The 72,089-nt window shown below is 36.7% G+C and overlaps 3 protein-coding genes across 6 annotated transcripts; 2 read left to right on the top strand and 1 right to left on the bottom strand.

Moving 5' to 3' along the window:
• Positions 1 to 43,633: 43,633 nt before the first annotated feature.
• LOC128923509 (ATP-dependent DNA helicase pif1-like) lies at positions 43,634 to 47,075 on the top strand. Its single transcript, XM_054235768.1, has 2 exons — positions 43,634 to 44,920; positions 47,052 to 47,075. Exons 1-2 carry the CDS (start codon positions 43,634 to 43,636, stop codon positions 47,073 to 47,075), a joined length of 1,311 nt encoding a protein of 436 aa, XP_054091743.1.
• A 1,844-nt stretch (positions 47,076 to 48,919) lies between these two features.
• LOC128923508 (uncharacterized) lies at positions 48,920 to 54,060 on the bottom strand. The gene is made up of 2 exons (XM_054235767.1): positions 52,308 to 54,060; positions 48,920 to 49,044 (listed from the first exon to the last, which is right to left on the bottom strand). Exons 1-2 carry the CDS (start codon positions 54,058 to 54,060, stop codon positions 48,920 to 48,922), a joined length of 1,878 nt encoding a protein of 625 aa, XP_054091742.1.
• A 9,981-nt stretch (positions 54,061 to 64,041) lies between these two features.
• On the top strand, positions 64,042 to 68,431 carry LOC128923523 (uncharacterized). Of its 4 annotated transcripts, none has more exons than XM_054235784.1 (5): positions 64,149 to 64,380; positions 64,460 to 64,556; positions 64,621 to 64,675; positions 64,817 to 65,094; positions 65,210 to 68,431. In XM_054235784.1, the coding sequence occupies exon 5, from the start codon at positions 66,455 to 66,457 to the stop codon at positions 67,829 to 67,831; it is 1,377 nt and encodes a 458-aa protein (XP_054091759.1). In that variant the 5' UTR covers positions 64,149 to 64,380; positions 64,460 to 64,556; positions 64,621 to 64,675; positions 64,817 to 65,094; positions 65,210 to 66,454; the 3' UTR covers positions 67,832 to 68,431. The 4 variants fall into 4 exon arrangements, with proteins under 4 accessions (XP_054091761.1, XP_054091759.1, XP_054091762.1 ...); XM_054235787.1 differs by having other exon boundaries at positions 64,817 to 65,887; positions 66,427 to 68,431; XM_054235785.1 differs by having other exon boundaries at positions 64,817 to 68,431.
• The last annotated feature ends 3,658 nt before the right edge of the window (positions 68,432 to 72,089 follow it).

Raw genomic sequence — 72,089 nt, 5'->3', positions numbered from 1 at the left:
GCAAGTCGAGTAGAAAATCGTTCGGCTGTCGGTTGTGATTGCAGCTTTTCGACGTTGAACCTTCCTTGTGTTTGTTGACGGGCGTTCTTTGCTGCACAGAGGCGAGTGCGTATCTTTGCTGCTACTAGATAATGGTCCGAGTCAATGTTTGGTCCTCGGAGCGTACGCACGTCTAAAACACTGGAGACATGTCTTCCGTCTATCACAACGTGATCGATTTGATTGCGCGTGTTTCGATCAGGGGACAGCCACGTTGCTTGATGAATTTTTTATGCTGGAATCTGGTACTACAGACAACCATATTTCGGGCCCCAGCGAAGTCGATCAGCCTCAGGCCGTTTGGCGATGTTTCGTCATGGAGGCTGAATTTTCCGACTGTTGTGCCAAAGACACCTTCTTTACCCACCCTGGCGTTAAAATCGCCAAGCACGATTTTGACATCGTGGCGGGGGCAGCGCTCATAGGTGCGTTCTAGGCGCTCATAGAAAGCATCTTTGGTCACATCGTCCTTCTCTTCCGTTGGGGCGTGGGCGCAAATCAGCGATATGTTGAAGAACCTCGCTTTGATGCGGATTGTGGCAAGACGTTCATCCACCGGGGTGAATGCCAGGACTCGGCGACGTAGTCTCTCTCCCACCACAAATCCAACACCGAATTTGCGCTCCTTTATATGGCCGCTGTAGTAGATGTCACAAGGACCCACCTTCTTCCGTCCTTGTCCCGTCCATCGCACTTCTTGGACGGCGGTGATGTCAGCCTTTAGTTGTATGAGGACATCAACCAGCTGGGCAGAGGCACCTTCCCAATTAAGAGTCCGGACATTCCAGGTGCATGCCCTCAAATCATGATCCTTAGTACGTTTGCAGGGGTCGTCATCAAAAGGGGGGTTTCTCATCCGAGGCTCGGTGTTTGTTTTCATTGGGGAGATTTTTTTTTATGTGGTGGGTCCCAAGCCCTACGCACAACCGCACAAGCGGGCTTCGCCTTCTCACTTTAGCTCGCCTCCAAACGGATGTCTGTTAGCTACCCAGGGGATACTTGGTCTAAAACCGGAAGTCGTGAGCTGCTTGAGTCATATGCAAAAGAATCGTTCCTGGCCACTCCCAAGTGAATGGCAATCAGAAACTTTCCTCACTTGCGTGAACTTCTACATATGACCCCATCCCCACTGGAATAGTCTGGCGAAAATCACCTGTCAGAATCATGGCTTCACCAAAAATATTTTCGTTGTCGCGTAAATCTTTTAAAGTCCTGTGCAGTTCTTCCAGCGACTTGAATATCTGGAAAATCTCCTTTGTAGCTCTTTTTGGCGAGTTTGCAGACTGGTGTTTGTTGATTTGCAATTTAGTAGTAATTTCAAGGCCGAAAGTACTGCCTACTAACAGGTGCCAAGTTACCCCTATTCCCGTTAACCTTAGTGGTGAAAATGTGTGCAATAGGTTCAGGAATTACATCAGCCGTTATATACTATATAAGAGGATTTTCGTTATTCTGTTGGACTTTATTTCAAATTGTGTGTAATAAAATTAAATCAATAAATTGCGAGTATAAAATGTTTGGTTGCCTTTCCCTACTTGTTACAAATTGTTTTGGGCTTTCGATAAAGCATTATACAATTGAATAATGATAAAAATATTTTAACAAAGCAACAATGACAACTTTGAAAATAATATTATTTTTTGTTTTCTTTTTTATAATTTTGTTGTCAATTCAAATAAAATCATCTTCTTGTTATCTTCCTCACAATTTTTCCATATTTACTTACTTTCTAATCTTTCCTTGGCTTTCCATAAATATTTCAAAACTAAAATTAGCCAGATTGGTTTTGGCCCTTCTCGACTTTTTGCGAGACTAACGACACAAATTGTTTGTATGGCAGATTAGAAAATTGTGGATTTAAGACTTTTTCAGCCAATTTTTAAAAATTTTCTCTCCGTAAGAACCATCCCGGTACCTCTAGAAATATTCTAAAAAAAGAATTTGCGAAATCGGTCCAGCGGTTCTCGAGTTATGCGCTTAGCAACACATTTTGCGATGCATTTTTATATTATAGATATATAATACTAGCTGACCCGGCGAACTTTGTACCGCCTAACAGTCAATGAATGTGGTGTTACAGATAAGCATAACTTTATGATTTTTTGAAAGCAATACAATGAATACATATAATATTTATAGCGGCCCGGTACGTGCTTCGCTACGTATAAAGTGAAATATTAAATCAAACTCATTTATAAAAAAATATATATATATTTAATTATTTGCTAGCTATCAATATTTTTTGTTTTTCCATTTTGAGCATGAATAAACAAACGGATGGGGGTACCGACTCTGGAACAGGCAACATAAAGTTGGACATGTGAAAAACATGATTCCTCCAAATTCACACCACAAACGTTAAGTGTTTGCCCTTGAGCTTTGTTGATGGACATCGCAAATGATAAACGCACAGAATATTGTAATCGTTTGAATTCAAATGGCATATCAGTTGGAATCATAGGGATACGCGGTATTAAACAAACTTCTCCTTTTGATTTACCAGTTAAGATCGTAGCTTCAATCAAATTTGGCAATAAATTTTTCACTGCCAATCTGGTGCCATTACACAGTTTTGGTGGATTAATATTTCGCAATGATATAATCAAAGAACCCACTTTCAGATTCAATTAATGCGGTGGCATACCAGCCGGTTCTAATGAATTTAAAAATTCAGTTGGATAATTCATTGCCTCATCTTGATTCATAGCACTGTCAATTGATTTATATGTCGTGACTACGCCTGGGAGTTTTGCTTGAATTTGAAAATTTATGGCATTGATATGAATGTTCTTCGGTGCTAAAAGGGCGCGCTCTCTCAACCAATCATGATTTCTGTAATTCTGAAGAATATTTGGAAAAACATATTCAATCAATTCATCTATCGATTTCGTAATTGTTCAAAAATTGTTCGGTACAGTGATCAATCCGTTGCTTCTGTCGATTTGTATTTTGCCATCACCAATTTGTAACAATTGTTTTGAAAACTCATGGGCAGCTGGATCATTTTGTAGGTGAATACGCATATTAATGTTCAGTGTCAATTTTTGTACATATCTCCAAAGAACTGATGACTTCAAACAGGAATTAATTTCATCAGCAGGAGTTGACCGAGGAATGACAGGCAATGTTTGTTGAAAATCCCCTGATAGTAATATCAAAGCACCACCAAAAAGCTGTTGGTTACCACGTAAATCTTGCATTGTTCGATTAAATGCTTCTAGTAATTTTTTATTCGCCATTGTACACTCATCCCATAAAATAATTGACATTAATCGCAGAACTTTTGCCATAGCAGAATTTCTCGAAATATTGCAAGTTGGAGTTTCAATCACCTGTACATTCAATGGCAATTTTAATGCAGAGTGTGCTGTCCGACCACCTTCTAATAATGTAGCAGCAATTCCTGAAGATGCAAGTGCCAATGCAATTTTCTGTTCCGATCGAATAGTGGCTAAAATCAGTGATATAACGAACGTTTTACCTGTACCACCAGGTGCATCCAAGAAATATAACCAACCTGCATTATTGGAAATGGCTTGCATGATTTTGTCATAGACATGTTTTTGCTGAATATTCATTTTGGTTATATTCGATTGTACAAATAAACGCAAATCATTAGAATTGAATTCCTGCTCACGTTGCAATTCACGATCAAATAGATCATGCATGTCACGATTTGGTGCGGTCATACCCAATTGTACTAATGTTTTATTTGCAATCCGTAGACACATATCTTCAATTATTATCAAAGCTTCGTTGTACATTTTCTTAAAATAAGTGGAAAATGTGACTTAAGAAATTTCTACAAATGATGAAATGTCAACACACTGAAAATATTATTTACCTGTTCGTGGATCAATCATTGGTGTATTTATATTATAGTCATCGTCACCTTTCCAATGCAATATTGGGTATTGTAATGTGTCGTAACTACGATGAAGTTCGGAAACACGTTGCAATTGGTCATTTCTACGATGAAGTATAATATCACGCGATTGAAACTTATCACCACGAATTACAATTGCAACCTCATCAATTGTCGGTGCATTGAATCGCCTTTCATGCTCTCCAAATGGTGTTCTATCAGCCCATATTACGATTTTGTGATAATCAAAGGGCATACGATCGAGAGCAATTTTGAACAATTGAACTAATGCGTTATGCTGATGGAAAAACCTTTGTAGCTCACAAATAATTTCTCGCCTTGTATTCAAAGCAATTGTACAACGTTGATTCAATTCACGATTTTCATCACCAATAAAATAAATTTGCAATGTTTTTAAAAATAATTCCACCATACATTGAGCGCTTTTCAGCTTTCCAAGTAGGTACGAGTTAAATAAAAAAAATGTAACATATGTGTGGTGAAATTTTTGAAACATTTTTGCCGATATCTCGAGACCCTAGTCACGAAGCGGCATCAAAAATACTCTATACTATAGAAATCATCAACAGCTTCCATTTGCTACCCATATTGTACTAACACATCTTAGGGTTACCCGGGTCCACGTTTTGGCCTATTTCTCGACACCCTGGTATCCGATTCTTAAAATTTCAAAACACAAACCATCTACTGAATAGTCCAAACAAAACCTAAAAATTTGGTTTGGATAGGTGAGCCCGTTCTTGAGTTATAAACTCACAACGAAAAATGGCATTCATTTTTATATATATAGATAGACTAGCTGACCCGGCGAACTTCGCCCCGCCCAATTTTTATTTGAAATAGTTAAAACGCTTTTTGAACTCTGTTCAAGGCCATTTATTTGTATGGAATGTTAATATATTCAGGGAATAACGTCTCTGATCAATTTAAATATTTTTGGCGAAGTTCGTTCTTTGTTTTGTTGTGTAGCGTGTAAACAAATAAAGAAGATGGCTCTCCAACACGCTAACATGACACATACATACCTATGTATGTACATATGAAACTGTAAAATTTTGAACTTAAATGATAAATCGGTTTGAATCATTCGAATTCTCAGAATGAACATTTCCTCACTTTTAGATTTGCTGTGTTGTAGTAAACTATTCACTACAGTGAAATTATTATTTATGAATAAAGACGGAAACCTTAGTATATATCTGGTATAAAAATCCACGGGATTGAGATTTGAACTTGAGGTCAAAATTTTTAAAATTATTGATGAAAATTTTCGTAGAGTTGATAATAAGCAAACATTTTCATAAAATAGTTCATTTTTGATTTTATATTCAAGTTTTTAACAAATAAGTTAATGACAAAATTGTTAGTTGATAACATGTAACATTTAATTTTATAATCTTAGGATAGATAATTCTTAATTTTTAATAGTAGTATTTATGTTTTTGAATTATAAACATTTTAATTTAACTTAGCGCTAATTGGTGCACAATATTTTTGGTATCCTGTCTCGAGCTAACACAAATAGATTTGATGGTTTTCCCACACGTGAGCATGCAACATATAATTGCCCATGGGAAAAACGTGGATTATCCAAATCTAACCCTCAAATGGACATTTATTTATAATTTTACTCCATACTTATGTTGTGCTTAAGATAAAACAGGAAAATAGTGTTTTACAGTTCATACTTAGGTTATGCTTAAGTACTGAAAATGGGAGGCTTAAGCAATGCTTAAATAACAGCTGATTTTTGTTTTGAATTTGCTTTGAATTTTCAACGACATCTTTCGTAGCGTAGGACAAGTGTCCGTTCGTTTGCACTCAATAACAGCTTATACTTTTCCTTCAGTTCCCATAGGTGCTCCGACTCGCTAGTATTGAAATTTGGGGTTCTTTTGTTGTTTTCATCAATTTTATATATATATAAACCCAAACGATTACCCACCTCCCGCCCAACCGACGCGTGGGGCGCAATCCGCAAACGAGCGGAATTTGCCGAGTCATGAAAGGCAAGAGTTTTTAAGCGTCGAGATCTCAAACTGCTCAGCTACAGAAAGAAAAATTTCAACAGCTAAGATTTAAATTTACAAAAACAAAAGGTTAAAAAATGTTTAATGTTACTTATTAAGCGAAGACAAAATAGTTTTTTTAATGCTAAAGATCGAATCAGACAGGTCAAATGTGCTGGAATGAGAATTAAAATCATAACATATTTGACGGAATGGTTCGTTTAACTCAAAATTTGTTCTCGAAGATTTTAAAAGTAATGGTCTAAACTGCCTAGATGAACGAAATGGGACATTGAACTTGATATCAGACAAAATAAAAGAGCTACAAACGGAACCATTCAGAAGTTTTACTAGAAATATTATACCTAGCATTTCCCTACGACTAGTGAGTGTAGGTAGATTTATAAGTTTTAAGCGACTAGTGTACGGAGGAAGATTCAATCTTGAATCCCAGTGTAAGTGACCTAAAGCAAAAAGTAAAAACTGTTTTTGAACGGAGTCTAACTTATCAGAATGGGTATTGTAGCTAGGATTCCATACCACAGAACCATACTCCAATATAGGTCTTACCAATGTTGTAAAAAGAGTTTTAGTAATATACGGATCACTAAATTCTTTAGACCAACGTTTAACAAAGCTTAGAACACCTTTAGCTTTTAAAACAATTGAATTTACATGAGAATTAAAATTTAGTTTAGGGTCCATAGTAACTCCTAAATCAACAAAGCTAGATACTTGCTCTAAACTGAAGTTATTTATTACGTAGGGAGAAGGATCAACAGATCTACGGGAAAAGCACATCGTTTTACATTTTTTAAGATTCAGTGGCATATCATTTATGTGACACCAAGTAACTAAATTATTTAAGTCCGATTGTAACTCAGTTCTATCATTATAAGAAGTATATGATTTAAAAAGTTTTACATCATCCGCATATAATAAAATGTTTGAAAACTTAATTACGGAAGGTATATCATTAATAAACAATAAGAACAGAATCGGACCGTGATGACTACCTTGTGGAACGCCTGAAGGGACCATAATTGAATCGGATAAAGTGTTATTAAATATAACTTGTTGTTTTCTGTTAGTAAGATATGAGGATACCCAATTAAGAAGTCTTGGTTGAAAACCAAGATAATCCAATTTTTGCAATAGAATAGAGTGGTTTGCTCGAATGCTTTACTAAAGTCTGTATAAACAACATCGGTATTCTTATTGTCTCTAAAACCCATTGACACATGGCTTACGAATTCAAGCAAGTTTGTTGCTGTATATTTCCCTTTACAGAATCCATGCTGAGAAAATGAAATCAATGGAGAAATCGAGAATGTAATTTGGTCAGTGATAATAGCTTCAAAAAGTTTGGGTATAGCTGACATTTTTGCTATCCCCTATAGTTCTCAACGGATGATCTAACACCGCTTTTATGCAATGGTATTATAAAAGAGTTTTTCCACAATGACGGAAAAATTCCCTGTTTAAAAGATGAGTTGAAAAGCTTGGTTAAAGGTAGATAAATATATTTTGCACAATTTTTAAGGAAGCATGAGGGAATCATATCGGGGCCATATTTAAACGAACTTTTTAAAGTATCTAGATGGTTTAAGACATCTAATTCAGAAATTATAGGTGCATTAATAACGGTACTCGGACAAGACACATGTTGATATGGCACATTCGTAGGGGAGTTAGAACAATAATTAGACTTAAAGAATTCAGCAAACATATTACAAATAGTATAATTGTCACATGACATGGTTGAATTATATTTCATCGCGGACGGAAAATTGGATATCCTGCGTTTGGAGTTAACGAAACCATAAAAAGATTTTGGATTGCGAATAATGTTATTTTTAACTTTATTTATGTAGTTTTTATAACATTTTTTGTTAACTACCGCAAACTCTCGTCGTAACTTAGAATATTTTAAATATTCACTAAGCATTCCAGTTTTTTATAAAGTTTAAAAGCACGAGCTTTTCTATTTTTTAGTTTACATAGCTCTTTCGAAAACCACAAATTTGAGTTTTTACTTTGGGTAACAAGACATTTCGGAACAAACCTTTCAAATAAATTAAAAAGAGTTTTATTAAAATGTGAAACATTAAATTCAATATTACCACTATAATCGGGCCAAGTCAATTTAGAGAGTTCCAGATTAATCTTTTTAAAGTTAGCTTTCGCAAAGTTGAAACTAAAACAATGGTCCTGTTTATTGAAAACAAGATCGGATTTGATTTCGATATTAATTTCCAAAGCAGGATGATAAAAGTCCTCAGGCAAAACTAAAGGATCAGATCGGACAACAGAAAATATTGAAGTATTATCAACATAGACCAAATCTAAGAATTTACCGAATTTGTTAGGAATCAAACTAATTTGGTTAAGACCCAACTCAGACATTTCTTCCAAAAACTTTTGATATAATTTTCCTCGCAAATTTATGTATTGTCTGTTATAATTTAAATATTTCAAACATATTTTTATGAATGACATTTGTAAAACATATGTTGCCCATAACGTAGCCATATATCATAATAAAATTTTATAGAAATTAAGCATTGACTGTGAAACGCAAACGGCTACTCAGTTTGCAACAATACTTAGCTAAGATTTTATTTAGGCACAACTTAAGTATGGACTGTGAAACCGGGCATTAGCCATACAAAATTCTATACCTAAATGCAACTAAATGAAATTTTTTTTTTGCATTTAGGAAATACATGCAGAAATCAACTCTGCGATTTCCTAAATTCCTTTGAAATCTCCCAAATTCGAGGAAGATTTACTGGAAAAGAGTGGCAGCATTGCTTATTTGTCTGACCATACATATGTACATAACTTTATTTATTTCACGGATTGTATGTGATTTTTTCTTAAATTTAGAATATTTGAAGTCATAGATTCGTATAACTTTACCACAAATAATATAAACTTCAAACAACGCATTTTCATTTAATGTTTTTAGCAAGTGGCAGCTTTTGTTATGACAGCCTAAATCCATGAAAATTAGAAAGAAATGTAGCGCCATCTACTGTAACATAGCGCACTTAGCGCCACCAACTGGTGGATAGCTCTTTGCTAATAATAAACAAATAATTTGCAATAAATAAATAATGCGACTATAAGGAGAGTTATAAACTATCCTATCTTTCAAGTTGGACCAAACTGCACACAGTGTTAAAAATTTCATTAAAATCGGTTCAGTATATTAGGAGTCCATCGAAAACAAACAACGTGACACGTGATTTTTATATATTAAGATTTATATATATGTATACTAGCTGACCCGGCGAACTTCGCCCCGCCCAATTTTTATTTGATATAGTTAAAACGCTTTTTGAACTCTGTCAAAGGCCATTTATTTGTATGGAATGTTAATATATTCAGGGAATAACGTCTCTGATCAATTTAAATATTTTTGGCGAAGTTCGTTCTTTGTTTTGTTGTGTAGCGTGTAAACAAATAAAGAAGATGGCTCTCCAACACGCTAACATGACACATACATACCTATGTATGTACATATGAAACTGTAAAATTTTGAACTTAAATGATAAATCGGTTTGAATCATTCGAATTCTCAGAATGAACATTTCCTCACTTTTAGATTTGCTGTGTTGTAGTAAACTATTCACTACAGTGAAATTATTATTTATGAATAAAGACGGAAACCTTAGTATATATCTGGTATAAAAATCCACGGGATTGAGATTTGAACTTGAGGTCAAAATTTTTAAAATTATTGATGAAAATTTTCGTAGAGTTGATAATAAGCAAACATTTTCATAAAATAGTTCATTTTTGATTTTATATTCAAGTTTTTAACAAATAAGTTAATGACAAAATTGTTAGTTGATAACATGTAACATTTAATTTTATAATCTTAGGATAGATAATTCTTAATTTTTAATAGTAGTATTTATGTTTTTGAATTATAAACATTTTAATTTAACTTAGCGCTAATTGGTGCACAATATTTTTGGTATCCTGTCTCGAGCTAACACAAATAGATTTGATGGTTTTCCCACACGTGAGCATGCAACATATAATTGCCCATGGGAAAAACGTGGATTATCCAAATCTAACCCTCAAATGGACATTTATTTATAATTTTACTCCATACTTATGTTGTGCTTAAGATAAAACAGGAAAATAGTGTTTTACAGTTCATACTTAGGTTATGCTTAAGTACTGAAAATGGGAGGCTTAAGCAATGCTTAAATAACAGCTGATTTTTGTTTTGAATTTGCTTTGAATTTTCAACGACATCTTTCGTAGCGTAGGACAAGTGTCCGTTCGTTTGCACTCAATAACAGCTTATACTTTTCCTTCAGTTCCCATAGGTGCTCCGACTCGCTAGTATTGAAATTTGGGGTTCTTTTGTTGTTTTCATCAATTTTATATATATATAAACCCAAACGATTACCCACCTCCCGCCCAACCGACGCGTGGGGCGCAATCCGCAAACGAGCGGAATTTGCCGAGTCATGAAAGGCAAGAGTTTTTAAGCGTCGAGATCTCAAACTGCTCAGCTACAGAAAGAAAAATTTCAACAGCTAAGATTTAAATTTACAAAAACAAAAGGTTAAAAAATGTTTAATGTTACTTATTAAGCGAAGACAAAATAGTTTTTTTAATGCTAAAGATCGAATCAGACAGGTCAAATGTGCTGGAATGAGAATTAAAATCATAACATATTTGACGGAATGGTTCGTTTAACTCAAAATTTGTTCTCGAAGATTTTAAAAGTAATGGTCTAAACTGCCTAGATGAACGAAATGGGACATTGAACTTGATATCAGACAAAATAAAAGAGCTACAAACGGAACCATTCAGAAGTTTTACTAGAAATATTATACCTAGCATTTCCCTACGACTAGTGAGTGTAGGTAGATTTATAAGTTTTAAGCGACTAGTGTACGGAGGAAGATTCAATCTTGAATCCCAGTGTAAGTGACCTAAAGCAAAAAGTAAAAACTGTTTTTGAACGGAGTCTAACTTATCAGAATGGGTATTGTAGCTAGGATTCTATACCACAGAACCATACTCCAATATAGGTCTTACCAATGTTGTAAAAAGAGTTTTAGTAATATACGGATCACTAAATTCTTTAGACCAACGTTTAACAAAGCTTAGAACACCTTTAGCTTTTAAAACAATTGAATTTACATGAGAATTAAAATTTAGTTTAGGGTCCATAGTAACTCCTAAATCAACAAAGCTAGATACTTGCTCTAAACTGAAGTTATTTATTACGTAGGGAGAAGGATCAACAGATCTACGGGAAAAGCACATCGTTTTACATTTTTTAAGATTCAGTGGCATATCATTTATGTGACACCAAGTAACTAAATTATTTAAGTCCGATTGTAACTCAGTTCTATCATTATAAGAAGTATATGATTTAAAAAGTTTTACATCATCCGCATATAATAAAATGTTTGAAAACTTAATTACGGAAGGTATATCATTAATAAACAATAAGAACAGAATCGGACCGTGATGACTACCTTGTGGAACGCCTGAAGGGACCATAATTGAATCGGATAAAGTGTTATTAAATATAACTTGTTGTTTTCTGTTAGTAAGATATGAGGATACCCAATTAAGAAGTCTTGGTTGAAAACCAAGATAATCCAATTTTTGCAATAGAATAGAGTGGTTTGCTCGAATGCTTTACTAAAGTCTGTATAAATAACATCGGTATTCTTATTGTCTCTAAAACCCATTGACACATGGCTTACGAATTCAAGCAAGTTTGTTGCTGTATATTTCCCTTTACAGAATCCATGCTGAGAAAATGAAATCAATGGAGAAATCGAGAATGTAATTTGGTCAGTGATAATAGCTTCAAAAAGTTTGGGTATAGCTGACATTTTTGCTATCCCCTATAGTTCTCAACGGATGATCTAACACCGCTTTTATGCAATGGTATTATAAAAGAGTTTTTCCACAATGACGGAAAAATTCCCTGTTTAAAAGATGAGTTGAAAAGCTTGGTTAAAGGTAGATAAATATATTTTGCACAATTTTTAAGGAAGCATGAGGGAATCATATCGGGGCCATATTTAAACGAACTTTTTAAAGTATCTAGATGGTTTAAGACATCTAATTCAGAAATTATAGGTGCATTAATAACGGTACTCGGACAAGACACATGTTGATATGGCACATTCGTAGGGGAGTTAGAACAATAATTAGACTTAAAGAATTCAGCAAACATATTACAAATAGTATAATTGTCACATGACATGGTTGAATTATATTTCATCGCGGACGGAAAATTGGATATCCTGCGTTTGGAGTTAACGAAACCATAAAAAGATTTTGGATTGCGAATAATGTTATTTTTAACTTTATTTATGTAGTTTTTATAACATTTTTTGTTAACTACCGCAAACTCTCGTCGTAACTTAGAATATTTTAAATATTCACTAAGCATTCCAGTTTTTTATAAAGTTTAAAAGCACGAGCTTTTCTATTTTTTAGTTTACATAGCTCTTTCGAAAACCACAAATTTGAGTTTTTACTTTGGGTAACAAGACATTTCGGAACAAACCTTTCAAATAAATTAAAAAGAGTTTTATTAAAATGTGAAACATTAAATTCAATATTACCACTATAATCGGGCCAAGTCAATTTAGAGAGTTCCAGATTAATCTTTTTAAAGTTAGCTTTCGCAAAGTTGAAACTAAAACAATGGTCCTGTTTATTGAAAACAAGATCGGATTTGATTTCGATATTAATTTCCAAAGCAGGATGATAAAAGTCCTCAGGCAAAACTAAAGGATCAGATCGGACAACAGAAAATATTGAAGTATTATCAACATAGACCAAATCTAAGAATTTACCGAATTTGTTAGGAATCAAACTAATTTGGTTAAGACCCAACTCAGACATTTCTTCCAAAAACTTTTGATATAATTTTCCTCGCAAATTTATGTATTGTCTGTTATAATTTAAATATTTCAAACATATTTTTATGAATGACATTTGTAAAACATATGTTGCCCATAACGTAGCCATATATCATAATAAAATTTTATAGAAATTAAGCATTGACTGTGAAACGCAAACGGCTACTCAGTTTGCAACAATACTTAGCTAAGATTTTATTTAGGCACAACTTAAGTATGGACTGTGAAACCGGGCATTAGCCATACAAAATTCTATACCTAAATGCAACTAAATGAAATTTTTTTTTTGCATTTAGGAAATACATGCAGAAATCAACTCTGCGATTTCCTAAATTCCTTTGAAATCTCCCAAATTCGAGGAAGATTTACTGGAAAAGAGTGGCAGCATTGCTTATTTGTCTGACCATACATATGTACATAACTTTATTTATTTCACGGATTGTATGTGATTTTTTCTTAAATTTAGAATATTTGAAGTCATAGATTCGTATAACTTTACCACAAATAATATAAACTTCAAACAACGCATTTTCATTTAATGTTTTTAGCAAGTGGCAGCTTTTGTTATGACAGCCTAAATCCATGAAAATTAGAAAGAAATGTAGCGCCATCTACTGTAACATAGCGCACTTAGCGCCACCAACTGGTGGATAGCTCTTTGCTAATAATAAACAAATAATTTGCAATAAATAAATAATGCGACTATAAGGAGAGTTATAAACTATCCTATCTTTCAAGTTGGACCAAACTGCACACAGTGTTAAAAATTTCATTAAAATCGGTTCAGTATATTAGGAGTCCATCGAAAACAAACAACGTGACACGTGATTTTTATATATTAAGATTTATATATATGTATACTAGCTGACCCGGCGAACTTCGCCCCGCCCAATTTTTATTTGATATAGTTAAAACGCTTTTTGAACTCTGTCAAAGGCCATTTATTTGTATGGAATGTTAATATATTCAGGGAATAACGTCTCTGATCAATTTAAATATTTTTGGCGAAGTTCGTTCTTTGTTTTGTTGTGTAGCGTGTAAACAAATAAGGAAGATGGCTTTCCAACACGCTAACATGACACATTCATACCTATGTATGTACATATGAAACTGTAAAATTTTTTAAATTTTTTTTTTGTACTTAAACGATAAATCGGTTTGAATCATTCGAATTCTCAGAATGAACATTTCCTCACTTTTAGATTTGCTGTGTTGTAGTAAACTATTCACTACAGTGAAATTATTATTTATGAATAAAGACGGAAACCTTAGTATATACATATCTGGTATAAAAAACCACGGGATAGAGATTTGAACTTGAGGTCAAAATTTTTAAAATTATTGATGAAAATTTTCGTAGAGTTGATAATAAGCACAAATTTTCATAAAATTTGTTTTAACAAATAAGTTAATTACAAAATTGTTAGTTGATAACATGTAACATTTAATTTTATAATCTTAGGAAAGATAATTCTTAATTTTTAATAGTAGTATTTATTTTTTTGAATTATAAACATTTTAATTTAACTTAGCACTAATTGGTGCACAATATTTTTGGTTAACCTGTCTCGAGCTAACACAAATAGATTTGATGGTTTTTCCACACGTGAGCATGCAACATATAAATGCCCATGGGAAAAACATGGATTATCCAAATCTAACCCACAAATGGAAATTGTTTGGCCTTGAGACTTATTAATGGACATGGCAAAAGCTAAACGAATAGGAAACTGTAGTCTGTGCATTATTGAGGTTCGATTTTTTTTTCAAAATAAGATTTAATAAATAAAATGAAAAGCAAGCTAATAATACTTACTTTTATTTAATTCTGGGGTTGACCATGAGTGAAAGAATGTGTTTTACTCCACACTTAGTGAATGTGAAGCGGCGGCTGCAGGCGATTGTTGGTAGTGTCAGGCGCGTTTTACGGAGTGATTGGGGTCTCGGGCGTCGTGCTGTTCGCTCCATATATCGCGGTTTATTTGTGGCCTGTGCCACTTATGGATCTGCTATATGGTGGAAGTTGGCTACGATGGCTTCGGGTCGTCGAAAACTTCTTTCCATACAGTGTTGCATGATGCTTGCCTGTTTGCCTGTATGTCGCACTGTTTCTACGGATGTGTTGCAGGTTTTATTGGGTGTGCCCCCTCTTGACCTGATTGTTTTACAGCGTGCTGTTTCTTTCAGGTTGAGGAGGGGTTTGAGTGTGTTATTGCTGCGGAATGAATGGATTTCTGACGATGATGTGGAGAGGTTGGGATATCTAGGAAGCAAGAGGCTTCTAGATGACAGGGTTAGGAGGAGGTGGCAAGACCGTTGGGATAATAGTCCTAACGGTCGTGTGACTTATGAGTACATTCGGGATGTTGGGTTTGTTGGGGAAAACCCAGATTTCAGATTCTGTCTGAGTCTGGGTTTCCTACTTACGGGGCATGGGCCTTTGAATGCTTTTTTGCATCAGAGGCACCTCTCTGATGGAATGGAATGTATGTGTGGGGCGCGTGTTGAGGATTGGGTGCATGTTATTGCTGAATGCCCGATGTACTCGGACATTAGGGACCTTGGGGGTATGGGGATTAGTTGGACTGATGGACGGTTAGATTTTAGTGGTGTGATCTCCACTAGTTGGGATGCCGAACGATTAGAATTATTTGGTGTGTTTGCGCGTGAGGTGTTTAAGCGGCGAAGACAATTAGCTGGAAACTAAGTATAGTTTCTTTGTGTGAATGGTGTGTGTATTGTGTGTGTATTGGATGAGAGAATGGGGTCCAACCCCTGGTCACCAGTCCAGAGCAGTATGGAAGCTCAACTGGTAGTAGTTTCAACTACGAGGTCTGACCGGAGACTTAATTCTGGTACCACGGGGAGTAGGAGCCCTTGGAGTTCGCTCCAACCTACTCGTGCGGACTGGCCCCTCGGGGAGTATCGTGGTGGTTGTGGTTTAATACCCGAATGCGGGGAGAGTGATATTTGTCACTCAATGTGGAGTTGCATTGCAACCGGGTGCCGGACCCAAAGTACGGCAGATGTTTTAGAGAGGCCTCGAACCTCACCAAGGTGGTTAGTGTGTCCATTCCACACGCCAATTGGTACTGAATAATGCATTGCATTTTTCGGGGCGCTGATCATCGCATTGATTTGATCCGCTGTGCTTTTGAGCACCGTGAGGTAAGGCCGTCGTCGGCAGGTACTCACGTTAATATTGGCTTTAGATGTCCCTATCTATTGATTCGATTGTAGAATTTCAGAGTGTTAAGACGTGTTTTCGTTTCTGTGCGTTTTCTGTGTCTTGAATTTTTTGTGAATTGGTTTTTTTTGTATGGGAGCCCTCAGCATTGGATGTAAGTACATTCATCAGAGTGTTTGTGTATTAGTTTGTGATTTGTGGTAGTTTTTTAGCGTTTTTACATACATATTTACGCATTTGCCCTGCCAGCCAGGCCTAACCACTTTCGCCTCATGTTTCTTTAATTACTAACACCAACGCACACGTTTGGGTTGTTTTGTTTTTTAACCCTAATTCGATGAAAAAATAATTCCTCTAAAATGCTTAGAAATATGTTTCTCAAAAGTCGAATTAATCATACTAGGGTTAATACATTTCGAATTTCCCAAACAGAACAAAACTAGTTATCTCATTTCTTGTTCTTATTAAATGAGTGTGAAAGAGAAAACGTAATTGTCATTGGCGCCAAAAAATATCCCATAAAGGGAAATAAAAAATTATTGAAAAACGCGCGTCATTTGCGTTCATAAAACATAAAGGTAAGTCGAATGATTTTATTGTTATTTTGATTTATATTAATTTAATTATTTTATTAACATTGTAGAGTACATTAGCATCCAGCAATAGTCAGCGGCAACATTTCAACAGCAACATATATTTCAAGAGCAACAAACCAAAAAATTGTAAGTTTTAGTATTTAATTTATTATGTGTATTGTATAAGTGCCCGTTTCGGTTTTGTGTGCCTGCGCAGTGCTAATATTGTATAAAAAGAAATGTCTTTCATGCGGCCTGCGCAGTGCAAAAATTTAAGGAATATATAAGCGGTTTTGTGTGCCTGCGCAGTGCAAAAACAATATTAGAAAGAAATATATTTTTGCTGTATAATTTTTTATTAATTTCGTAATTTTTTTTTCAGATTGCGTCGCGATTTTATCATATTCACCAAATTACAATTATAAAAACTATAATTATTATTATAATATGTTAACTATTTTTATTTAATTAATATATTCTTCATCTATTATCAACCTTCTCTTTTTCAGATATTATAAGAATTTTTATTTAATTAACCTTTTATCATATAATTATTTTTTATTTTCTGATATTATTATTATTTTTCTTTAATTAATTAATTTTTAGGTATTAATAATATTTTTCCCTAATATTTTTTTCAGATATTAATAATCTTTTTCTTTTATTTACCTATTTTCAGATATCATATTTTATTTTACTTTTTATAAATACTATTTTGTACTTTAAGTATATTGAAATTAAATGTAAATATATATGAATAAATAAATAAACATTAATTAAATAATTTTAAAATTAAAAAAATTTTGGTTTGAAATTTTAAGAAAATTTAAATATAGGAATAAAAAATGCAACCCTGCATCAGCTGACGATTAGGGATATTAGAGCAGTTCAGCTATATTTTTATGTGTATAATTTATATGACGCTGCTGAATGAGCGCAACTGAGACGTAAGATAACATGTATACGTACGTGTGGGGGGAAAGTGGTAAAAAAATACACCACCAGCTTTGCTAGCCTATGGAGAACTCACCACTTTTTTGACGTGTTTAGAGGGTTTCAAAAGCTTCGGTTTAACCAGTTTTTGCGGCACTTCTGGCTGGCAGGGTGTATATTCATTTATACGTGTGTGTATATACATATGTGTGTATTTTCATAAAAATATTAAATTTTCAATACATGTTCGGTTGTGTGTATGAATAAAGTTTGTCAGTACGTGTATACTTTTTCTGTAGTTGGCTTTGTATATTTTTACATTACTGCAAGTGTTTGAATATATGTATGATTGTATGTCTATTTTCTCATTTGTAGTTTTGTGTGTGCGTATCATAGCTGGCTTTTGAAAATTTTTACATTGCGGCAGGTGTTTGTTTATGTACGTGTAGTTGAGTGTATTTTTGGAAATTTGAATTTGTTTTTGTGAAGAGAAAACTTGTTTGAGCAAGTGTTTTTTTGTGTGACGTAATTTGTTTTTCGTTTGTTTTTTTTTTGAGCACAGGTTAGAGGATGGGATCATGTGTAGAAGTTCACGCAAGTGAGGAAAGTTTTTGATTGTCACTCACTTGGGAGTGGCCAGAAACGATTCTTCTCCACATGGTTCAAGCAGCTCACGACTTCCGGTTTTAGACCAAGTATCCTCTGGGTAGCCAACAGACATCCGTTTGAAGGCGAGCTAAAGTGAGAAGGCGAAGCCCGCTTATGCGGTTGTGCGTAGGGTTTGGGACCCACCACATAAAAACACCCCCCAATGAAAAATCTACGAAAGCCTCGGATGAGACACCCCCCTTTTGATGACGACCCCTGCAAACGTTTTAAGGATAATGATATAAGGGCATGCACCTGGAATGTCCGGACCCTTAATTGGGAAGGTGCCTCTGCCCAGCTGGTTGATGTCCTCATACGACTTAAGGCTGACATCACCGCCATCCAAGAAGTGCGATGGACGGGACAAGGACGGAAGAAGGTGGGTCCTTGTGACATCTACTACAGCGGCCATATAAAGGAGCGCAAATTTGGTGTTGGATTTGTGGTGGGAGAGAGACTCCGTCGCAGAGTCCTGGCATTCACCCCGGTGGATGAACGTCTAGCCACAATCCGCATCAAAGCGAGGTTCTTCAACATATCGCTGATTTGCGCCCACGCCCCAACGGAAGAGAAGGACGATGTGACCAAAGATGCTTTCTATGAGCGCCTAGAACGCACCTATGAGCGCTGCCCCCGCCATGATGTAAAAGTCGTGCTTGGTGATTTAACGCCAGGGTGGGTAAAGAAGGTGTCTTTGGCACAACAGTCGGAAAATTCAGCCTCCATGACGAAACATCGCCAAACGGCCTGAGGCTGATCGACTTCGCTGGGGCCCGAAATATGGTCGTCTGTAGTACCAGATTCCAGCATAAGAAAATACATCAAGCTACTTGGCTGTCTCCTGATCGAAACACGCGGAACCAAATCGATCACGTTGTGATAGACGGAAGACATGTCTCCTGTGTTTTAGACGTGCGTACGCTCCGAGGACCAAATATAGACTCGGACCATTATCTGGTCGCAGCGAAGATACGCACCCGCCTCTGTGCAGCAAAGAATGCCCGTCAACAAACACAAGGAAGGTTCGACGTCGAAAAGCTGCAATCGCAACAGACAGCCACGAAATACTCTACTCGACTTGCACTCCTGCTCTCTGCATCAGCATCTCGGTATAAGGGAACTGTGGAACGGCATCTCAAACTCACTGCGTACCGCTGCAGCCGAAACAATTAGTTTTCGGCAACGACAAAAAACAAGCTGGTACGATGAGGAGTGCCGTCTCGCAGCGGAGAGAAAACAGACTGCCTACCTCGCAACGTTGCAAACGACCACAACACGTGCGGGATGGGATAGATACCGAGAGCTGAAGAGGGAAGCGAGACGCATCTGCAGACAAAAAAAGAAAGAGGCCGAAATGCGTGAGTACGAAGAGCTTGAGAAGCTGGCAGACAGAGGGAATGCTCGAAAATTTTATGAAAAAATGAAGCGACTTAACGAAGGTTTCAAGACCGGAGCATCCTCATGTAGAGACCAAGGTGGTAATCTGGTAACCGATGTCCAGGGCATACTGGGATTATGGAGGGAACACTTCTCCGACCTGCTGAATGGCAGTGAGAGTACAACACCAGGAGATGGCGAACCCGATCCCCAAATCGATGACGATGGAACAGATGTTCCATTACCCGATCATGAAGAAATTCGAATAGCAATTACCCGCTTGAAGAACAACAAAGCAGCGGGGGCCGATAGATTACCGGCAGAACTATTCAAATACGGCGGCGAAGAACTGATAAGGTGCATGCATCAGCTTCTTTGCATTCGCGTCTTGGCTCCCACGTCACTGTTGACAGTCATAACTTCGAGGTCGTAGATAATTTCGTATACCTGGGAACCAGCATCAACAACACGAACAATGTCAGCCTCGAAATCCAGCGCAGAATAACTCTTGCCAACAGGTGCTACTTTGGACTGAGTAGGCAATTGAACAGTAAAGTCCTCTCTCGACGAACCAAAATCAAGCTCTACAAGTCGCTTATCATTCCCGTCCTGCTTTACGGTGCAGAAGCTTGGACGATGTCAACATCAGATGAGACGACACTAGGAGTTTTCGAGAGGAAAATTTTGCGCAAGATTTATGGTCCTCAGAACATTGGCAACGGCGAATACCGCAGACGATGGAACGATGAGCTGTACGAGTTATACGACGACATTGACATAGTTCAGCGAATAAAAAGACAGCGGCTACGCTGGCTAGGTCATGTTGTCCGAATGGACGAAAACACTCCAGCCCTGAAAGTGTTCGATGCAGTATCCGCCGGAGGAAGCCGAGGAAGGGGAAGGCCTCCACTCCGTTGGAGGGACCAGGTGGAGAGCGACCTGGTTACACTTGGGATCTCCAACTGGCGCCGAACTGCGAAGGAGAGAGAGAGGTGGCGCACTATCGTCGATTCGGCTATAACCGGCTAAACGGTTGCAACGCCAATCACATACATACAGGTGTTTTCGAGCATAGGTGTTTTCGAGCACAGGTGTTTTTGAGCGCAAGTGTTTTTGAGCACAGGTGTTTTCGAGCACAGTAGTTTTTGTGTGTAGGCGCGTGTTAGGTAGTGCCTTTTGGGGCTTACGTGGTTTACCCACATTGTTAGCGTGGGTGCTGACTCTCATAGAGTCTCAGTGTTTTCTGTGTTTGTTGTTTTTCTGTTTTTTTGGTTTTTCTACCAGTGAGTGTTGTGTTGAGTGTCTGGTACTGAGTTGCCACTTGTTTCCGGGGGGATTGGGCAGGTTTTGCTCAAAGGGTACCGGTGTCTGTCCGAGTGTTGAAGGTGCTGATTTTTGTTTAGACTGCGTTCGTAGCTGTTAACCTTAGACCTACAGTGCGATTTGGTTCAGCTCCACATCGGTTGGCTTGGAGCCGTTACGGGGACTTTGTTCTGTCCGGCGGTTTATTGGGTGACCAGTTCCAGACCATTGGCTGGAGTTTTGGGTTGTGCCCTTGCGATATCGCAATAATCGACTGCTTAGGTGGTAGCAGCTACTGGGCGATTCTACTTTTATAGTTAGTTCCTTCAGTGCGTTCAGTCGCACGTGTCTTGAGAGCAGCTGTTCCAAGTCTTGTCTGGTTGAGTGGCTTCTGTGCCAGTGTTTTGCCGGCGGATCAGCCTGCCTGGTGAAAGGCCGGAAGTAGAAATGCTTCCCTCACGGAGGAGAAGGGCTAAACACCCTGCTGGGAATGAGGAGAAAGAGCTTGCGTTAGAAGTGGAGACCTCGTCGGCTGATGAGGGTACTGGACCTTCGGTTGGGTCACCGCCGCGTAGGAAGGTAAGGATAGGTTCGCCATCGTTGGTGATGTTAGGGGATATGAGTAGTTGCGGTGATATGGGTGACACCACTGAAGAAGTGGTTGTCCACCCTGTTGTTAGCAAGCGTGGAGGTGTAGCGAGGACTAAGGGGAAGAGCGTGTGAAGGGAACTTCTGCTAAGGAGTGTTCTGTTAGCGCTGTTAAGGAGGGTGGGAAAGAGGATATTTTTGTTGGGGGAGGTGCTGTCAGCTATGTTGCTGCTATGAAGGCGGTAACAGCTGAGCTCAGTGGAGTTGTTTTTGGTGACAAAAACTTTGAGGTTACGACTGCGAAGGGGCTGATGGCGCTTGCCTCGAGGTATGAGGCACTCCTGATGACGGTAGTAACCGAGAATGCCCATCTTCGCGGTCAGGTTGACGCTCTCAGGGGGGTTGTGGGGGATCTATTCCCCAACCGAAGAGGTCGGTTGTGGGTTTGGCTCCGGCTGAGTTGGCTCCGGCTGAGTCTAAGGAGGTGATTAAGAAGGTCGTGAAGGAGGTGGGACCTTCCCTCGGAGTGCGAGTACACGAGGGGAAGCCGATTAAGGGTGGTGGGGTGGTTATTCGCACCCCCTCTGTTTTAGAGAGGGAAAATGTGGCGAATCCGGAAGTAGGGTCCGCGGGTTGTGGTTCAGGGGGTTCACACCGAAATCTCCCATGATGACTTCATGGAGGAGCTCTTTCGGTTGAACCTTCAGGACATCAGCCCTGAGGCACGAAAGTCAGATGTGCGCATGGTCAGTCGGCCCTGGAAGGTGGCCGCTGATGGTAGCACCAACGTTGTCCTTGAGGGGTCGGAATTTGCTACATAAAGTGGTTCTCCTTCAGGGCTGCTGGCTGCTTCCGGTGTATGGATTTGGACCATAGAGTGGCTGAGTGTAGGGCCAAATCAGATGTTTGTAGGCGGTGCGGTCAAGAAGGACATGGAGCTGCCGGTTGTGGCAATGCACCCCATTGTCGCAACTGTGCATTTAAGGGTAGGCCAGCTGGGCATCTTATGATGTCAGCTATCTGCCCGATATACTGCGGCGTTGTTGAGCGCGCCCTTGCCAGACACTGATGGGAGGGATTTTTCAGCTTAATTGTCAGGGGTCGTATGCCGTTATGTGTGAGTTGGGGGGTTGTATGATTGAGGGGGGCTGTGGCATTGCCTTACTCCAGGAGCCTTACGCCACCAATGGTGTGGTTCGGGGTCTTCCTGGAGGTTTTAGGGTCGTTACGGACCATGGGGTTAATGCTGATTGTAGAATTTCAGAGTGTTCAGACGTGTTTTCGTTTCTGTGCGTTTTCTGTGTCTTGAATTTTTTGTGAATTGGTGTTTTTTGTATGGGAGCCCTCAGCATTGGATGTAAGTACATTCATCAGAGTATTTGTGTATTAGTTTGTGATTTGTGGTAGTTTTTTTAGCGTTTTTACATACATATTTACGCATTTGCTCTGCCAGCCAGGCCTAACCACTTTCCCCTCATGTTTCTTTAATTACTAACACCAACGCACACGTTTGGGTTGTTTTGCTTTTTAACCCTAATGCGATGAAAAAATAATTCCTCTAAAATGCTTAGAAATATGTTTCTCAAAAGTCGAATTAATCATACTAGGGTTAATACATTTCGAATTTCCCAAACAGAACAGAACTAGTTATCTCATTTCTTGTTCTTAATAAATGAGTGTGAAAGAGAAAACGTAATTGTCATTGGTGCCAAAAAATATCCCATAAAGGGAAATAAAAAATTATTGAAAAACGCGCGTCATTTGCGTTCATAAAACATAAAGGTAAGTCGAATGATTTTATTGTTATTTTGATTTATATTTATTTAATTATTTTATTAACATTGTAGAGTACATTAGCATCCAGCAATAGTCAGCGGCAACATTTCAACAGCAACATATATTTCAAGAGCAGCAAACCAAAAAATTTAGTATTTAATTTATTATGTGTATTGTATTAGTGCCTGTTTCGGTTTTGTGTGCCTGCGCAGTGCTAATATTGTATAAAAAGAAATGTGTTTCATGCGGCCTGCGCAGTGCAAAAATTTAAGGAATATATAAGCGGTTTTGTGTGCCTGCGCAGTGCTAATATTGTATAAAAAGAAATGTGTTTCCTGCAAAAATTTAAAGTTTTTTGTGGATTATGGTGATTTGAGTTAGGAAAGCTCAGCTCAGATAATATAACTATTTTTACTTAATTAATCTTTTTTTCAGCTTTATTAATCTTTTTTCCAAATGTTATAACTATTTTTATTTAATTTTTTTTTTATAGATATTTGTCTTTGTTTTAATATAATATGTTAACTATTTTTATTTAATTAATATATTTTTCATCTATTATCAACCTTCTCTTTTTCAGATATTATTATTATTTTTCTTTAATTAATTAATTTTCAGGTATTAATAATAATTTTCCCTAATATTTTTTTCAGATATTAATAATCTTTTTCTTTTATTTACCTATTTTCAGATATCACATTTTATTTTACTTTTTATACTCTCGCAACCTGTTGCACAGAGTATCATAGTTTTGTTCACATAACGGTTGTTTGTGTCACCAAGAAATATAAGAGTTAGATATGGGGTTATATATACATAAATGATCAGGATGACGAGTGGATTTGAAATCCGGATGTCTGTCCGTCCGTCTGTCCGTCTGTCCGTGCAAGCGATAACTTGAGTAAAAATTAAGATATCTTAATGAAACTTGGAACACATGTTCCTTGGCACCCTGAGGAGGTTGCTTTCGAAAATGGCCAAAATCGGTCCACTGCCACGCCCACAAAATGGAGGAAACCGAAAACCTATACAGTGTCATAACTAAGCCATAAATAAAGTTATGAAAATGAAATTTGGAACATAGGATCCCATTAGGGAGGGGCACATTTGGATGTAATTTTTTTGGAAAAGTGGGCGTGACCCCGCCCTCAAATAAGTTTTTTTGTATATAACTCGCAAACCAATAAAGCTATATAAGCCAAACTTTCTGCAGTCGTTTCTTTTAGCCATTTCCTTATACAGTCCAAAAATGAAAGAAATCGGATAATAACCACGCCCACCTCCCATACAAAGGTTAGGTTGAAAATTACGAAAAGTAGGTTAACTCCCTAACGAAAAACGTCAGAAACACCAAATTTTACATAAGAAATAACAGAAGGAAGCTGCACTGAGATTTTTTTACAAAATGGAAAAAGGGCGTGGCGTCGCCCACTTATGGGTCAAAAACCATATCTCAAGAACTATTCGACCGATTTCAATGAAACTTGGTTTGTAACAGTTTCTTTACATCCCAATGATATGTTGTAAAAATAGGCCAAATCACTTCACAACCACGCCTACTTCCTATATACCAGAATTTTAAAATGATCTGAATCGTTTACTTTACAATATATAAAGTAAGCACTAGTAAAGATATCGATGCAGAACTTTGCACAAATACTACCTTTATAGTGTGGTAGCCCCATTCTAAAAATCACCGAAATCGGACCATAGGTTGTTAAGGCCCCATATATCGAACATGAGGACCTCGGTACTTCTAACCTAATATTAGAGTTTCCAACTTTCAATGGACTTTATACAATATATATGGCGAATATGTGGGTCAAATTGTGTATTATATAATATTAATAAAGTTAAATAAATAAATTGCGAGAGTATAAAATGTTCGGTTACACCCGAACTTAGCCCCTCCTTACTTGTTATAAATACTATTTTGTACTTTAAGTATATTGAAATTAAATGTAAATATATATGAATAAATAAATAAACATTAATTAAATAATTTTAAAATTAAAAAATTTTGGGTTGAAATTTTAAGAAAATTTAAATTTAGGAATAAAAAAATCCAACCCTGCATCAGCTGACGTTTAGGGATATTAGAGCAGTTCAGCTATATTTTTGTGTATATAAATTATATGACACAGCATAATGAGCGCAACAGAGATGTAAGATCACATGTATTCGTACGTGTGAGGGGAATAGTGGTTAAAAACTCACAAGCAGCTATGCTGCGCTGTGGCAAACTCACCACATTTTTTACCACTTTTGTGGGTTTAAAAAACTTCAGCTTAACCAGCTTTTTCACCACCTTTGGCTGGCAGGGGTGTATATTCATTTATACGTGTGTGTATATATGTGTGTATTTTCATAAAAATATTCAATTTTCAATACATGTTCGGTTGTGTGTATGAATAAAGTTTGTCAGTACGTGTATACTTTTTCTGTAGTTGGCTTTGTATATTTTTACATTACTGCAAGTGTTTGAATATATGTATGATTATATGTCTATTTTCTCATTTGTAGTTTTGTGTGTGCGTATCATAGCTGGCTTTTGAAAATTTTTACATTGCGGCAGGTGTTTGTTTATGTACGTGTAGTTGAGTGTATTTTAGGAAATTTGAATTTGTTTTTGTGAAGAGAAAATTTGTTTGAGCAAGTGTTTTTTTGTGTGACATAATTTGTTTTTCGTTTGTCTTTTTTTGAGCACAGGTGTTTTCGAGCACAGTAGTTTTTGTGTGTAGGCGCGTGTTAGGTAGTGCCTTTTGGGGCTTACGTGGTTTACCCACATTGTTAGCGTGGGTGCTGACTCTCATAGAGTCTCAGTGTTTTCTGTGTTTGTTGTTCTTCTGTTTTTTGGGTTTTCTACCAGTGAGTGTTGTGTTGAGTGTCTGGTACTGAGTTGCCACTTGTTTCCGGGGGGATTGGGCAGGTTTTGCTCGAAGGGTACCGGTGTCTGCCCGAGTGTTGAAGGTGCTGATTTTTGTTTAGACTGTTAACCTTAGACCTACAGTGCGATTTGGTTCAGCTCCACATCGGTTGGCTTGGAGCCGTTACGGGGACTTTGTTCTGTCCGGCGGTTTATTGGGTGACCAGATCCAGACCATTGGCTGGAGTTGTGGGTTGTGCCCTTGCGATATCGCAATAATCGACTGCTTAGGTGGTAGCAGCTACTGGGCGATTCTACTTTTATAGTTAGTTCCTTCAGTGCGTTCAGTCACACGTGTCTTGAGAGCAGCTGTTCCAAGTCTTGTCTGGTTGAGTGGCTTCTGTGCCAGTGTTTTGCCGGCGGATCAGCCTGTCTGGTGAAAGGCCGGAAGTAGAAATGCTTCCCTCACGGAGGAGAAGGGCTAAACACCCTGCTGGGAATGAGGAGAAAGAGCTTGCGTTAGAAGTGGAGACCTCGTCGGCTGATGAGGGTACTGGACCTTCGGTTGGGTCACCGCCGCGTAGGAAGGTAAGGATAGGTTCGCCATCGTTGGTGATGTTAGGGGATATGAGTAGTTGCGGTGATATGGGTGACACCACTGAAGAAGTGGTTGTCCACCCTGTTGTTAGCAAGCGTGGAGGTGTAGCGAGGACTAAGGGGAAGAGCGTGTGAAGGGAACTTCTGCTAAGGAGTGTTCTGTTAGCGCTGTTAAGGAGGGTGGGAAAGAGGATATTTTTGTTGGGGGAGGTGCTGTCAGCTATGTTGCTGCTATGAAGGCGGTAACAGCTGAGCTCAGTGGAGTTGTTTTTGGTGACAAAAACTTTGAGGTTACGACTGCGAAGGGGCTGATGGCGCTTGCCTCGAGGTATGAGGCACTCCTGATGACGGTAGTAACCGAGAATGCCCATCTTCGCGGTCAGGTTGACGCTCTCAGGGGGGTTGTGGGGGATCTATTCCCCAACCGAAGAGGTCGGTTGTAGGTTTGGCTCCGGCTGAGTTGGCTCCGGCTGAGTCTAAGGAGGTGATTAAGAAGGTCGCGAAGGAGGTGGGACCTTCCCTCGGAGTGCGAGTACACGAGGTGAAGCCGATTAAGGGTGGTGGGGTAATTATTCGCACCCCCTCTGTTTTAGAGAGGGAAAAGGTGGCGAATCCGGAAGTAGGGTCCGCGGGTTTTGGTTCAGGGGGTTCACACCGAAATCTCCCATGATGACTTCATGGAGGAGCTCTTTCGGTTGAACCTTCAGGACATCAGCCCTGAGGCACGAAAGTCAGATGTGCGGATGGTCAGTCGGCCCTGGAAGGTGGCCGCTGATGGTAGCACCAACGTTCTCCTTGAGGGGTCGGACAAATTAATGTCCGCCCTCTTGGAGGCGGGAAGGTGCTACATAAAGTGGTTCTCCTTCAGGGCTGCTGGCTGCTTCCGGTGTATGGGTTTTGACCATAAAGTGGCTGAGTGTAGGGCCAAATCAGATATTTGTAGGCGGTGCGGTCAAGAAGGACATGAATCTGCCGGTTGTGGCAATGCACCCCATTGTCGCAACTGTGCATTTAAGGGTAGGCCAGCTGGGCATCTTATGATGTCAGCTATCTGCCCGATATACTGCGGCGTTGTTGAGCGCGCCCTTGCCAGACACTGATGGGAGGGATTTTTCAGCTTAATTGTCAGGGGTCGTAAGCCGTTATGTGTGAGTTGGGGGGTTGTATGATTGAGGGGGGGTGTGGCATTACCTTACTCCAGGAGCCTTACGCCACCAATGGTGTGGTTCGGGGTCTTCCTGGAGGTTTAAGGGTCTTTACGGACCCTGGGGTTAATGCTGATTGTAGAATTTCAGAGTGTTCAGACGTGTTTTCGTTTCTGTGCGTTTTCTGTGTCTTGAATTTTTTGTGAATTGGTGTTTTTTTTTGTATGGGAGCCCTCAGCATTGGATGTTAGTACATTCATCAGAGTATTTGTGTATTAGTTTGTGATTTGTGGTAGTTTTTTTTAGCGTTTTTACATACATATTTACGCATTTGCCCTGCCAGCCAGGCCTAACCACTTTCCCCTCATGTTTCTTTAATTACTAACATCAACGCACGGTTGTTTTGTTTTTTTAACCCTAATGCGATGCAAAAATAATTCCTCTAAAATGCTTAGAAATATGTTTCTCAAAAGTCGAATTAATCATACTAGGGTTAATACATTTCGAATTTCCCAAACAGAACAAAACTAGTTATCTCATTTCTTGTTCTTATTAAATGAGTGTGAAAGAGAAAACGTAATTGTCATTGGTGCCAAAAAATATCCCATAAAGGGAAATAAAAAATTATTGAAAAACGCGCGTCATTTGCGTTCATAAAACATAAAGGTAAGTCGAATGATTTTATTGTTATTTTGATTTATATTTATTTAATTATTTTATTAACATTGTAGAGTACATTAGCATCCTGCAATAGTCAGCGGCAACATTTCAACAGCAACATATATTTCAAGAGCAGCAAACCAAAAAATTTAGTATTTAATTTATTATGTGTATTGTATTAGTGCCTGTTTCGGTTTTGTGTGCCTGCGCAGTGCTAATATTGTATAAAAAGAAATGTGTTTCATGCGGCCTGCGCAGTGCAAAAATTAAAGGAATATATAAGCGGTTTTGTGTGCCTGCGCAGTGCAAAAACAATATTAGAAAGAAATATATTTTTGCTGTATACTTTTTTATTAATTTCGTAATTTCTTTTTTCAGATTGCGTCGTGATTTTATCATATTCACCAAATTACAATTATAAAAACTATAATTATTATTATAATATGTTAACTATTTTTATTTAATTAATATATTCTTCATCTATTATCAACCTTCTCTTTTTCAGATATTATAAGATTTTTTATTTAATTAACCTTTTATCATATAATTATTTTTTATTTTCAGATATTATTATTATTTTTCTTTAATTAATTAATTTTCAGGTATTAATAATATTTTTCCCTAATATTTTTTTCAGATATTAATAATCTGTTTCTTTTATTTACCTATTTTCAGATATCATATTTTATTTTACTTTTTATACTCTCGCAACCTGTTGCACAGAGTATCATAGTTTTGTTCACATAACGGTTGTTTGTGTCACCAAGAAATATAAGAGTTAGATATGGGGTTATATATACATAAATGATCAGGATGACGAGTAGATTTGAAATCCGGATGTCTGTCCGTCCGTCTGTCCGTCTGTCCGTCTGTCCGTGCAAGCGATAACTTGAGTAAAAATTAAGATATCTTAATGAAACTTGGAACACATGTTCCTTGGCACCCTGAGGAGGTTGCTTTCGAAAATGGCCAAAATCGGTCCACTGCCACGCCCACAAAATGGAGGAAACCGAAAACCTATACAGTGTCATAACTAAGCCATAAATAAAGTTATGAAAATGAAATTTGGAACATAGGGTCCCATTAGGGAGGGGCACATTTGGATGTAATTTTTTTGGAAAAGTGGGCGTGACCCCGCCCTCAAATAAGTTTTTTTGTATATAACTCGCAAACCAATAAAGCTATATAAGCCAAACTTTCTGCAGTCGTTTCTTTTAGCCATTTCCTTATACAGTCCAAAATCGAAAGATATCGGATAATAACCACGCCCACCTCCTATACAAAAGTTAGGTTGAAAATTACGAAAAGTGGGTTAACTCCCTAACGAAAAACGCCAGAAACACCAAATTTTACATAAGAAATGGCAGAAGAAAGCTGCACTGAGATTTTTTTACAAAATGGAAAATGGGCGTGGCGTCGCCCACTTATGGGTCAAAAACCGTATCTCAAGAACTATTCGACCGATTTCAATGAAATTCGGTATATAACACTTTCTTGACACCCTGATGACACGGGTGGAATATGGGCGAAATCGGTTCACATCTACGTCTACTTCCCATATAACCCAATTTTGAATTCCATCTGATTCGTTCACTTTATAATGTATTCATAAGGAACCAATGAAGCTAGCGGAATAAAACTTTACACAAATACTGTATTTGAGCTGTGACATCACTTGTGGAAAAATTGTCAAAATCGGACCATGACTTTTCAAAGCCCCTGATATCAAACATGAAGAACTCAGTGCCTAAGGTTAATTTTTCACCGAAAATATAGGTAAATCCCTCAGATATTTTAATGTAATTCATTCCCTCTGAATTTTTTTCTTATAACAGTTTCTCTCTGTACCTGAAATGGTAAAAATCGGGTCATAACTTCCCCCAGATCCTATATACCTAATTATAAGTAATATTGAATTAAGTGATCGTATAGTCTTCGATACATTGTATCTTGGTGGTGAAAACGAGTGAAATCGGTTTAGGAATTACCTCAGTCCCCATATACTATTTATGATGATTTTCGTTATTCTATTGAACTTTATGCCGAATATATGGGTCGAATTGTGTTGTCTTTATAAAATTACATCAATAAATTGCGAGAGTATAAAATGTTCGGTTACACCCGAACTTAGCCCTTCCTTACTTGTTATAAATACTATTTTGTACTTTAAGTATATTGAAATTAAATGTAAATATATATGAACTAGCTGAACCGGGGAAATTTGTACCACCTAACAGTCAATGAATGTGGTGTTACAGATAAGCTTAATTATTATTAACCCAAACGATTACCCTCCTCCCGCCCAACCGACGCGTGGGGCGCAGTCCGCATACGAGCGGAATTTGCCGAGTCTAGAAAGGCAAGAGATTTTTAAGCGTCCGGTTCTCAAACTGCTCAGCTACAGAAAGAAACATTTCAACAGCTGAGATTTAAAAATATATAAAAACAAAAAGTTAAAAATTTCTGAATATTATTTATTAAGAGAAGACAAAATAGTTTTTTTGATGCTAAATATTGAGTCAGATGGATCAAATGTGCTGGAATGCGAATTAAAATCATGACATATTCGGCAGAATGGTTCATTTAACTCAAAATTTGTTCTAGAAGATTTTAGAAATAATGGTCTAAACTGCCTGGATGAACGCAATGGGACATTAAACTTAATATCAGACAAAAGGAATGAACTACAAACTAAACCATTCAGAAGTTTTACTAGAAAAATTATACCTAGCATTTCTCTGCGACTAGTGAGTGTAGGAAGACTTATAAGTTTTAAACGACTAGTATACGGGGGAAGATTCAATCTTGAATCCCAATGTAAGTGGCCTAAAGCAAAAAGTAAAAATTGTTTTTGAACGGACTCAAGCTTATCAGAATGGGATTGATAGCTAGGATTCCATACCACAAAACCATACTCCAATATAGGCCTTACCAATGTTGTAAAAAGAATTTTAGTAATATACGGATCACTAAATTCTTTAGACCAACGTTTAACAAAGCTAAGAGCACCTTTAGCTTTTAAGACAATTGAATTTACATGAGAATTAAAATTTAGTTTAGGGTCCATATTAAAAAAAGCACATCGTTTTACATTTTTTAAGATTCAGTGGCATATCATTTTTGTGACACCAAGTAACTAAATTATTTAAATCCGATTGCAACTCAGTCCTTTCGTTATGAGAAGTATATGATTTAAAAAGTTTTACATCATCCGCATATAATAAAATTTCTGAAAACTTAATTACTGAAGGTATATCATTGATGAACAACAAGAACAGAATCGGGCCGAGATGACTACCCTGTGGAACCCCTGAAGTGACACTAATTGAATCGGATAATGTATTATTAAATAAAACTTGTTGTTTTCTGTTAGTAAGATAAGAGGATACCCATTCAAGAAGTCTTGGTTGAAAACCAAGAAGATTCAGTTTTTGCAAAAGAATTGAGTGGTTTACTCTATCGAATGCTTTACTGAAGTCTGTATATATAACATCAGTATTCTTATTATCCCTAAAACCCATTGACACATGGTTTACAAATTCAAGCAAGTTAGTTACTGTAGATTTCCCTTTACAAAATCCATGCTGAGAGAATGAAATTAAAGGAGAGATTAAGAAAGTTATTTGGTCAGTGACAATAGCTTCATAAAGTTTGGGTATAGCTGACATTTTAGCTATCCCCCTATAGTTCTCAACAGATGATCTAACTCCACTTTTATGCAAAGGTAATATAAAAGAGTTTTTCCACATTGACGGAAAAATACCTTGTTTAAGAGATAGGTTAAAAAGCTTAGTTAAGGGCAGATAGATATATTTTGCGCAATTTTTAAGAAAGCTTGAGGGAATCATATCAGGGCCATATTTAAACGAATTTTTTAACGTAACTAAATAATTTAAGACATCTGTTTCAGAAATAATTGGTGTATTAATTACAGTACTCGGACATAACACTTGATGATATGGCACATTCATAGGGTAGTTTGAACAATAATTGGATTTGAAGAATTCTGCAAACATATTAGAAATAATATAATTGTCACATGACATTGTTGATTTATATTTCATCGCGGACGGAAAATTTGAAATCCTGCGTTTGGAGTTAACGAAACCATAAAACAATTTCGGATTACGAATAATATTATTTTTTACTTTGATTATGTAGTTTTTATAACATTTTTTTGTTAAGTTCCTCAAACTGACGACGCAATTTAGAATATTTTAAATAGTCAACAAGAAAGTTTAAAAGCACGAGCTTTTTTATTTTTTAATTTACATAGCTCATTCGAATACCACAAATTTGAACTTTTTCTTTTGATAATAAAACATTTCGGAACAAATCTTTCAAAAATATTATAAATTGTTTCATTAAAATGTGATACATTTAATTCAATATTACCACTATAATCAGGCCAAGTCAATTTAGAAAGTTCACAATTAATCTTTTTGAAGTTAGCTTTCGCAAAGTTGAACCGAGAACAAAGGTCCTGTTTGTTGCATACAAGTAATTCGTCTATGATTTCGATATTAATTTCCAAGGCAGGGTGATAAGAGTCCTCTGGCAAAGCTAAAGGATCAGATCGGACCACAGAAACTGTTGAAGAATTATCAACATAGACCAAATCTAAGAATTTACCAAACTTGTTCGGAATTAAGTTAATTTGGTTAAGACCCATCCCAGACATTTCTTCCAAAAACTCATTAAAGCTTAAACGAGTGCAAAAAGGGGTAATGCAATCGTCAACAGATTTCCAAGATACACACGGTAAATTGAAATCGCCTAGAACAATTATGTAATCAGTATTCTTAGCAATTGAAAAAACATTATTTATTAAAGAAGCATGCTGCATATATACAGATAAGTCCGATTGAGGCGGAATATAAGATAAAGTTAGATAAATAGAACATTTATTAATACAAATTCGTATGCACTTAAATTCAATAAAGTCCGCATGAGGAACTTCTACTTCTTCAGATGGAATTGAAGAATGCACAGCAAATAGTACAGTATTACAGTTTGTTTTTGTTGCTTTTGCTCGAATTCGCGCACGAAAGCACCAGGTGGCCAAAATGATTCATCAAGTAGCAATTGAAAATTAACAGCTGAAACGCCAATCTTGAAAGAAGATATGTTTCTTTCGTATTTAAAGTTAAATTTTCTGACATCAATATCAATATCGTTAATTTTTAATTTCGACGAGATGTAAAACTTTATATCTTCGATTGTGGTATCCGAAGCGAATCTCGAAACGAAAATTGATTTTCGTTGAGGTATTACTACCAAATTTTTTGCCACAAACTCAGAGTTAATAGGAGGCGGATCCTGAATAGTTTTCCGCTTAAGGTTATCGTTATTTGTTTTCGGAGGATTAAGCACTTTTGAAGAGGAAGGCTTCTCTCCTTGAGGGCATGGAGATGAGAGATTAATAAGGTCTAATTTCACCGGTGACATACTTTTTACGGACAAAGTGGCAGGTTCTTCATTAGACGGACGTTTACGTTTTGATGAAGGCTTAGCATTATCATCTTGATCATTTAGGCATTTAAATGATTGAAACAACACTTCATAATGCTTAAATTTTTCTGTAAGGTTTTGAAGTTCTCGACCGATTTCTTTAAAATTATTGCGCGCCTGTTTAAAAACTTTAAATAATTCAATATCTGTCGGTCTACACTTTAAGCACGACCAGCGCAGACCCTTTCCATCGAGAATAGAATCTAAGATTCTACCTGTCAATCCAGCACATTTAAGATGGGCAAGCCCGTCACAAAGCCAACAAGAAACAAAACAATCAGAATCGCCTTTAATAGTACAATTCGGAAAATTGCAAGTCATTATGAAAAAAAAAAAAAATTTAAATTGAAGGAAAAAACAGAATAGTAAATAATAATAAAATTAAAATATAATATAATAGTAAATAGAAAAACAATAATAGTTATACTGAATTAGCCGAGATCACAACCAATATAATAGTGAGCAGTTTGAGAAGCACTGAGCCACTTAAAAATAACACGCAAACAGCTGTGAGCAAAAGTGAAAGAAAAAAGACGAATCAAAAGAGAAAGAGCAAATTAAAACAAAAACAATATGCAATCGCACAAACAATTGCAAAGTAGGAAATAAAATTGATAATTGATAACAACAACAAATGATTTAAAAGACTCGGCACCAGAATTTAAGAAAATAGTTAAAATACAATTAAAATTTAAATATAACACAAAAGCAAATTAGCACAAATACTTAGCTTTAGATTACACTTATTAAAAGTAAAACTTTCTTCAATTATATTAATAAATTTAAGCACAAATTCAAGAACCGAGGAAAAATTAAACTTCACAGTTTGACGTGTTGCCAGATTAACTTTATGATTTTTTGAAAGCAATACAATGAATACATATAATATTTATAGCGGCCCGGTACGTGCTTCGCTACGTATAAAGTGAAATATTAAATCAAACTCATTTATAAAAAAAATATATATTTAATTATTTGCTAGCTATCCAAAACATTTGGATAAACAATATTTTTTGTTTTTCCATTTTGTGCATGAATAAACAAACGGCTGGGGGTACCGACTCTGGAACAGGCAACATAAAGTTGGACATGTGAAAAACATGATTCCTCCAAATTCACACCACAAACGTTAATTGTTTGCCCTTGAGCTTTGTTGATGGACATCGCAAATGATAAACGCACATGATATTGTAATCGTTTGAATATTGTAATCGTTTGGAATCATAGGGATACGCGGTATTAAACAAACTTCTCCTTTTGATTTACCAGTTAAGATCGTAGCTTCAATCAAATTTGGCAATAAATTTTTCACTGCCAATCTGGTGCCATTACACAGTTTTAGTGGATTAATATTTCGCAATGATATAATCAAAGAACCACTTTCAAATTCAAGTAATGCGGTGGCATACCAGCCGGTTCTAATGAATTTAAAAATTCAGTTGGATAATTCATTGCCTCATCTTGATTCATAGCACTGTCAATTGATTTATATGTCGGGACTACGCCTGGGAGTTTTGCTTGAATTTGAAAATTTATGGCATTGATATGAATGTTCTTCGGTGCTAAAAGGGCGCGCTCTCTCAACCAATCATGCTTCTGTAATTCTGAAGAATATTTGAAAAAACATATTCAATCAATTCATCTATCGATTTCGTAATTGTACAAAAATTGTTCGGAACAGTGATCAATCCGTTGGTTCTGTCGATTTGTATTTTGCCGTCACCAATTTGTAACAATTGTTTTGAAAACTCATGGGCAGCTGGATCATTTTATATGTGAATACGCATATTAATGTTCAGTGTCAATTTTTGTACATATCTTCAAAGAACTGATGACTTCAAACAGGAATTTATTTCATCAGCAGGAGTTGACCGAGGAATGACAGGCAATTTTTGTCGAAAATCCCCTGACAGTAACATCAAAGCACTACCAAAAAGCTGTTGGTTACCACGTAAATCTTGCATTGTTCGATTAAATGCTTCTAGTAATTTTTTATTCGTCATTGTACACTCATCCCATAAAGTAATTGACGTTAACCGCAGAACTTTTGCCATAGCAGAATTTCTTGAAATATTGCAAGTTGGAGTTTCAATTACCTGTACATTCAATGGCAATTTTAATGCAGAGTGTGCTGTCCGACCACCTTCTAATAATGTAGCAGCAATTCCCGAAGATGCAAATGCCAATGCAATTTTCTGTTCCGATCGAATAGTGGCTAAAATCAGTGATATAACGAACGTTTACCTCCAAGAAATATAACCCACCTGCATTATTGGAAATGGCTTGCATGATTGTGTCATAGACATGTTTTTGCTGAATATTCATTTTGGTTATATTCGATTATACAAATAAACGCAAACCTGCTCACGTTGCTATTCACGATCAAACAGATCATGCATGTCACGATTTGCTGCGGTCATACCCAATTGTATTTACTAATGTTTTATTTGAAATCCGTAGACACATATCTTCAATTATTATCAAAGCTTCGTTGTACATTTTCTTAAAATAAGTGGAAAATGTGACTTAAGAAATTTCTACAAATGATGAAATGTCAACACACTGAAAATATTATTTACCTGTTCGTGGATCAATCATTGGTATATTTATATTATAGCCATTGTCACCTTTCCAATGCAATATTGGGTATTGTAATGCGTAGTAACTCCGATGACGTTCCGAAACACGTTGCAATTGGTAATTTCTACGATGAAGTATAATATCACGCGATTGAAACTGATCACTACGAATTACAATTGCAACCTCATCAATTGTCGGTGCATTGAATCGCCTTTCATGCTCTCCAAAAGGTGTTCTATCAGCCCTTATTACGATTTTGTGATGATCAGAGGGCATACGATCGAGAGCAATTTTGAACAATTGAACTAATGCGTTATGCTGATGGAAAAACCTTTGTAGCTCACAAATAATTTCTCGCCTTGTATTCAAAGCAATTGTACAACGTTGATTCAATTCACGATTTTCATCACCAATAAAATAAATTTGCAAAAATTGATAATCAGCGTCGGGGTATGGCAATAAAGAACCAGCTGATGATAAATTTGGCCCTGAATCTGCAATATGAATGCAATTTTAGGTATACTTATGTTGTATAATAATTTTTAAATTTTTAACACTATATAGTGATTGGGACAATCCTGTTTAAGTATTTACCTTAAACGTCGGCATAAAATTATCTCTAACAAGTAAGGAAGGGCTAAGTTCGGGTGTAACCGAACATTTTATACTCTCGCAATTTATTGATGTAATTTTATAAAGACAACACAATTCGACCCATATATTCGGCATAAAGTTCAATAGAATAACGAAAATCATCATAAATAGTATATGGGGACTGAGGTAATTCCTAAACCGATTTCACTCGTTTTCACCACCAAGATACAATGTATCGAAGACTATACGATCACTTAATTCAATATTACTTATAATTAGGTATATAGGATCTGGGGGAAGTTATGACCCGATGTTTACCATTTCAGGTACAGAGAGAAACTGTTATAAGAAAAAAATTCAGAGGGAATGAATTACATTAAAATATCTGAGGGATTTACCTATATTTTCGGTGAAAAATTAACCTTAGGCACTGAGTTCTTCATGTTTGATATCAGGGGCCTTGAAAAGTCATGGTCCGATTTTGACAAGTTTTCCACAAGTGATGTCACAGCTCAAATACAGTATTTGTGTAAAGTTTTATTCCGCTAGCTTCATTGGTTCCTTATGAATACATTATAAAGTGAACGAATCAGATGGAATTCAAAATTGGGTTATATGGGAAGTAGACGTAGTTGTGAACCGATTTCGCCCATATTCCACCCGTGTCATCAGGGTGTCAAGAAAGTGTTATATACCGAATTTCATTGAAATCGGTCGAATAGTTCTTGAGATACGGTTTTTGACCCATAAGTGGGCGACGCCACGCCCATTTTCCATTTTGTAAAAAAATCTCAGTGCAGCTTTCTTCTGCCATTTCTTATGTAAAATTTGGTGTTTCTGACGTTTTTCGTTAGGGAGTTAACCCACTTTTCGTAATTTTCAACCTAACTTTTGTATGGGAGGTGGGCGTGGTTATTATCCGATTTCTTTCGATTTTGGACTGTATAAGGAAATGGCTAAAAGAAACGACTGCAGAAAGTTTGGCTTATATAGCTTTATTGGTTTGCGAGTTATATACAAAAAAACTTATTTGAGGGCGGGGTCACGCCCACTTTTCCAAAAAAATTACATCCAAATGTGCCCCTCCCTAATGGGACCCTATGTTCCAAATTTCATTTTCATAACTTTATTTATGGCTTAGTTATGACACTGTATAGGTTTTCGGTTTCCTCCATTTTGTGGGCGTGGCAGTGGACCGATTTTGGCCATTTTCGAAAGCAACCTCCTCAGGGTGCCAAGGAACATGTGTTCCAAGTTTCATTAAGATATCTTAATTTTTACTCAAGTTATCGCTTGCACGGACAGACGGACAGACGGACGGACAGACATCCGGATTTCAAATCTACTCGTCATCCTGATCATTTATGTATATATAACCCCATATCTAACTCTTATATTTCTTGGTGACACAAACAACCGTTATGTGAACAAAACTATGATACTCTGTGCAACAGGTTGCGAGAGTATAATAATGTTAGTAGCACCAAAAGAAGTCATTTGAAATGCCGAATTGTATTGTTGAATATGACTTAAAAAGTGCTTCGAATTTTCAGAAGTCCCAAAAATTAATGAAGACTATGGTTCGGGTGGAGTTTCTAATGGTGGGAATCTTACTTTGCCATTAGCACAACACATGACGGGCGTTTCACCTGGAAATTTAGCCGCATCACAATGTGGACATATTGCGTGCGTTATTCCAATATATCCGTACATACTGTAATTAATCTGACTGTTGTAATTAAAAGCAGCACGCATAATTTCAGGTACAACAGATCTATTTCCTGCATTACGTTCACGCTGCGTTGCATTAGCTTGTGCTCGTTCATCTGGAGTCAGTGATCGCCTTTGTAATGCCGTAGCATTTGCATGACACGTTCGCCGACCTATATTTCTTCGTGTGGGTCGTTGCATTTTTCTTTCAATTAAAAAAGAATAAATTAAATTAAAAAAAAATGCCTACATTACATATGTTTTTTTTCAAATAAGGAAACACATACATTCGTGTAATTCACTTCAACAGTTCAAAACTTACCGTTTTTTGCTCGGAAATTCGCTTTGCGTTATATTTATTTTTTTCACAAATTCACACGAACTTCAATAATTATTAAAAAAAAATATAATAACTAATAATTTTGCACCGCGGTAATTCCGGACACTACTGAACGTATGGGGCCAAAGAAAACGCTCCAGCAATGTTTACACTCCAATGTCATATATTCTCCTAATTTGAATTTTCTTAATGCTAAGAGTCAAAGATCTATATACCTACAAAAAAAAAAATATTCATGTATTTCTCTCTGCAAAATAAATGCACCGTAATATAGTTCGATGTCTTTTTAAAGACTACTTTGTTTGTCGATCTGCCTGCTACATACATACCTACATGTTGATATAAATATAATGCAAGTAAGTTTGTAGGTGGAAGTTCATAAATTTGGAAGTTCATTGCTGTTAAGATGGAAGTTCATAAATTTTGAGAGCGAAAGAGCGTAGCAAATCGTTTAGTAAATGATTAAACTATTATTGAAGTATGTATGTTAATATGAAAACGTATAATCCGCTGGCTAAGTGGGATGAATCTGACCAAACAAATGGGTTTTTGGTGTGTTAAAAATAATTCCACCATACATTGAGCACTTTTCAGCTTTCCAAGTAGGTACGAGTTAAATAAAAAAAATGTAACATATGTGGGTAAAATTTTTGAAACATTTTGGCCGATATTTCGAAACCCTAGTCACGGAGCGGCATTAAAAATACTCTATACTATAGAAATCAGCTTCCATTTGCTACCCATATTGTACAAACACATCCTAGGGTTACCCGGGTCCAAGTTTTGGCATATTTCTCGAGACCCTGGTATCCGATTCTTAAAATTTCAAAACACAAACCATCTACTGAATAGTCCAAACAAAGCCTAAAAATTTGGTTTGGATAGGTGACCCCGTTCTTCAGTTATAAAGTCACAACGAAAAATGGCCTTCATTTATATATACATATATACTAGCTGACCCGGCGAACTTTGTTCCGCCTTAATGGCAATAAATAAGCAGTTTTTTTTTATTTTATTCGAAAAAATACAAAATAAAATTAAATAACTACATTAATCATCTATATATATAAAAGAAAGTCGTGCTAGTTACACCACTTATAACTCAAGAACGGCAGAACAGATTTGGCTGAAATTTGGTAGGGAGGTAGCTTAGAGCCAGGAGACGGACATAGGATACTTTTTATCCCGTTCGACAGCGTTCCTCTGTGACTTGACATGAAACGTTAGTCACTATAAAACGTGGTATAACAAAAAAGAATCAGACTTGGAATAACAAAACGCAAATGACAGCTATGTAATTGACGTAAAATGACAGCTATGTAATGACGTATGGATGACAATTTGATATTTGTAAGAAATCAATATTAAAACTATTTCTATTAAATAAATAATTAACAAGTGGATTGAAGTGAAGTGAAGTTTAATTAATAATGCCGCGACCAAGACGATCGAATCTTTCCCGACAAAGCCGTAATGCAAGAAGAATACAAAATACTGCAAATGAAAGGACTGAAGAAGAACAAGAAATTGCACGTGAACAGCGCCGCAATAGTATGGCTCGACTTCGTGCTTCTCAATCACGAGAGCAAAGTGAAGCAGCCCGTGAAACAGCTCGGTTGGCAATGCAGAATCGTCGAGCGAACAACAGAAGTCAACAAATAGATAATTTGCGACGCAGAACAAGATATTTAGCTGATTTGAATCGAGCTGCGTTTCGATACGATTGCAACAATGATTACAGCTTGCATCCTAGCGTTTGCATTGGGCAAATGGACGTTGTTTGCGAGTATTGTGGTGCATTAAAGTTTTCCGGAGAAACGCCTGGATTATGCTGCGTTAATGGTAAAGTGAAATTGCCAGTGTTGACTCCGCCACATGAGCCATTGTATTCATTGCTTTGCGGCGAAACACAAGAATCACGCTACTTTCTTGCAAATACTCGAAAATACAATAGTTGTTTCCAAATGACGTCATTTGGGGCAGACATTATCGAAGAAGGAGGTTTTAATCCGACATTTAAGGTATTTATTTTTGTACTTACATAGAATGTAGTTAAAGAATAACTTAGTTTATCTATTGGTATGTATTATACTACTCTCCTACAGAAAAAGTGTTTATAACCCAGTTAATACTGTCTGGTTTTTATTTTGTAGATACAAGGACAGATTCACCGTCGAATTGGAACATTACTACCTTTCGAAGATACACAGAATAAATTTTTACAAATATATTTCATGGGCAACATGGAAGAACAACTTGATCGACACCTAGGGATCAATGCAGGAATGAAGCGAGCAATTCTTCAAGACTTGCAGTGTCTGCTTCATGAACATCATGCGTTGGTCAGGTTGTTTAAGAGTGCTTTAGAGCGCATGCCAAATGATGACTATAAAGTTGTCATCAAAGCAGATAAACGACCATCTGGAACACAGGAACGCACATTTAATGCTCCAACAGTAGACGAAGTTGCCATCCTGATTGTTGGTGAACAATTGGAAAAACGCGATATTGTGCTTACACGTCGCGATACTGGGCAACTGCAACAAATATCGGAAACTCATCGATCATATGACGCATTGCAATACCCACTGATGTTTTGGCAAGGAGAAGATGGATATTATTTTAATATTAAAATGATAAATCCATTGAATGGTAAAGTATCAGTATCTTAATAATGGTTAATGTCTGTATTATTTGCCTTTGAAATGGTTAATTATCAAATTTTTAATTTCAGGTGAAGAAACTACAAAGAAAGTTAGCTCAATGAATTATTATGCATATCGTTTGATGATTCGTCAAAATGCTGACAACTATTTGCTGCGATTTCGTCGATTGTTTCAGCAGTATTGCGTTGACATGTATGTAAAAATAGAAACGGAACGTTTAACATTTATTAGGTTGAACCAAGCCAAACTGCGTTCTGAGGAGTACATCCATTTACGTGATGCAGTTAGTACTGAAGGAAATGCAGCTAATATTGGTCGATTAACTATTCTGCCGGCGACGTACATTGGTAGCCCACGTCATATGCATGAATATGCACAAGATGCAATGACATATGTTCGTCATTACGGCCGGCCAGATCTCTTTATTACTTTTACCTGTAATCCAAAATTGATAGAAATTACTCAATTGCTGCTTCCCGGACAAACATCAAATGATAGACACGACATCACAGCACGTATATTCAGGCAAAAAATTCGGTCCCTGATGAACTTTATTGTTAAACAACGCGTCTTTGGAGATACTCGATGCTGGATGTATTCAATCGAATGGCAAAAGCGAGGCCTGCCGCACGCACACATTCTTATTTGGTTAGTGGAAAGAATTCAGCCTGACCAAATAGATGATATCATATGTGCCGAGATTCCTGATCATGAAGTCGATCCAGACCTACATGATGTTGTTACTACTAATATGATTCATGGACCGTGTGGTGCCATCAACCCCCAATCACCTTGCATGGTCGATGGAAAGTGCTCTAAACGATATCCACGGAAATTAACGGCGGAGACTGTCACTGGCAACGATGGGTATCCGCTGTATCGGCGTCGATCACCAGATGACAACGGTCGAACTGTCACAACGAAAGTGAAAAGAATGGATTTCGTTGTCGACAACAGTTGGATTGTTCCATATTCGCCACTTATTTCTAAAACGTTCAAGACACATTGAACGAAAGGCAGTGATATGGCGGTTTTTGGATTGCAATCCTCGAATACCAACGATGAAATTTCACGCTATCAAGTTGGTCGTTATGTGAACTGTAATGAAGCGATTTGGCGTATATTCGCATTTCCCATTCACGAACGTCATCCTACTGTTATACATTTGGCGGTGCATCTAGAGAATGGTCAACGAGTATATTTCACGGCTTCGAATGCTACGCAACGTGCTGAAACACCTCCAGCAACTACATTGACCAGTTTTTTTTGCAATCTGCCAAAGCGATCAGTTTGCACGAACTTTGATTTACTCGGAGATGCCACGTTATTATACTTGGAATGCTTCATCCAAGAATTTTCAAAGACGGAAGCAAGGTGATGCGGTTTCTGGGTATCCAGATGTGCGTTCTACTGATGCTCTTGGTCGTATGTATACAGTTCATCCAAAGAATGATGAATGTTTCTATTTGCGGTTGTTGCTGGTAAATGTGCGTGGGCCAACTTCATTTGAGACACTACGAACTGTTAATGGTGTAATATTCCCAACATATCGTGCTGCATGTGAAGAATTGAACTTATTAGAAAACGATACCCATTGGGATACGACAATCGCTGAAGCCATTATCTCTGCATCTCCAAGTCAGATACGCACATTATTCGCTATCATAATTTCGACATGTTTTCCATCAAACCCATGTAACCTGTGGCACAAATACAAGGATAGTATGTCAGAAGATATGTTACATCAAAGTCGTGTCAGTTCCAGAAATCACGATATTGAGATGAATGAGGAGATACATAATCGTGCTTTACTCTTGATCGAAGATATGTGTTACCTCATGTGCGGTAATTTATTAATCAGGTTAGGAATGCCAGCGCCAAATCGTGAAATGAATGACGCATTTAATCGAGAATTGGAACGGGAACGTGAATATGATCACCAGGAATTAGATTTAGTAGTTCAAAGGAATGTACCCCTGTTGAATTACCAACAAAAGAAAGTTTATGATACTTTAATGAAGGCAATCGCTGATGAAAATGGTGGTTTATATTTCCTAGATGCCCCTGGTGGAACTGGCAAGACATTCCTTATGTCATTAGTTTTAGCAACTGTTCGGGCGAGATCCAACATAGCGGTTGCAGTTGCTTCTTCTGGAATAGCAGCCACATTGTTAGAAGGATGCCGTACGGCTCATTCAGCATTCAAATTACCGTTAAATCTTCAAACTATTGAAGAACCAATGTGTAATATGGCAAAACACTCAGCAATGGCCAAAGTTTTAGCGACATCGAAAATCATCGTCTGGGACGAATGCACAATGGCGCATAAACGTGCATTAGAAGCACTTAACCGAACATTAAAAGATTTACGCAATGACTCGCGATGTTTTGGAGGAGCAATGATTTTACTGTCTGGCGATTTCCGCCAAATACTGCCACTAATTCCAAGATCTACGGCTGCCGACGAAATAAACGCTTGCCTCAAATCGTCAAATCTATGGCGCTATGTGAAGAAACTGCAGCTGACAACAAACATGAGAGTTACATTGCTTAATGATACATCTGCTGAAGATTTCTCGGAGCAATTGCTGACTATCGGTAATGGTCAAGTACCTGTCGATGAATCGAGCGGATTAATATCATTTCCAAATAATTTCTGTAATTTTGTCTCATCAAAAGACGAACTTATCAACAATGTATTTCCAAATATTATTTCTAACTACAAAAATAATGAATGGTTGAGTGAGCGAGCAATTTTAGCGGCTAAGAATAAAGATGTAGATGACCTGAACTACATAATTCAAAATAAGATCATTGGAACAATGCATTCATTCAAATCTATTGACTGCGTCACAAATGAAGATGAAGCCACCAACTATCCAATTGAATTTTTAAACTCTTTGGACGTGCCTGGCTTACCACCGCACAATTTACGCCTAAAGGTTGGCTCCGTAGTAATCATGCTTCGAAACATAAACCAACCAAAACTGTGCAACGGTACGCGTTTGGTGGTTAGTAAATTGATGAACAATGTAATTTACGCTATGATAATGATAGGAAAATTCAAAGGTGAGGAAGTTCTCATTCCGAGGATCCCGATGATCCCAACCGATATGCCGTTTGAATTTAAAAGACTTCAATTTCAATCAACAAATCACAAGGCCAATACTTAAAAGTTTGTGGTTTAAATCTAGAACATTCATGTTTTTCCCATGGTCAATTATACGTGGCATGTTCACGGGTCGGAAGACCATCTGCGTTGTTTGTTTTTGCGCCTGATAATAAAACAAACAAGTAAGGAAGGGCTAAGTTCGGGTGTAACCGAACATTTTATACTCTCGCAATTTATTAATGTAATTTTATAAAGACAACACAATTCGACCCATATATTCGGCATAAAGTTCAATAGAATAACGAAAATCATCATAAATAGTATATGGGGACTGAGGTAATTCCTAAACCGATTTCACTCGTTTTCACCACCAAGATACAATGTATCGAAGACTATACGATCACTTAATTTAATATTACTTATAATTAGGTATATAGGATCTGGGGGAAGTTATGACCCGATTTTTACCATTTCAGGTACAGAGAGAAACTGTTATAAGAAAAAAATTCAGAGGGAATGAATTACATTAAAATATCTGAGGGATTTACCTATATTTTCGGTGAAAAATTAACCTTAGCACTGAGTTCTTCATGTTTGATATCAGGGGCCTTGAAAAGTCATGGTCCGATTTTGACAATTTTTCCACAAGTGATGTCACAGCTCAAATACAGTATTTGTGTAAAGTTTTATTCCGCTAGCTTCATTGGTTCCTTATGAATACATTATAAAGTGAACGAATCAGATGGAATTCAAAATTGGGTTATATGGGAAGTAGACGTAGTTGTGAACCGATTTCGCCCATATTCCACCCGTGTCATCAGGGTGTCAAGAAAGTGTTATATACCGAATTTCATTGAAATCGGTCGAATAGTTCTTGAGATATGGTTTTTGACCCATAAGTGGGCGACGCCACGCCCATTTTCCATTTTGTAAAAAAATCTCAGTGCAGCTTTCTTCTGCCATTTCTTATGTAAAATTTGGTGTTTCTGACGTTTTTCGTTAGGGTGTTAACCCACTTTTCGTAATTTTCAACCTAACCTTTGTATGGGAGGTGGGCGTGGTTATTATCCGATTTCTTTCATTTTTGGACTGTATAAGGAAATGGCTAAAAGAAACGACTGCAGAAAGTTTGGCTTATATAGCTTTATTGGTTTGCGAGTTATATACAAAAAACTTATTTGAGGGCGGGGTCACGCCCACTTTTCCAAAAAAATTACATCCAAATGTGCCCCTCCCTAATGGGATCCTATGTTCCAAATTTCATTTTCATAACTTTATTTATGGCTTAGTTATGACACTGTATAGGTTTTCGGTTTCCTCCATTTTGTGGGCGTGGCAGTGGACCGATTTTGGCCATTTTCGAAAGCAACCTCCTCAGGGTGCCAAGGAACATGTGTTCCAAGTTTCATTAAGATATCTTAATTTTTACTCAAGTTATCGCTTGCACGGACAGACGGACAGACGGACGGACAGACATCCGGATTTCAAATCTACTCGTCATCCTGATCATTTATGTATATATAACCCCATATCTAACTCTTATATTTCTTTGTGACACAAACAACCGTTATGTGAACAAAACTATGATACTCTGTGCAACAGGTTGCGAGAGTATAAAAATGTCGTGTATCACAAGGTGCTTAAGTGAAGAGCAACCTATGTACTAAAATACAGAAATAATAATGAATGATTAATGTAGTTATTTAATTTTATTTTGAATTTTTTCGAATAAAATAAAAAAAAACTGCTTATTTATTACCATTAAGGCGGAACAAAGTTCGCCGGGTCAGCTAGTAGAGCTATAAAAATTACACGGCGGGACAACACTATTAGTACGATTTCGGATCTGCACTGTTCATAAGACGCACTCCAATATCCATTAATATTTTGGCAAGGACAGGATGAATATCACCTTAACATCAAACAATGTGATCCAAATACTGGTAAATTTGACAATTAACTATTTAATTTCTTATATATGTATGTATTGCTTTTAATTTCTTATTTAATTTCTTTATTATTCTGTTTAGGTAATACAAGAGATAAAAAAGTAAGTTTAATGAACTACTACGCAAGCCGATTAATGATTAGGAATAATCAGGATAACTATATTCTTCGATATCGTCAGCTATTCCATCAATACATTGTGGATATGTATGCTAAGACCGAAAGCGAACGCTTGCGATTCATTCGATACAACCAGCAGAAATTACGATCAGAAGAATATATTCACTTACGAGATGCTATTGTCGGAAACATCGATGGAAATTTAAACCCCAATGACATCGGTAATGCTTTCATTTTACCTTCAAGCTACATCGGTAGTCCACGGAACATGCAGGAATACATACAGGATGCGATGACTTACGTACGTAATTACGGTCGTCCAGATTTGTTTATAACTTTTACATGTAATCCGAATTGGGAGGATATACAAACGTTATTATTACCAGGACAACAAGCAATACATCGACATGATATAACTGCGCGTGTGTTCAAACAAAAACTGAAATCCTTAATTGATTTCTTTGTTAAATATTCAGTTTTCGGCAACACACGTTGTTGGCTTTATTCTATTGAGTGACAAAAGCGAGGTTTGCCTCATGCCCACATTTTAGTTTGGCTTAAAGATAAAATCCGTCCAGAAGAAATTGATCAAATAATTTTAGCCGAAATTTCAGACCCATCAATTGATCGAGAATTGTTTGATGTTGTTACCAATCAAATGATCCACGGACCGTGCGGTACTTTTAACATGGCATCGCCATGCATGGAAAATGTAAGAAGCATTTCCCAAAGAATTATACGAATGATACAATCACGGATACTGACGGTTATCCTATGTATCGCCGCAGAAATGTTGCGAATGGTGGCCATACATTCACAATCCGGCAATCAAATAATACAAATCAAGTAGAAATTGGCAATCAGTGGGTGGACCATATTCACCATTACTTTCAAAAACGTTTAAGGCTCATATCAATGTCGAGCTTTGCAGTTCCGTAAAATCAATTAAGTACATATGTAAATATGTCAACAAAGGTAGTGACTTGGCCGTAATTGAATTATAAAACCTAAATAAGAATGATGAAATAACACGATACCAAATGGGTAGATACATCAGCAGCAACGAAGCAATTTGGCATACTCTTAGCTTTCCCATATATGAAAGATACCCTTCAGTCCAGCATTTAGCAGTGCATCTTGAAAACGGTCAGAGTGTATACTTCACTGAAGAAAATGTTCTCCAAAGAGAGGTTGAGGCTCCAAAAACGACACTAACTGAAGTTTTTACATTGTGTCAAAAACTTGGTATTTTAGGCCAATTCGCAAAGACGCTACTATACACTGATGTTCCACGCTATTTTCCATGGAACAAATCAGGTAAAAGATGGGAGCCACGGAAACAAGGAAAACCACATCCTTCTATTACAGGCATATTCAAAGCTAAGACATTGGGACGACTTTACACTGTACATCCAAAACAAAGTGAATGCTTCTATTTACGTTTGTTATTGGTGAATGTTCCCGGACCAACGTCTTTCAAATTTTTGCGAACAGTTAATGCCCGAGTATTTAATACATATCAAGATGCATGTCGCGAACTGCAATTGCTAGAAGACGATAACCATTGGGACGTAACACTTGCCGATGCTGCGTTCACATCAACGCCAAATAACATTCGTCACCTGTTTGCAATTATTTTGACGACGTGTTATCCATCACAAGCAACCACTTTGTGGGAGAAATATAAAAATTGTATGACGGAAGACATATTGCACCGAATTAGACAAACAGAGCAATGCCCAAACATAGATTACACGCCAGTGATGTATAATGAAACGTTAGTGTTGATCGAGGATTTATGTATTTTAATTTCAAATTCACCACTAAATTATTATGGTATGCCATCACCTGATCGTCCGACCACCGACTTAATTAACACCGATTTACAACGAGAAAAACAATATGACCATGGTAGTTTAGCTACAATTATCGCGAACAGTGAGCCATTATTGACAGCTGAACAAAAAATTATTTATAATCAGATTATGCTGACTGTTGCTGCTAAACAAGGCGGCTTTTTCTTCTTGGACGCACCAGGTGGAACCGGTAAGACATTTTTAATATCGTTGATTCTTGCCAAGATACGGTCACAACTGAAAATCGCATTGGCAGTTACATCATCAGGCATTGCGGCTACTATGCTAGATGGTGGGCGAACGGCACATTCAGCATTTAAGTTGCCATTACAAATTCATAGCAACCCAAACGCAATATGTAACATAAAAAAAAAATAGCGCAATAGCTGCAGTGTTGCAAAGAAGTTCTATCATTATTTGTGATGAGTGCACAATGGCTCACAAATATTCACTCGAGGCATTGCACCGAACTATGCAAGATTTGAACGGCAATAATAAACTTTTTGGAGGTGCTGTCATATTGCTATCTGGTGATTTCCGACAGACGTTGCCGGTCATACCTCGCTCTACTTTCGCCGATGAGATTAACGCATGTTTAAAAAAATCATTTTTATGGAGAAATGTTAAAACACTTCGATTGACTATAAACATGCGCGTACATTTACTTAATGATCCATTAGCACATATATTTTCGGAACAATTGCTAGATATTGGGAACGGTACAATAGAACGGCAACCAAACACGCAATGCATTAAACTGCCAGATAATTTCTGCACTGTTGTTCACACAAAAATTGAATCGATCTGATGTCTTTTAAATCAATCGATACTGTTGTCGATGAAAATGAAAGTGTAAATTTTCCAACTGAATTTTTAAACTCTCAAGATATACCCGGAATGCCACCACATATTCTTCGGTTGAAGATTGGTTCAATTATTATTCTTCTGCGTAATTTGAATCCCCCTCGGTTATGTAACGGTACACGTTTGGTCATCAAAAAGTTAACAGGGAATATTCTTGAAGCAACCATTTTGACTGGAAAGTTTAAAGGAGAAGTGGTCCTGTTGCTCCGTATTCCAATGATACCGTCAGAATCTACGATACCATTAAGAAGACTACAGTTTCCTATTCGTTTAGCTTTTGCCATATCCATTAATAAGTCTCAAGGCCAAACAATGTCCATTTGTGGGTTAGATTTGGATAATCCATGTTTTTCCCATGGGCAATTATATGTTGCATGCTCACGTGTGGGAAAACCATCAAATCTATTTGTGTTAGCTCGAGACAGGTTAACCAAAAATATTGTGCACCAATTAGTGCTAAGTTAAATTAAAATGTTTATAATTCAAAAAAATAAATACTACTATTAAAAATTAAGAATTATCTTTCCTAAGATTATAAAATTAAATGTTACATGTTATCAACTAATAATTTTGTAATTAACTTATTTGTTAAAACAAATTTTATGAAAATTTGTGCTTATTATCAACTCTACGAAAATTTTCATCAATAATTTTAAAAATTTTGACCTCAAGTTCAAATCTCAATCCCGTGGATTTTTATACCACATATGTATATACTAAGGTTTCCGTCTTTATTCATAAATAATAATTTCACTGTAGTGAATAGTTTACTACAACATAGCAAATCTAAAAGTGAGGAAATGTTCATTCTGAGAATTCGATTGATTCAATCCGATTTATCGTTTAAGTTCAAAATTTTACAGTTTCATATGTACATACATAGGTATGTATGTGTCATGTTAGCGTGTTGGAGAGCCATCTTCTTTATTTGTTTACACGCTACGCAACAAAACAAAGAACGAACTTCGCCAAAAATATTTATATTGATCAGAGACGTTATTCCCTGAATATATTAACATTCCATACAAATAAATGGCCTTAAACAGAGTTCAAAAAGCGTTTTAACTATTTCAAATAAAAATTGGGCGGGGCGAAGTTCGCCGGGTCAGCTAGTCTGAATATATAAAAATCACGTGTCACGTTGTTTGTTTTCGATGGACTCCTAAACTACTGAACCGATTTTAATGAAATTTTTAACACTGTGTGCAGGTTGGTCCAACTTGAAAGATAGGATAGTTTATAACTCTCCTTATAGTCGCATTATTTATTTATTGCAAATTATTTCTTTATTATTAGCAAAGAGCTATCCACCAGTTGGTGGCGCTAAGTGCGCTATGTTACAGTAGATGGCGCTATATTTCTTTCTAAATTTTCATGGATTTAGGCTGTCATAACAAAAGCTGCCACTTGCTAAAAACATTAAATGAAAATGCGTTGTTTGAAGTTTATATTATACGAATCTATGACTTCCAATATTCTAAATTTAAGAAAAAATCACATACAATCCGTGAAATAAATAAAGTTATGTACATATGTATGGTCAGACAAATAAGCAATGCTGCCACTCTTTTCCAGTAAATCTTCCTCGAATTTGGGAGATTTCAGAGGAATTTAGGAAATCGCAGAGTTGATTTCTGCATGTATTTCCTAAATGCAAAAAAAATTTCATTTATTTGCATTTAGGTATAGAATTTTGTATGGCTAATGCCCGGTTTCACAGTACATACTTAAGTTGTGCCTAAATAAAAACTTTGCTAAGTATTGTTGCAAACTGAGTAGTCGTTTGCGTTTCACAGTCAATGCTTAATTTCTATAAAATTTTATTATGATATATGGCATCGTTATGGGCATTTAGGTATAGAATTTTGTATGGCTAATGCCCGGTTTCACAGTCCATACTTAAGTTGTGTCTAAATAAAATCTTAGCTAAGTATTGTTGCAAACTGAGTAGTCGTTTGCGTTTCACAGTCAATGCTTAATTTCTATAAAATTTTATTATGATATATGGCAACGTTATGGGCAACATATGTTTTACAAATATCATTCATAAAAATATGTTTGAAATATTTAAATTACTAGCTGACCCGGCGAACTTTGTTCCGCCTTAATGGCAATAAATAAGCAGTTTTTTTTTATTTTATTCGAAAAAATACAAAATAAAATTAAATAACTACATTAATCATTCATTATTATTTCTGTATTTTAGTACATAGGTTGCTCTTCACTTAAGCACCTTGTGATACACGACATTTTTTGTTTTATTATCAGGCGCAAAAACAAACAACGCAGATGGTCTTCCGACCCGTGAACATGCCACGTATAATTGACCATGGGAAAAACATGAATGTTCTAGATTTAAACCACAAACTTTTAAGGATTGGCCTTGTGATTTGTTGATTGTCACGGCAAATGCAAGAAGTATCGGAAATTGAAGTCTTTTAAATTCAAACGGCATATCGGTTGGGATCATCGGGATCCTCGGAATGAGAACTTCCTCACCTTTGAATTTTCCTATCATTATCGTAGCGTAAATTACATTGTTCATCAATTTACTAACCACCAAACGCGTACCGTTGCACAGTTTTGGTTGGTTTATGTTTCGAAGCATGATTACTACGGAGCCAACGTTTAGGCGTAAATTGTGCGGTGGTAAGCCAGGCACGTCCAAAGAGTTTAAAAATTCAATTGGATAGTTGATGGCTTCATCTTCATTTGTGACGCAGTCAATAGATTTGAATGAATGCATTGTTCCAATGATCTTATTTTGAATTATGTAGTTCAGGTCATCTACATCTTTATTCTTAGCCGCTAAAATTGCTCGCTCACTCAACCATTCATTATTTTTGTAGTTAGAAATAATATTTGGAAATACATTGTTGATAAGTTCGTCTTTTGATGAGACAAAATTACAGAAATTATTTGGAAATGATATTAATCCGCTCGATTCATCGACAGGTACTTGACCATTACCGATAGTCAGCAATTGCTCCGAGAAATCTTCAGCAGATGTATCATTAAGCAATGTAACTCTCATGTTTGTTGTCAGCTGCAGTTTCTTCACATAGCGCCATAGATTTGACGATTTGAGGCAAGCGTTTATTTCGTCGGCAGCCGTAGATCTTGGAATTACTGGCAGTATTTGGCGGAAATCGCCAGACAGTAAAATCATTGCTCCTCCAAAACATCTCGAGTCATTGCGTAAATCTTTTAATGTTCGGTTAAGTGCTTCTAATGCACGTTTATGCGCCATTGTGCATTCGTCCCAGATGATGATTTTCGATGTCGCTAAAACTTTGGCCATTGCTGAGTGTTTTGCCATATTACACATTGGTTCTTCAATAGTTTGAAGATTTAACGGTAATTTGAATGCTGAATGAGCCGTACGGCATCCTTCTAACAATGTGGCTGCTATTCCAGAAGAAGCAACTGCAACCGCTATGTTGGATCTCGCCCGAACAGTTGCTAAAACTAATGACATAAGGAATGTCTTGCCAGTTCCACCAGGGGCATCTAGGAAATATAAACCACCATTTTCATCAGCGATTGCCTTCATTAAAGTATCATAAACTTTCTTTTGTTGGTAATTCAACAGGGGTACATTCCTTTGAACTACTAAATCTAATTCCTGGTGATCATATTCACGTTCCCGTTCCAATTCTCGATTAAATGCGTCATTCATTTCACGATTTGGCGCTGGCATTCCTAACCTGATTAATAAATTACCGCACATGAGGTAACACATATCTTCGATCAAGAGTAAAGCACGATTATGTATCTCCTCATTCATCTCAATATCGTGATTTCTGGAACTGACACGACTTTGATGTAACATATCTTCTGACATACTATCCTTGTATTTGTGCCACAGGTTACATGGGTTTGATGGAAAACATGTCGAAATTATGATAGCGAATAATGTGCGTATCTGACTTGGAGATGCAGAGATAATGGCTTCAGCGATTGTCGTATCCCAATGGGTATCGTTTTCTAATAAGTTCAATTCTTCACATGCAGCACGATATGTTGGGAATATTACACCATTAACAGTTCGTAGTGTCTCAAATGAAGTTGGTCCACGCACATTTACCAGCAACAACCGCAAATAGAAACATTCATCATTCTTTGGATGAACTGTATACATACGACCAAGAGCATCAGTAGAACGCACATCTGGATACCCAGAAACCGCATCACCTTGCTTCCGTCTTTGAAAATTCTTGGATGAAGCATTCCAAGTATAATAACGTGGCATCTCCGAGTAAATCAAAGTTCGTGCAAACTGATCGCTTTGGCAGATTGCAAAAAAAACTGGTCAATGTAGTTGCTGGAGGTGTTTCAGCACGTTGCGTAGCATTCGAAGCCGTGAAATATACTCGTTGACCATTCTCTAGATGCACCGCCAAATGTATAACAGTAGGATGACGTTCGTGAATGGGAAATGCGAATATACGCCAAATCGCTTCATTACAGTTCACATAACGACCAACTTGATAGCGTGAAATTTCATCGTTGGTATTCGAGGATTGCAATCCAAAAACCGCCATATCACTGCCTTTCGTTCAATGTGTCTTGAACGTTTTAGAAATAAGTGGCGAATATGGAACAATCCAACTGTTGTCGACAACGAAATCCATTCTTTTCACTTTCGTTGTGACAGTTCGACCGTTGTCATCTGGTGATCGACGCCGATACAGCGGATACCCATCGTTGCCAGTGACAGTCTCCGCCGTTAATTTCCGTGGATATCGTTTAGAGCACTTTCCATCGACCATGCAAGGTGATTGGGGGTTGATGGCACCACACGGTCCATGAATCATATTAGTAGTAACAACATCATGTAGGTCTGGATCGACTTCATGATCAGGAATCTCGGCACATATGATATCATCTATTTGGTCAGGCTGAATTCTTTCCACTAACCAAATAAGAATGTGTGCGTGCGGCAGGCCTCGCTTTTGCCATTCGATTGAATACATCCAGCATCGAGTATCTCCAAAGACGCGTTGTTTAACAATAAAGTTCATCAGGGACCGAATTTTTTGCCTGAATATACGTGCTGTGATGTCGTGTCTATCATTTGATGTTTGTCCGGGAAGCAGCAATTGAGTAATTTCTATCAATTTTGGATTACAGGTAAAAGTAATAAAGAGATCTGGCCGGCCGTAATGACGAACATATGTCATTGCATCTTGTGCATATTCATGCATATGACGTGGGCTACCAATGTACGTCGCCGGCAGAATAGTTAATCGACCAATATTAGCTGCATTTCCTTCAGTACTAACTGCACCACGTAAATGGATGTACTCCTCAGAACGCAGTTTGGCTTGGTTCAACCTAATAAATGTTAAACGTTCCGTTTCTATTTTTACATACATGTCAACGCAATACTGCTGAAACAATCGACGAAATCGCAGCAAATAGTTGTCAGCATTTTGACGAATCATCAAACGATATGCATAATAATTCATTGAGCTAACTTTCTTTGTAGTTTCTTCACCTGAAATTAAAAATTTGATAATTAACCATTTCAAAGGCAAATAATACAGACATTAACCATTATTAAGATACTGATACTTTACCATTCAATGGATTTATCATTTTAATATTAAAATAATATCCATCTTCTCCTTGCCAAAACATCAGTGGGTATTGCAATGCGTCATATGATCGATGAGTTTCCGATATTTGTTGCAGTTGCCCAGTATCGCGACGTGTAAGCACAATATCGCGTTTTTCCAATTGTTCACCAACAATCAGGATGGCAACTTCGTCTACTGTTGGAGCATTAAATGTGCGTTCGTGTGTTCCAGATGGTCGTTTATCTGCTTTGATGACAACTTTATAGTCATCATTTGGCATGCGCTCTAAAGCACTCTTAAACAACCTGACCAACGCATGATGTTCATGAAGCAGACACTGCAAGTCTTGAAGAATTGCTCGCTTCATTCCTGCATTGATCCCTAGGCGTCGATCAAGTTGTTCTTCCATGTTGCCCATGAAATATATTTGTAAAAATTTATTTTGTGTATCGTCGAAAGGTAGTAATGTTCCAATTCGATGGTGAATCTGTCCTTGTATCTACAAAATAAAAACCAGACAGTATTAACTGGGTTATAAACACTTTTTCTGTAGGAGAGTAGTATAATACATACCAATAGATAAACTAAGTTATTCTTTAACTACATTCTATGTAAGTACAAAAATAAATACCTTAAATGTCGGATTAAAACCTCCTTCTTCGATAATGTCTACCCCAAATGACGTCATTTGGAAACAACTATTGTATTTTCGAGTATTTGCAAGAAAGTAGCGTGATTCTTGTGTTTCGCCGCAAAGCAATGAATACAATGGCTCATGTGGCGGAGTCAACACTGGCAATTTCACTTTACCATTAACGCAGCATAATCCAGGCGTTTCTCCGGAAAACTTTAATGCACCACAATACTCGCAAACAACGTCCATTTGCCCAATGCAAACGCTAGGATGCAAGCTGTAATCATTGTTGCAATCGTATCGAAACGCAGCCCGATTCAAATCAGCTAAATATCTTGTTCTGCGTCGCAAATTATCTATTTGTTGACTTCTGTTGTTCGCTCGACGATTCTGCATTGCCAACCGAGCTGTTTCACGGGCTGCTTCACTTTGCTCTCGTGATTGAGAAGCACGAAGTCGAGCCATACTATTGCGGCGCTGTTCACGTGCAATTTCTTGTTCTTCTTCAGTCCTTTCATTTGCAGTATTTTGTATTCTTCTTGCATTACGGCTTTGTCGGGAAAGATTCGATCGTCTTGGTCGCGGCATTATTAATTAAACTTCACTTCACTTCAATCCACTTGTTAATTATTTATTTAATAGAAATAGTTTTAATATTGATTTCTTACAAATATCAAATTGCCATCCATACGTCATTACATAGCTGTCATTTTACGTCAATTACATAGCTGTCATTTGCGTTTTGTTATTCCAAGTCTGATTCTTTTTTGTTATACCACGTTTTATAGTGACTAACGTCTCATGTCAAGTCACAGAGGAACGCTGTCGAACGGGATAAAAAGTATCATATGTCCGTATCCTGGACATATATCAAAAATTGATGAAAACAACAAAAGAACCCCAAATTTCATCACTAGCGAGTCGGAGCACCTATGGGTACTGAAGGAAAAGTATAAGCTGTTATTGAAAGATGTCGCTGAAAATTCAAAGCAAATTCAAAACAAAATTCAGCTGTTATTTAAGCATTGCTTAAGCCTCTCATTTTCAGTGCTTAAGCATAACCTAAGTATGAACTGTAAAACACTATTTTCCTGTTTTATCTTAAGCACAACATAAGTATGGAGTACATTTGGAGTTAAATTTAGAGCAATATGTGCTATTGCAGCAGATGGCGCTACATCAGAATACATTTATTGACACTTATTTGTGATACTAACGTCTGACGTTGTAAGGTAATTAAATAAGTGCGCTGTATTAGGCTAGATGGCGCTATAGAAGCAGATGCTGTTGTATTAAAAGTCCAAACGTTTCTTTTAGCTAAAATTTATTAAATATAAAGTCTTTATTCATAAATAATAATTTCACTGTAGTGAATAGTTTACTACAACAAAGCAAATCTAAAAGTGAGGAAATGTTCATTCTAAGAATTCGAATGATTCAAACCGATTTATCGTTTAAGTTCAAAATTTTACAGTTTCATATGTACATACATAGGTATGTATGTGTCATGTTAGCGTATTGGAGAGCCATCTTCTTTATTTGTTTACACACTACACAACAAAACAAAGAACGAACTTCGCCAAAAATATTTAAATTGATCAGAGACGTTATTCCCTGAATATATTAACATTCCATACAAATAAATGGCCTTGAACAGAGTTCAAAAAGCGTTTTAACTATTTCAAATAAAAATTGGGCGGGGCGAAGTTCGCCGGGTCAGCTAGTATATATATATATATATATATATACTAGCTGATATATATATATATATATATATATATATATATATATATATATATATATTATATCATCATAAAATGTATAATAACTGTATATAAAATATCATAATATCCAGCTAAGACCAAATATCTTCCATGTTTAGCATAATCTGACTCAGATAGACTATTACCATCATCAAAATCTAGCCCATCTTCACTCTCCCAGAGCACTTGTCATATTTGTCATATTTCATCTTTTTAGAAAGTCCTCGCAGAGGGTTCATCTTCTATTTCTGATACAGATTCTGTCCATTTTTCAGGTACTGGGCGGCAGTTAACAACAGGAATATAAAATATAAATTCTAGCAATTTCACAATTATACTATATTGGATAAAGATTAATATTATTATGTTAATACAACTCTAACAAATAATTTCGACCAAATTAGTTATCACAAAAACGGTACTCACGGACTTTCTTTTAGATCATTAAAAGAGAAATAATTCTTTCATACATAACTTTTGTGTATCTTGAACCGCTTTCGCAGCGCAAGGAACAGAAACCCTCAAAGATAAATAATTTCCCCGTTTTTTACACATTTACCTTTTGGTCGCAGCTATATAGCCTATAGCATTCCTCGATAAATGGACTATCCAACACAAAAAGAATTATTCAATTTGAACCAGTAGTTCCGGAGATTAGCGCGTTCAAACAAACAAACTCTTCAGCTTTATAATATTAGTATCGATAAATAAATAAACATTAATTAAATAATTTTAAAATTAAAACCATTTTGGTTTGAAATTTTAAGAAAATTTAAATATAGGAATAAAAAAATGCAACCCTGCATCAGCTGACGATTAGGGATATTAGAGCAGTTCAGCTATATTTTTATGTGTATAATTTATATGACGCTGCTGAAAGAGCGCAACTGAGACGTATGATCACATGTATACGTACGTGTGGGCGGAAAGTGGTAAAAAAATACACCACCAGCTATGCTAGCCTATGGAAAACTCACCACTTTTTTGACGTGTTTAGAGGGTTTCAAAAGCTTCGGTTTAACCAGTTTTTGCGGCACTTCTGGCTGGCAGGGTGTATATTCATTTATACGTGTGTGTATATATGTGTGTATTTTCATAAAAATATTCAATTTTCAATACATGTTCGGTTCTGTGTATGAATAAAGTTTGTCAGTACGTGTACACTTTTTCTGTAGTTGGCTTTGTATATTTTTACATTACTGCAAGTGTTTGAATATATGTATGATTGTATGTCTATTTTCTCATTTGTAGTTTTGTGTGTGCGTATCATAGCTGGCTTTTGAAAATTTTTACATTGCGGCAGGTGTTTGTTTATGTACGTGTAGTTGAGTGTATTTTTGGGAATTTGAATTTGTTTTTGTGAAGAGAAAATTTGTTTGAGCAAGTGTTTTTTTGTGTGACGTAATTTGTTTTTCGTTTTTTTTTTTGAACACAGGTGTTTTTGAGCACAGGTGTTTTCGAGCATAGGTGTTTTCGAGCACAGGTGTTTTTGAGCGCAGGTGTTTTTGAGCACAGGTGTTTTCGAGCACAGTAGTTTTTGTGTGTAGGCGTGTGTTAGGTAATGCCTTTTGGGGCTTACGTGGTTTACCCACATTGTTAGCGTGGGTGCTGACTCTCATAGAGTCTCAGTGTTTTCTGTGTTTGTTGTTTTTCTGTTTTTTGGTTTTTCTACCAGTGAGTGTTGTGTTGAGTGTCTGGTACTGAGTTGCCACTTGTTTCCGGGGGGATTGGGCAGGTTTTGCTCAAAGGGTACCGGTGTCTGTCCGAGTGTTGAAGGTGCTGATTTTTGTTTAGACTGCGTTCGTAGCTGTTAACCTTAGACCTACAGTGCGATTTGGTTCAGCTCCACATCGGTTGGCTTGGAGCCGTTCGGGGACTTTGTTCTGTCCGGCGGTTTATTGGGTGACCAGTTCCATGTCTTGAGAGCAGCTGTTCCAAGTCTTATCTGGTTGAGTGGCTTCTGTGCCAGTGTTTTGCCGGCGGATCAGCCTGCCTGGTGAAAGGCCGGAAGTAGAAATGCTTCCCTCACGAAGGAGAAGGGCTAAACACCCTGCTGGGAATGAGGAGAAAGAGCTTGCGTTAGCAGTGGAGACCTCGTGGTGATGAGGGTACTGGACCTTCGGTTGGGTCTCCGCCGCATAGGAAGGTAAGGATAGGTTCGCCATCGTTGGTGATGTTAGGGGATATGAGTAGTTGCGGTGATATGGGTGACACCACTGAAGAAGTGGTTGTCCACCCTGTTGTTAGCAAGCGTGGAGGTGTAGCAAGGACTAAGGGGAAGAACCTTGTGAAGGGAACTTCTGCTAAGGAGTGTCCTGTTAGCGCTGTTAAGGAGGGTGGGAAAGAGGATATTTTTGTTGGGGGAGGTGCTGTCAGCTATGTTGCTGCTATGAAGGCGGTAACAGCTGAGCTCAGTGGAGTTGTTTTTGGTGACAAAAACTTTGAGGTTACGACTGCGAAGGGGCTGATGGAGCTTGCCTCGAGGTATGAGGCACTCCTGATGACGGTAGTAACCGAGAATGCTCATTTTCGCGGTCAGGTTGACGCTCTCAGGGGGGGTTGTGGGGGATCTATTTCCCAAACGAAGAGGTCGGTAGTGGGTTTGGCTCCGGCTGAGTTGGCTCCGGCTGAGTCTAAGGAGGTGATTAAGAAGGTCGTGAAGGAGGTGGGAACTTCCCTCGGAGTGCGAGTACACGAGGTGAAGCCGATTAAGGGTGGTGGGGTGGTTATTCGCACCCCCTCTGTTTTAGAGAGGGAAAAGGTGGCGAATCCGGAAGTAGGGTCCGCGGGTTGTGGTTCAGGGGGTTCACACCGAAATCTCCCATGATGACTTCATGGAGGAGCTCTTTCGGTTGAACCTTGAGGGAGGGCTGATGTCCTCCCTGAGGCACGAAAGTCAGATGTGCGGATGGTCAGTCGGCCCTGGAAGGTGGCCGCTGATGGTAGCACCAACGTTGTCATTGAGGGGTCGGACAAATTAATGTCCGCCCCTTGGAGGCGGGAAGGTGCTACATAAAGTGGTTCTCCTTCAGGGTTCGACCGGATAGCCCAGTTGCTGGCTGCTTCCGGTGTATGGGTTTTGACCATAGAGTGGCTGAGTGTAGGGCCAAATCAGATGTTTGTAGGCGGTGCGGTCAAGAAGGACATGGAGCTGCCGGTTGTGGCAATGCACCCCATTGTCGCAACTGTGCATTTAAGGGTAGGCCAGCTGGGCATCTTATGATGTCAGCTATCTGCCCGATATACTGCGGCGTTGTTGAGCGCGCCCTTGCCAGACACTGATGGGAGGGATTTTTCAGCTTAATTGTCAGGGGTCGTATGCCGTTATGTGTGAGTTGGGGGGTTGTATGATTGAGGGGGGTGTGGCATTACCTTACTCCAGGAGCCTTACGCCACCAATGGTGTGGTTCGGGGTCTTCCTGGAGGTTTAAGGGTCTTTACGGACCCTGGGGTTAATGCTGATTGTAGAATTTCAGAGTGTTCAGACGTGTTTTCGTGTCTGTGCGTTTTCTGTGTCTTGAATTTTTTGCGAATTGGTTTTTTTTTGTATGGGAGCCCTCAGCATTGGATGTAAGTACATTCATCAGAGTATTTGTGTATTAGTTTGTGATTCGTGGTAGTTTTTTTAGCGTTTTTACATACATATTTACGCATTTGCCCTGCCAGCCAGGCCTAACCACTTTCCCCTCATGTTTCTTTAATTACTAACACCAACGCACACGTTTGGGTTGTTTTGTTTTTTAACCCTAATGCGATGAAAAAATAATTCCTCTAAAATGCTTAGAAATATGTTTCTCAAAAGTCGAATTAATCATACTAGGGTTAATACATTTCGAATTTCCCAAACAGAACAAAACTAGTTATCTCATTTCTTGTTCTTATTAAATGAGTGTGAAAGAGAAAACGTAATTGTCATTGGTGCCAAAAAATATCCCATAAAGGGAAATAAAAAATTATTGAAAAACGCGCGTCATTTGCGTTCATAAAACATAAAGGTAAGTCGAATGATTTTATTGTTATTTTGATTTATATTTATTTAATTATTTTATTAACATTGTAGAGTACATTAGCATCCAGCAATAGTCAGCGGCAACATTTCAACATCAACATATATTTCAAGAGCAGCAAACCAAAAAATTTAGTATTTAATTTATTATGTGTATTGTATTAGTGCCTGTTTCGGTTTTGTGTGCCTGCGCAGTGCTAATATTGTATAAAAAGAAATGTGTTTCATGCGGCCTGCGCAGTGCAAAAATTAAAGGAATATATAAGCGGTTTTGTGTGCCTGCGCAGTGCAAAAACAATATTAAAAGAAATCTAGTGTAAAGAAATATATTTTTGCTGTATACTTTTTTATTAATTTCGTAATTTCTTTTTTCAGATTGCGTCGTGATTTTATCATATTCACCAAATTACAATTATAAAAACTATAATTATTATTATAATATGTTAACTATTTTTATTTAATTAATATATTCTTCATCTATTATCAACCTTCTCTTTTTCAGATATTATAAGATTTTTTATTTAATTAACCTTTTATCATATAATTATTTTTTATTTTCAGATATTATTATTATTTTTCTTTAATTAATTAATTTTCAGGTATTAATAATATTTTTCCCTAATATTTTTTTCAGATATTAATAATCTGTTTCTTTTATTTACCTATTTTCAGATATCTTATTTTATTTTACTTTTTATAAATACTATTTTGTACTTTAAGTATATTGAAATTAAATGTAAATATATATGAATAAATAAATAAACATTAATTAAATAATTTTAAAATTAAAAAAATTTTGGTTTGAAATTTTAAGAAAATTTAAATATAGGAATAAAAAAATGCAACCCTGCATCAGCTGACGATTAGGGATATTAGAGCAGTTCAGCTATATTTTTATGTGTATAATTTATATGACGCTGCTAAATGAGCGCAACTGAGACGTATGATCACATGTATACGTACGTGTGGGGGGAAAGTGGTAAAAAATACACCACCAGCTATGCTAGCCTATGGAAAACTCACCACTTTTTTGACGTGTTTAGAGGGTTTCAAAAGTTTCGGTTTAACCAGTTTTTGCGGCACTTCTGGCTGGCAGGGTGAATATTCATTTATACGTGTGTGTATATATGTGTGTATTTTCATAAAAATATGCAATTTTCAATACATGTTCGGTTGTGTGTATGAATAAAGTTTGTCAGTACGTGTATACTTTTTCTGTAGTTGGCTTTGTATATTTTTACATTACTGCAAGTGTTTGAATATATGTATGATTGTATGTCTATTTTCTCATTTGTAGTTTTGTGTGTGCGTATCATAGCTGGCTTTTGAAAATTTTTACATTGCGGTAGGTGTTTGTTTATGTACGTATAGTTGAGTGTATTTTTAGAAATTTGAATTTGTTTTTGTGAAGAGAAAATTTGTTTGAGCAAGTGTTTTTTTGTGTGACGTAATTTGTTTTTCGTTTGTTTTTTTTTTTGAGCACAGGTGTTTTCGAGCATAGGTGTTTTCGAGCATAGGTGTTTTTGAGCGCAGGTGTTTTTGAGCACCGGTGTTTTCGAGCACAGTAGTTTTTGTGTGTAGGCGTGTGTTAGGTAGTGTTTTTGGGGCTTACGTGGTTTACCCACATTGTTAGCGTGGGTGCTGACTCTCATAGAGTCTCAGTGTTTTCTGTGTTTGTTGTTTTTCTGTTTTTTGGTGTTTTCGTTTCTGTGCGTTTTCTGTGTCTTGAATTTTGTGTGAATTGGTGTTTTTTGTATGGGAGCCCTCAGCATTGGATGTAAGTACATTCATCAGAGTATTTGTGTATTAGTTTGTGATTTGTGGTAGCTTTTTTAGCGTTTTTACATACATATTTACGCATTTTCCCTGCCAGCCAGGCCTAACCACTTTCCCCTCATGTTTCTTTAATTACTAACATCAACGCACACGTTTGGCTTGTTTTGTTTTTTAACCCTAATGCGATGAAAAAATAATTCCTCTAAAATGCTTAGAAATATGTTTCTCAAAAGTCGAATTAATCATACTAGGGTTAATACATTTCGAATTTCCCAAACAGAACAAAACTAGTTATCTCATTTCTTGTTCTTATTAAATGAGTGTGAAAGAGAAAACGTAATTGTCATTGGTGCCAAAAAATATCCCATAAAGGGAAATAAAAAATTATTGAAAAACGCGCGTCATTTGCGTTCATAAAACATAAAGGTAAGTCGAATGATTTTATTGTTATTTTGATTTATATTTATTTAATTATTTTATTAACATTGTAGAGTACATTAGCATCCAGCAATAGTCAGCGGCAACATTTCAACATCAACATATATTTCAAGAGCAGCAAACCAAAAAATTGTAAGTTTTAGTATTTAATTTATTATGTGTATTGTATTAGTGCCTGTTTCGGTTTTGTGTGCCTGCGCAGTGCTAATCTATATATATAAAAAGAAGTTACATTTCCTTGGTAATCTTATAACTCAAGAACCGCCGAATCGATTGACACAAAAATTTTAGAGTTCGTTCCTACCTATAAGGAGGTGGTTTGTGTGAAGTTTGTTTGGAATCGGTGCAGCCTTTCCTGAGCTTGACATTTTTTGTGAGTAAATACACTGTACCAAAATCAAGTATTTTCAATACGATTTATCAATTTTACATCGTACTCTTTTTGCGAACAGAATATTAATTTGCTGTCATTGGAATTCAGTTGACAGTTTTCTTATGTGCTTTGAGTTCTTTTATATCTTGCTCTCATTTTGAACAAACATACTTTTGGTGAGTGTTAACCATGTGTTTCTTTTTTAATTGTATTTTAATTGCTTCATTTTTATATATATAGTTCAATTGCCAAGCGTTACTTAATTTTCACAATTTTAATTTGATCTCATTTTCCGGTGAGTGTTTTCTTTATTTGTACAATTGAGGTTATGTCCAGTGTGAGTGAATGTGAATTCATATTTCCACGCACACACATTGAAGTTTGAATTAAATGAATTAGAAATAATTTTCAATGTATTGCTTTTACATTCAATTAGTCATACACTCTACTGAAAGAATGCCACGTTCAAGACGACCAAACATTGGCAGACGTTCACGTCAATCAAATGCTACAGCGTTAAATCGAAGATCACAAAGTGAAGAAGATTGTGTTCGACGAAATGAAATGGAAACACAACGACACAGACAGAGAACTCACTTGGATAATTCGAAAAAGCATTTCCTTTTAAATATTCAAAAATACAATTCATGCTTTCAAATGACATCTTTTGGAGCTACAAATATTATAAAAGATGGAATTATGCCGACGTTTAAGGTGATTTCTTCGTGTGGAATTAGCAATATCATTTTTAATTTAATGTGTCCCTGTGTTCGATGTTTTTAGAAATTAAGATCCGTTATCATCTATATATATTTCTCGACCGTTACAGATTCAAGGTCAAATATACCATAGAGCTGGATCTTTGCTACAATTACCACATGGTGATCATACATTTTTGCAAATATATTTCATTGATGGTGAGAATCGTGAACTAAATAAGCGCTGTGCAATTTCGACGAATACGAGAAGATCAATCATGAATGAATTGCAAACATTTTTTCATCAACACAATGAATTGGTCAAATATACCATAGAGCTGGGTCTTTGCTACCATTACCAGATGGTGATCATACATTTTTGCAAATATATTTCATTGATGGTGAGAATCGTGAATTAAATAAGCGCTATGCAATTTCGACGAATACGAGAAGATCAATCATGAATGAATTGCAAACATTTTTTCATCAACACAATGAATTGGTGAAATTGTTTAAAGTGGCACTCGAACGGATGCCCTCCGATGGCCACAAAATCATAATAAAAGCCGATAAAACACCAATTGGGGAGCACACCAGACGATTCAATCCACCGACGATTGATGAAGTAGCCATTGTTGTAGTTGGCGAACAGTTTCAGTCACGAGATATTGTTTTGTATCGTAGAAATGAGAATTTACAACGTATTTCAGAACTCCATCGCTGTTATGATGCATTGCAATACCCCATTTTGTTTTGGAGAGGGGACGATGGCTATCACATCAACATACCAATGATAAATCCAACAACTGGTACATATACATTTTATTTTGTTTAACACGTTCGCGTTCATTTGAATTTAGCGGGTGGCTGCCAGATAATCACTTAATTTTTCTATACAAAATTGAAGAGCATGAATTCCCGCTTTTTTTCTACAGGTTAATTTTTTTAAACAGTCTGAACAAATTAGGGAATTCTCGCCATTACCACATGAATTTCCTATGCACTTTTGTCGGGATTTCCCGCATTTCGTTTTATTGAAACTTCCCCTCAACAAAGCACAAATGACTGGCACGTTAACTTTGAATGGGGATTCCCCAAATTAAATTTGTTTGAATTGCGGTTGGCCTGTCAGGGATGGTAGTTCACGACTTTACCAACACTAAAAATGTGCAGTGATAAGAAGTGAACCATTTTTGACGGTAGAAAAGTCCTATTCAAATAGCGCGGGAATTCCCGCAATTGTTTTATTGAAGGAAACATGAATGACGGGAATTCCCGCAATTTACGCGAATGTGCTAAATATGATTTATAAATCATTTTCATTCGCTAATTAATTTTTGCAATACAGGTCAAGAATCAACAAAAAAGTCAGTGCGATGAATTTTTATTCGCACCGATTGATGATTCGCCCTCAAGAAACAAATTTTATTTTGCGATGCAATCAACTTTCGCATCAATATATCGTCGATATGTACGCCAAAATTGAAAGTGAGCGATTAAATTTCATCCGATACAATCAAGCCCGATTAAGATCAGAGGAATACATACATTTGCGTGACGCAATAATCAATGATGTAAATGTGAATGATATCGGCCGTTTAACAATTTTACCATCGTCATATGTTGGTAGCCCACGTCATATGCATGAATATACGCAAGATGCGATGACATATGTACGAAATTATGGACGACTGGATCTATTCATAACAATTACGTGCAACCCGAAGTGGGTCGATGTGTCTGATTGTTTACTTGATGGTCAGGTGCCAAAAGATCGGCATGACATAACTGCCCATGTATTCCAACAAAAATTGAAAAAATTAATGGATCTGATTGTAAACCTCCGTGTATTTGGAGAAGTGCGGTGCTTTATGTATACCATAGAGTGGCAAAAAAGAGACTTACCTCACGCACATATTTTGATTTGGTGCGTAAACAAAATAACCCCTAATATGATTGATACCGTCATATCGGCCGAAATTCCAGATCAAACCATCGACCAAGGATTATTCGAAGTTGTCACGAAAAAAATGATTCACGGTCCCTGTGGTGATATTAATCGAAATTCACTTTGTATGATTGATGGTATATGTTCGAAACGTTTTCCAAAGCAATTGATTGCTGAAACAATTACAGGAGATGATGGATATCCACAGTATCGTCGACGATCAACTGAAGACAACGGTAAATCAACTGTAATTAAAATTAAAAATCAAGATGTTGAAATCGATAACCGGTGTATAGTTCCGTACTCACCGATGCTGTCAAAAATGTTCAACGCTCACATCAATGTAGAATATTGCAATTCGGTAAAATTAATCAAATATATTTGTAAGTATGTGAATAAGGGCAGCTATATGGCTGTTTTTGGAGTGGCTCCTGAGAATAATCATGACGAAATTTTGCAGTACCAAATGGGGCGCTATATTAGTACGAATGAAGCTGTATGGCGTATTTTATTGTTTCCAATTCATGACAGACATCCGGTTGTTGTACATTTGGCAGTTCATCTTGAAAACGGCCAACGTGTTTACTACACTGCTGCGAATGCCGAACAAAGAGTAGTAAAACAACAAAAAAATTTCAACGTCGTATTTTTCGAACAGAACAGATTAAATTTTGATTCATCTGACCAAATAACTCGTTGCCAATCATTTATAGTCCAATTTTTACGCTCTCTTGCAAATTTCATTCGCGCCTTTTGGTCCTTTTTGGACAATGCAGGTTTATTTTTTTTAACGGCTGAAATATAGCCAATGTTGTGGAGCGCTCGTCGTGCTGTCCATTTACTAACGTGCTTATTTTTGGCAACTAAAGTATTTTTCGGTGTAATGGTCTTCTTCTTCCTCATTTCTGCCATCATAAGACGTGCATCCGCGCCGGTCAACAGTTTGCGGCGGCCTCTGGTTTGCTCCTTGGGAGCAATATGTCGTCATTTTTGAACGCGAATGACCACAGATTGACTAATATTTAACTCCTTGACTATTTCCCCAGGTGAAGCACCATTATTTGTTAAGGAAACTACATTATTCTCCACATCACGCGATAACTTTTTCATTTTTTTTTAATACAGAATATTATAGCGGTACACTTGATATAACACTTTATTTATTACTAATCACACGTTTTTACTCATAAATTTGCATTACTGGTCGAAGACGATAGCAAACAATTCAAAACTAATGGTATAAACTGGTTTTATGCTGACTACATACAAAAGTGCAAAATTGAGTACATGCGAGTTATTTTTGTTATGGTTTTTTTTCTCTCTGAATTTGTTGCTTTATGTTTTAAATTTTTTTTTGTATTATTTAGAATGGAACAACGAATACACGAAAAAAAATTTGGTTTTATTTTCTTTGTTATTACTTATTTTATCGTTCAAAAAAGTAAAGAAATGAATTATGTACTCATTTGTGCACGCCACTGTACATGGACCTCAATCATTCCAACATTTACGAACTGTTAATGGTCAATTGTGCGCAACATACCGTGAAGCATGTCAATACTTGCATTTGCTGGAAGATGATACGCATTGGGATGCTACGCTTCGTGATGCATCAATTGTTTCTCCACCAATTCAAATTCGTATGTTTCATGTCATTTGTTTCGTATCATTTCGTATGTTTCGTATCATTTGCGATCATAATATCAACATGTTTTCCATCAAATCCAGGGGAATTGTGGAATAAATACAAAGATTTCATGGCTGAAGACATTTTGATTCGACTTCGACATCGTTCCAATGATCCTGCATTGCTGCTGACATTGGAAATGTATAATGAAGCCTTGGTAATGATCGAAGATTTGTGCCTTACGATTGCAAATAAGGCATTAGGGCAATTAGGATTGACTCCACCAAATCGTCCAATGCATGATTTATTTGAACGAGAATTGCAACGCGAACTGCAATTCGATCGTAATGAATTGCGTGCGTTCGTACAAACGTATACTCCACAATTAAATGATCAACAAAAATATGTATATGACACAGTGATTCAAGCTGTCAATGACAACACTGGTGGAATATTGTTATCTTTTGATTTTCGTCAAACGTTGCATGTTATTCCGAGATCAACACCAGCTGATGAAATTAATGCATGTTTGAAAAGTTTATTTTTGTGGGCACACGTACAAATGCTTTCGTTGACGACCAATATGCGTGTGCGTCTTCAAAATGATTCTTCAGCACGTGAGTTTTCAAAGCAATTGCTGAAGATTGGCGATGGAAAAATGGCAAGTGATCAAAATGGGTTTATCACGTTACCGAATAATTTTTCAATAATTGTATCATCAAAAGAATAACTCATTGATCGCGTTTTTCCAAATATTTCTCAAAATTATAAGAACCATGATTGGTTACGAGAACATGCAATTTTAGCACCAAAAAATGTCAATGTCAATGAAATCAATTTCCACATCCAGGAAAAATTGCCAGGTAATTCGGAAACGTATAAATCCATTGATACTGCTATGAATGATGAAGACGCAGTCAATTATCCGGTTGAATTTTTAAATTCTTTGGAACCACCAGGCATGCCACCGCATAATTTGAATTTGAAAGTTGGTTCATCGATTATACTTCTTCGAAATCTTAATGCACCGAAACTTTGTAATGGGACGAGACTTTCAGTGAAGAAATTGATGCCAAATTTAATTCAAGCTACAATTCTCACTGGCAAAGCAAAAGGTGAAATTGTACTAATACCGCGCATCCCATTAATACCAACGTCTTCAATTTCCTGTTCGGCTATCTTTTGCTATGACCGTCAACAAAGCCCAAGGACAAACGCTCCAGGTGTGTGGAGTTAATATAAGAGGAAGCTTGCTTTTCTCACGGTCAACTGTACGTTGCATGTTCAAGAGTTGGAGCCACGAAAAATTTGTTTATTTATGCACCACATAATAAAACAAAAAATGTTGTGTATACAAGTGTATTAAATTGGACATTGCTTTTCTTCTTCATTATTGTGTTAAGAAATTAAATCTTTTAAGCAATAAATTTTTTGCGTAGAGAAGCGCGCCGGGTAACGCTAGTATTGTATAAAAAGAAATGTGTTTCATGCGGCCTGCGCAGTGCAAAAATTTAAGGATTATATAAGCGGTTTTGTGTGCCTGCGCAGTGCAAAAACAATATTAAAAAAAATCTAGTGTAAAGAAATATATTTTTGCCGTATACTTTTTTATTAATTTCGTAATTTTTTTTTCAGATTGCGTCGCGATTTTATCATATTTACCAAATTACAATTATAAAAACTATAATTATTATTATAATATGTTAACTATTTTTATTTAATTAGTATATTTTTCATCTATTATCAACCTTATCTTTTTCAGATATTATAAGAATTTTTATTTAATTAACCTTTTATCATATAATTATTTTTTATTTTCAGATATTATTATTATTTTTCTTTCAGGTATTATTCTTTATTTTACTTTTATCATATTTTATTTTACTTTTTATAAATACAATTTTGTACTTTAAGTATATTGAAATTAAATGGAAATATATATGAATAAATAAATAAACATTAATTAAATAATTTTAAAATAAAAAAATTTTGGTTTGAAATTTTAAGAAAATTTAAATATAGGAATAAAAAAATGCAACCCTGCATCAGCTGACGATTAGGGATATTAGAGCAGTTCAGCTATATTTTTGTGTATATAAATTATATGACACAGCATAATGAGCGCAACAGAGATGTAAAATCACATGTATTCGTACGTGTGAGGGGAATAGTGGTTAAAAACTCACAAGCAGCTATACTGGGCTTTGGCAAACTCACCACATTTTTTACCACTTTTGTAGGTTTAAAAAACTTCGGTTTAACCAGCTTTTTCACCACCTTTGGCTGGCAGGGGTGTATATTCATTTATACGTGTGTGTATATATGTGTGTATTTTCATAAAAATATGCAATTTTCAATACATGTTCGGTTGTGTGTATGAATAAAGTTTGTCAGTACGTGTATACTTTTTCTGTAGTTGGCTTTGTATATTTTTACATTACTGCAAGTGTTTGAATATATGTATGATTGTATGTCTATTTTCTCATTTGTAGTTTTGTGTGTGCGTATCATAGCTGGCTTTTGAAAATTTTTACATTGCGGCAGGTGTTTGTTTATGTACGTGTAGTTGAGTGTATTTTTAGAAATTTGAATTTGTTTTTGTGAAGAGAAAATTTGTTTGAGCAAGTATTTTTTTGTGTGACGTAATTTGTTTTTCGTTTGTCTTTTTTTGAGCACAGGTGTTTTCGAGCGTAGGTGTTTTCGAGCACAGGTGTTTTTGAGCGCAGGTGTTTTTGAGCACCGGTGTTTTTGAGCACCGGTGTTTTCGAGCACAGTAGTTTTTGTGTGTAGGCGCGTGTTAGGTAGTGCCTTTTGGGGCTTACGTGGTTAACCCACATTGTTAGCGTGGGTGCTTACTCTCATAGAGTCTCAGTGTTTTCTGTGTTTGTTGTTTTTCTGTTTTTTGGTTTTTCTACTAGTGAGTGTTGTGTTGAGTGTCTGGTACTGAGTTGCCACTTGTTTCCGGGGGGATTGGGCAGGTTTTGCTCGAAGGGTACCGGTGTCTGTCCGAGTGTTGAAGGTGCTGATTTTTGTTTAGACTGCGTTCGTAGCTGTTAACCTTAGACCTATAGTGCGATTTGGTTTAGCTCCACATCGGTTGGCTTGGAGCCGTTACGGGGACTTTGTTCTGTCCGGCGGTTTATTGGGTGACCAGTTCCAGACCATTGGCTGGAGTTGTGGGTTGTGCCCTTGCGATATCGCAATAATCGACTGCTTAGGTGGTAGCAGCTACTGGGCGATTCTACTTTTATAGTTAGTTCCTTCAGTGCGTTCAGTCACACGTGTCTTGAGAGCAGCTGTTCAAAGTCTTGTCTGGTTGAGTGGCTTCTGTGCCAGTGTTTTGCCGGCGGATCAGCCTGTCTGGTGAAAGGCCGGAAGTAGAAATGCTTCCCTCACGGAGGAGAAGGGCTAAACACCCTGCTGGGAATGAGGAGAA

Source organism: Zeugodacus cucurbitae, chromosome Y (assembly GCF_028554725.1).
Source record: "Zeugodacus cucurbitae isolate PBARC_wt_2022May chromosome Y, idZeuCucr1.2, whole genome shotgun sequence".
In the NCBI taxonomy this organism is placed as follows: domain Eukaryota; kingdom Metazoa; phylum Arthropoda; class Insecta; order Diptera; family Tephritidae; genus Zeugodacus; species Zeugodacus cucurbitae.
The sequence above is the reverse complement of the archived record's forward strand: the minus strand, read 5'-3'. Positions and strand labels throughout refer to the sequence as shown.

Excerpts from the sequence above, each read along its gene's own strand:
- LOC128923509 (XM_054235768.1), top strand. The coding sequence starts at position 43,634 with ATGTCAGAAGATATGTTACATCAAAGTCGTGTCAGTTCCAGAAATCAC. Across the intron at positions 44,921-47,051 it reads GCAACGGTACGCGTTTGGTG|GTAATACAAGAGATAAAAAA; the intron begins GTTAGTAAATTG and ends TATTCTGTTTAG.
- LOC128923508 (XM_054235767.1), bottom strand. The coding sequence starts at position 54,060 with ATGCCACGTTATTATACTTGGAATGCTTCATCCAAGAATTTTCAAAGA. Across the intron at positions 49,045-52,307 it reads AATGATAGGAAAATTCAAAG|CTGTCAATAATGGCTCACTG; the intron begins GTGAGGAAGTTC and ends TTTTTTGTTCAG.
- LOC128923523 (XM_054235786.1), top strand. The coding sequence starts at position 66,455 with ATGAATTTTTATTCGCACCGATTGATGATTCGCCCTCAAGAAACAAAT.